The sequence below is a fragment of the Carcharhinus amblyrhynchos genome, chromosome 4 (genome assembly GCF_965287045.1).
Source record: "Carcharhinus amblyrhynchos chromosome 4, sCarAmb.v2.hapA, whole genome shotgun sequence".
In the NCBI taxonomy this organism is placed as follows: domain Eukaryota; kingdom Metazoa; phylum Chordata; class Chondrichthyes; order Carcharhiniformes; family Carcharhinidae; genus Carcharhinus; species Carcharhinus amblyrhynchos.
Window position 1 is genome coordinate 22,306,162 of NC_137327.1, and position 54,406 is coordinate 22,360,567.

At 40.7% G+C, this 54,406-nt stretch overlaps 1 protein-coding gene across 1 annotated transcript; it reads left to right on the top strand.

Moving 5' to 3' along the window:
* Positions 1 to 3,155: 3,155 nt before the first annotated feature.
* Positions 3,156 to 33,374, top strand: cyb5b (cytochrome b5 type B). Its single transcript, XM_080186800.1, has 5 exons — positions 3,156 to 3,370; positions 16,681 to 16,809; positions 19,678 to 19,704; positions 23,427 to 23,461; positions 29,564 to 33,374. Exons 1-5 carry the CDS (start codon positions 3,227 to 3,229, stop codon positions 29,655 to 29,657), a joined length of 429 nt encoding a protein of 142 aa, XP_080042926.1. The 5' UTR covers positions 3,156 to 3,226; the 3' UTR covers positions 29,658 to 33,374.
* Positions 33,375 to 54,406: the final 21,032 nt, after the last annotated feature.

Consider the following 54,406-nt stretch of genomic DNA (forward strand, 5'->3'; position numbering starts at 1 on the left):
GTCATCATGCAAGACTGGACAGAATCTTCTGGGGAGCTTCCTCACGATCTCTCTGTGTCCTTTGCTTTTAGGGAGCAACGAACCACTGTTCAGTGATTTGTCATTCAGCAGTTCTCCACCCAAAAAGTCCATCAGGGACATACTGGTTTAAATATAACTAAGGCCAAGGCTAATGAGTCACTCTATTGGCCTGCTATGCAAGCTGACATTGAGAGATCTTCAGTTGTTTCTCCACAATGTAACAAAAGAACCCTTAGACTAACATGAAATCCCAGATTGACTATGGGCACCCACAGCAGCAGACATTTTTGAAGCAACACTTGGTATGGCAGACTTATACTTTAGATGGCTCAAACTTGACTATTTGTCAGGTACAATCAGCAGTTCAGTAATTGTGAAACTCAGGAGACACTTTGACATGCATGGCATACCGCAAAAGCTCATGACCGACAATGCCCTTCACTTTGTCTCTGTCACATTCCATACCTTTACTTCCATTTGGGATTTTGATCATGTAACAAGCAGCCCTATATGCCCTCAGTTCAATGGGCTTGCTGTGTGCTCTGCCAAACATCTTCTGGAAAAGTGTGCTTGGGAAAACACTGATTTGTATACTGCAGCTCTAAGCCGACGTAATTTTTCCAAACAGGTCCTCATTAGTTCAACTGCTCTTCTTGAGGCACACTACGGTCATGATCCCAGTTGGCAGGGCTATGATGTAGCCAGAACTTGTACCCAATGCACATGAAGCACTGCTACAATGCAAATTAAACAATGGAACTATGGAAACATGTGGCCTTTAGCACTGGGTCAAACTGTCTATATGCAAACAACACAAGGCTACAACAAGTAACCAATGGTCAACAACAAGGCCCTGCAGCCCAACAGCAATGTGATGGCCTCTAATCACGGTTACTTGTCAACAATAGTTGAGCCACCACCGGCAGCTGATTCCTCAGATCGACCACTTTTCCTGGAACTCAAGCCCTAGATGCTTCGACACACTATTGGAGTCCTGTGACAAATCCAAATTCCTCACACTGCATGAACAATGTGCCTTGCATGACCTTCACCTGCTGATGTCTATACACATTTTGGACGCTTGAGTAGGCCCAACACTTTGTCATGCCTTAAATTGTCTGGGCTGACTGAAGTCATTTTATCAGTTTTACTTTTTATCATGATAGTTTGACTCTATCATAGAATCCTTATAGGAAAAAAGAATGTCATTCTGCCCATTGAGTCTGCACCAACTCTCTGACAGAGTATCTCACCCAGGTCCTCTCTCCCACCTTCTCCCGATAAACCCATACATTTACTATGGTTAATTATTCTAACCTACATATCTCAGACACTAAGGAGCAATTTACATGGCCAATCCACCAAACCTGCACATCTTTGGACGATGGATGGAAACTGGAGCACCTGGAGGAAACCCATATGGACATTGGGAGAATGTATAAACTCTACACACAGAGACTCCTAAGGCCAGAATTGAACCTAAGACCCTGGCACTGTAAGGCACGAGTGCTAACCACTGTGCCACCATGCCTCCCAAATGATCCTGAAAGAAGGGGAAGGAGTGCACACAATGGACACAGCAACAGGCTTTGCACTAGTTGCAAGAGTCAAGTTGGAGTTCTATTGTTCAAGTGCACACGCACCAACCACAAGAGTCAAATTGTCATTTCATTTTTTGTAGACTGTTTTATGCTTCTGTAAATTTGTTGTTCTGTTAGGACATACGTAATTGTTATATGCATACACTGTTACATACACATCCAGGGGCCCAAACAAAATGGGAGGATGTTGACACGGTCATGTGGAGCATCATGAGAGTGAAGCTTGGCAGAATTACATGGGACCTCACGCAGAGTAGGTGTGTTAATGAGAGTTTGTGTGCTTTGTTCTCATTTGTTTAAAGTCCATTGTGTAATCATTGACTTAATGAACCATGCAGAACTACAAGAAGTCTTGATAAAGGCAAAATGCTGGAATCTGAAACAAAAACAGAAAATGCTAGAGAAACTCAGAAGTCTGACAGCATCTGTGGAGAGAGAATAGAACCAACCCTTCATCAAAGCTGAGAGGCGGGTTGCAAAACGTCTTTTATCAAGTTAATGGGCACTCCAGCAGCAGTTGCCATTTATCTTGATATATGTCCCTAGGAGTAACCCATTGAGTCTTAGATTACAAGTTGCTTGGAATCTTTAAAGTTCATTTATTAATGTCATTAGTAGGCTTATATTAACACTGTAATGAAGTTACTGTGAAAATTCCCTCATCACCATACTCCAGTGCCTGTTCAGGTACACTGAGGGAGAATTTAGCATGGCCAACGCACCGAACCAGCACATCTTTCAGACCGTCTGAGGAAACCAGAGTACCCGGAGGAAACTCATGCAGACACGGGGAAAATGTGCAGACTCTGCACAGGCTGGAATTGAACCCAGGTCTCTAGCGCTGAGGCAACAGTGCTAATCGCTGTGTCACTGTGAATTTGGAGAAAAAAACTGCACCCCCCCACCTGCTGGTAAAGGCACATCTTATAATGAGGTTGTCCACGGTCTCCTGAACCTTCACTGCACTCCCACTAGGACAGTGATGTCCATCTAGACTGTGCACACTGTGCAGGTGTGGTTTGTAGTTATAAATTTTATATTTCCATTTATCACTAAAATATCTAAATGTTACAAAGTGCCCCATTCTCTTCCATACAAGAATATTACCATTAAAAAAAAGCTGTGGTATTAGAATTAAGGCCATATAGAAACATATGGAGTACATGAAGTAAAGGTAGTATCATAAGATCTGTTTGTACTGATGAAATCAATCAATTTTTGCAGTATCAACACTAACAATAGAAGGAAAACATAATCCCCTCTTTTCTGTTAGGTAAGAATAAAATTCATGAAGGATACCCTCGCCACAATCTGGGCCCGCTGAACAACCGACTAAATGGCACCTCGTGATCACGTGACGCGGCGACCGATCGGCTGACGTATTTGAAGGGAGCGTCTCGAGCCTCGGCTGTCGTTAGCGGCTGTTCCGGTACGCGATTGGCTGTTGTCAGTAGCGACCGTGGTGCGAGGGTACGATCACGTGAAAGGGTGACGTTCAGTTGCGGGGGACCGGAACGGGGGCGGGGAGTCGGGTGTTGATCGGCAGTGTAGGGGAGGAAGAGCGAGAGCGTACAATTGTCGCGGTCAGTGGAGGAAAGTGCACAATGGGTGAGCAAAAGAATAAGATCGACTGTGACCCGGTCGTGAATTACATAACGATGGAAGAAGTCAAAGCCCACAACAGCAGCAAGACCACATGGCTGGTGATTCACGACAAAGTGTACGATGTCACTAAATTTCTAGAGGAGGTGAGTCTCACGTTTGTTGTTTATCTTGCGAGGCTAGGCCTGGTGTTCCAATAATGGTTTGCAGGAAAAGCGTGCTTTTTACAAAAAAAACCTGAGGAAGGAAACGCTGTTCTTATCATTCATTCTTGTCAGGTGAATTATAAAAAGTGCAATCTCTCGTGGCGAGATCGGAGGCGTAAACTATTTTAGAAAGAAAAATAGCTTTTTTTAAAAATTTGAAAATTAGTTTTAATATGGTACTGTAAAAATTGATTGACTTCATCAGTACAAAATAGATCTTATGATACTACCTTTTACTTCATGTACTCCGTGTTTCAAGCGAAAGGGGAAGAGCCTTAATTCTAATACCAGTTTTTTTAATGGTAATACTCTTGTATGGAAGAGAATGGGACATTTTGTAACATCGTTTGTTTTAACGATAAATGGAAATATAAAATTTATAATTACAATTTATCATATGTCTCTTAAATGCAGATTTGTATTGTTTGTGATGCTCAATCTGATTATTTTACCAACAATTCACTAACTTTAATTGGATTTTCAGTACTTTAATTCTAACAATACTTCTGAAATTATCAGTTTCCACAGTTGCTTCTTACCTGTATATATTTTTCCAAATTTCTTCACTCATTAGGTCAGACTTCTGTAAATTCATTCTTGGGATATGGGTGTTGCCAGGAAGGCCAACTAATCCATACTTCCCCTTGATAGTCATGAATTGCCTGGAATACTGCAGGTTTGCAAAGTGCTGCTTTTCATTCTGAATAGGACAATACGTAATCACATTGTCTGTGGTGGAGGGAGTGGAAATTTAAGATAGTGGAGGGGTTGTTGATCAACTGGAATGAACATAAGAACATAAGAAATAGGAGCAGGAGTAGGCCATCTAGCCCTTCGAGCCTGCCCTGCCTTTCAATAAGATCATGGCTGATCTGTCGTGGCTCAGTTCCACTTTCCCGCCCTCTCCCCATAACCCTTAATCCCCTCTCTTATCAAAAACCCATCAACCCGCTTCTTAAAAATATTTATCGAGGCAGCCTCCACCACTTCAACGGGCAGAGAATTCCAGAGATTCACCACCCTTTGAGTGAAGAAGTTCCTCCTCAACCCTGTTCTAAACCGCCTCCCCTTTATCTTGAGGCTGTGCCCCCTAGTCCTACTGTCTTTTTTGAGCGGGAAGAGTCTCTCCACCTCTATCCTATCCATCCCATTCATCATCTTATACGTCTCAATGAGATCTCTCCTCATTCTTCTAAACTCTAACGAGTACAAGCCTAGTTTATTCAGCCTCTCCTCATAGCTCAATCCCCTCAACTCCGGTATCAGCCTAGTAAACCTCCTCTGCACTCCCTCCAAGGCCAAAATATCCTTGCGCAGGTGCGGTGCCCAAAACTGCACACAGTACTCCAGCTGCGGCCTCACCAATGCCCTATACAGCTGCAGCAAGACCTCCCTACTTTTATATTCAATCCCCCTCGCTATGAAGGCCAGCATCCCATTCGCCTTCCTGACCACCTGCTGCACCTGCAAGCTGGGTTTTTGCGACTCATGCACAAGGACCCCGAGGTCCCTCTGCACCGTCGCCTGCTGCAGTTTTTCACCACGTAAGTAATAGTCCTTCCTATCATTCTTCCTACCAAAGTGGACCACCTCGCACTTGCCAACATTAAATTCCATTTGCCAGTTCCTGGCCCATTCGCCCAGCCTATCTAGATCCTTCTGCAGACTCTCCACACCCTCCGCACAATTTGCCTTTCCCCCAATCTTGGTGTCATCAGCAAATTTCGACACCTTGCACTCGGTTCCCTCCTCCAGATCATCTATATAAATGGTAAATAGCTGAGACCCCAGCACCGACCCCTGGGGCACCCCACTAGTCACCAACCGCCAATCCGAATAGCACCCATTGACCCCCACTCTCTGCCTCCTATTTGACAACCAATCCTCTATCCACGCTAACACCCTACCCCCAACTCCATGTCCCTCGACCTTCTGCAATAACCTCGTGAGGTACCTTGTCGAACGCCTTCTGAAAATCCAGAAAGACCACATCCACCGGCTTTCCTCTATCCACTGCCCTAGACACATCCGCATAGAACTCCAGTAAATTTGTCAGACACGACTTCCCTTTAATGAAACCGTGTTGCGTCTGCCCTATCAAGCAATTCCCTTCAAGATGCCTCGCAATTTCCTCCTTAATGACGGATTCTAACATTTTACCTACCACAGACGTTAAACTAACCGGCCTATAATTCCCCGCCTTTTGCCTGGCACCCTTCTTAAACAACGGCGTAACATCAGCCGTTTTCCAATCTTCCGGCACTTCCCCGGAATCCAGCGACGTCTGGAAAATAACCACCAAGGCATCCACTATAACCTCTGCCATTTCTTTCAGAACCCTCGGATGCATTCCATCCGGTCCTGGGGACTTGTCCACAATCAGCCCCTCCAGTCTGTCGAGCCTTGCCTCAGCAGGCACATTGACGTATTCCATCACACTCTGACTTATGTCTGAGGATCTTTAAGGTTATTTACCCACAAGTGTGATAAAGTAGGAATGTCATGTCATCTTGCCTGTCATGAAATTATCTATTGGCTTGGCAATTGTTCCTTGAGCTGCTTCAAACATTTTGTCAACACTTTCTTGATTATAAATTAATTCCAAGTGAGATTTGAAGTTCAATTATTCTTCCATAATGCTGCCTTTTTGTGGCTATATTTCTATCCAAGCCCATGTGACATCCAAAATAACAATCAAATTCCCATGGAACTGCTGATTACTTTGCTCTTTGATCTGCACTAGGGTGAATTATGATGCTTGCTTTATTTTGAAATTTGGGATGTTTGTCTTTTAAATTGGAAATATTTTTTATGGTGCATGATGTATTCAAAGATGCACTCAATTCATAATATTATATTCAATGTGATCTATATAATAGTACACTAGTTTGGACATTTTACCCAATTTTATACAATTTACTGTAGTGATTTTTGAGAGAGCTTTTGACATTGATTGCCATGGTAATTCATTTATCCAAATAATTATGTATGTGCACTTCAAGTATTACTAAATAGATGGTAGAATTGCCAGTGAGCTGTGTCTGGTCATACTTTTTTTAGAAAAGGGGCATCAGAGAAATGGATTTAAATATGTGTTTATATAGCATACATCCCACAATGGGAATTAAGATGACAAAATATCTTTGCTCGAGTCACTTCCAAGTTCTCAATTGTCTGCCTGTCTTTTGACCCACAAAATTCACCTGTCAATCCTGACCTACATTGTCTCCTGGTCTCCAATGCCTTAAATTTCAAATTCTGCCCCTCCTGAGTAAATCCCTTCAGGGCCTCATCCGTCCTCCAGCCCATAACTTATGGATAGCCCTGTTTTCTGCATACTTTGGCCCACTCGCTTAACTTCACTACTGGCATCTGCAACTTTAGCTGTCCATACTCTATGGTCTCCAGTTCCCTCCCTGCATCTTGGGTCCCTTCACCTCAGCCCCAAGCAATCACAAGATCTAATCTGAGCAATAATTTTGTGAAGTTGAAAACATAAATCGTCATACAAAACATTTATCAGGCCTGTGACAGAATTGTAAGTTGTCCATTGCAAAACATTCAGTTGATCTACTGTTTGTTCAAAATCATGCCAATGTGTTTTTTATTATTTTGTCCATGTTCTCCTGGGTTTGATTAAATCTCTTACCAGAGTTGACATTGTCAATGTTAAGGAATATTGTTGTTAATTGAATCCAAGCTACATCAAGAAAGACAAAATAAGACACAGATCTCCTTGATAGCAGGTTTATTCACAGGATGCAGTAGTGTCTCTGTCTCCTACTAACCCAGTGTTCCAACTGATACTCTATCTACATACTCTTTGACTAAGCAAAATAAAGTTAATAAATTAACCTTTTTAAAGGGGCACTAACTAAAATGAAACTGCAGGAAAAATTATTAAATTAACAATGTTTCTGGAACTGATGGCTCACTTCAGTCCCAACACTTATTACTTTTGAGTAAAATTTAAAGAAACCAATTAACTGAAAAAAGACTGGAGCCAGGAGATATGAGCTAGACAGAGCGGAACCAGGGAGAATGGATTTCAGTGAGGAACACGAGCAATAGGGATATAAAGTTAGATCGAGGCCGAGTGTAATAAAGTAAGATAAAGTTAACATAGTGCAGTAAAGTTAAATTGCAAGTAACTTGGTTCAGTCATTATAATGACACTAAGTGTAATAATTATTTGGTTACAGAATGGCAGGTCAGCTTGGCCAAATTGTGTCCATCCTGTGATGTGTGAAGTCATAGATGCATCTTCCCAGGCAAACACATCTGTACGAAATGTCACCAGTTGCTCAAACTTAAGCTCTGGGTTTCAGAACTTGAGTGGCAGTTCAAGAGAGGACTATGTACCTGGCATTTTCAAGGAATTGGTCACATTGCAGGTTAGAAATGTACAGCCAGAGAGGCAATGGTTGACTGCTAGATAGTTTAAGACAACCAGGCAGGCAGCACAGAATTGGTTGTCAAATAGGAGGCAGAGAGTGGGGGTTAATGGGTGCTATTCAGATTGGCCGTTGGTGACTAGTGGAGTGCCCCAGGGGTCGGTGCTGGGGCCTCAGCTATTTACCATTTATATAGATGAGCTGGAGGAGGGAACCGAGTGTATGGTGTCGAAATTTGCTGATGACACCAAGATTGGGGGAACGGCAAATTGTGCAGAGGGTGTGGAGAGTCTGCAGAAGGATCTAGATAGGCCTGGACGAATGGGCCAGGAACTGGCAAATGGAATTTAATGTTGGCAAGTGCGAGGTGGTCCACTTTGGTAGGAATGATGGTAGGAAGGACTATTACTTGCGTGGCGAAAAACTGCAGCATGCGATGGTGCAGAGGGACCTCGGGGTCCTTGTGCATGAGTCGCAAAAACCCAGCCTACAGGTGCAGCAGGTGGTCAGGAAGGCGAATGGGATGCTGGCCTTCATGGCGAGGGGGATTGAATATAAAAGTAGGGAGGTCTTGCTGCAGCTGTATAGGGCACTGGTGAGGCCGCAGCTGGAGTACTGTGTGCAGTTTTGGGCGCCGCACCTGCGCAAGGATATTTTGGCCTTGGAGGGAGTGCAGAGGAGGTTTACTAGGCTGATACCGGAGTTGAGGGGGTTGAACTATGAGGAGAGGCTGAATAAACTAGGCTTGTACTCGTTAGAGTTTAGAAGAATGAGGGGAGATCTCGTTGAGACGTATAAGATGATGAATGGGATGGATAGGATAGAGGTGGAGAGACTCTTCCCGCTCAGAAAGGACAGTAGGACTAGGGGGCACAGCCTCAAGATAAAGGGGGGGCGGTTTAGAACAGAGTTGAGGAGGAACTTCTTCACTCAAAGGGTGGTGAATCTCTGGAATTCTCTGCCCGTTGAAGTGGTGGAGGCTGCCTCGCTAAATATTTTTAAGACGCGGGTTGATAGGTTTTTGATAGGCAAGGGGATTAAGGGTTATGGGGAGAGGGCGGGAAAGTGGAACTGAGCCACGACAGATCAGCCATGATCTTATTGAATGGCGGGGCAGGCTCGAGGGGCTAGATGGCCTACTCCTACTCCTGCTCCTATTTCTTATGTTCTTAAAAAAACACAAAGATGGACTGTAAAAACTTACATGCCAAAAAAAACCTTTAATGAAGACAAATGTGAATCCATTACAGGCCTATTCCCAACGCTTTGTTTTAACCATCTTTTGTAAACCACTTGTGACTCTTTTCACACCCAGAAAATCTGTAGCCACTGAAAGAACTATTTCTCCACCAGGCATGCCGTATGTAAAGTAACCAAATGGAAGACCAATTCCTCCATGTTCCAGTTCAAGCAGTATTCCTCTTACAGACTTACACCCTCTTCAAAATCAGTTTGCAAAACCTAGGCTTATTTGCTTGTACTTGGGATGCCAGCCCTGGCGCTCTAAAGACACATTGCTTCTTTCAGAACCATGCAGTATCTGCTTGCTTTAAAAGGAGAGAGAAACTGTTTCCTTGCAAGTTTGGCTCCTCCCATTAAACACATGATTCAGTCCCTGTCAATCAACCTAATCAAAATTCTACTCTGAAACCTCAGGGGGAACTGAAGTAAATGCAAATGCGTTAGCTCAGTTTAAAACAAACACTCCAGTTATTTATCCTGATAGAATCCCTACAGTGCAGAAGGAGGCCATACAGCCTATTGAGCCTGCACTGACAACAGTCCCACTCGGGTGCTATCTCCATAACCTGAAGTATTTACCTACTAATCCCCCGGATACCAAGGAGCAATTTAGCATGGCCAATCAATCTAAGCTGCACATTTTTGGATGCGGGGAGGAAACCATGCAGATGTGGGTACAATGTGCAAACTGCACACAGCAGTCACCCAAGCTGGAAGTCAAACCTGGGTCTCTGACGCTGTGAGGCAATAGTCCGAACCACTGCCATTGGGCTGCCCCAACTCCTGTGCTCTCCCAGCTACGTGCCCGTTGGGCACCACAGGGGCTGAGGTGCCTTATAGACCCCGACAATCACATTTTGATTTGACATGTCTTAAGTTTCCTTTGTACTTTTTGTTTCTGTTCGGGCCACTCCCCCTCCTTTTGGGGAGCCGCCCCCTTTTTCTTTGTCTGAATGTAAGTTAAGTTTATTTACTTGGTTTGACCCGAAAGACACCCAGCTACCAATTTAAAAAAATTCTTAGTCAAATTTGCACCTTGCACAACAGAATTTTATTTTAAACATACCTATTAGTAGAAACATGATATAAATATATTTCTTAAAGGCATAGTATTATCACAGGAGTCAAGAGAATTCATAAAAGGGAATTGAGAAATGACAAACTAAATGATTATTGTGTGTTCCTTACTGAAAATAGACAGTAAATTTCTCCAATTCCAAGGGACCATATAGAATGAGAAGATGAAGGAAATTAGTACAATCGAGAAGGTTGTATTGAGGAAATTAAGACCCCAAGACCTGACATTATGCAACAGAATGTAGGAAGTGGCTGCATTGGTGATCAGCTTCCAAAATCCAATAGATTCTGGAATGGTTCATGAAGATTGGAACATAACGCATGTCACCCCACTATAACAAGAGGGTAAACAGGGAACTATAGGCCTGTTAGCCTTTGATCAGTTATAGGTTCTAATGTTTTCCCTATTGTAAGGGATGTGATAAATGGAGATCTGGATATTCATGATATGAATGGGCACAGTGAGCATGGATTTATGAATGGGAAATCATAAGAACATAAGAAATAGGAGCAGGAGTAGGCCATCTAGCCCTTCGAGCCTGCCCCGCCATTCAATAAGATCATGGCTGATCTGTCGTGGCTCAGTTCCACTTTCCCGCCCTCTCCCCATAACCCTTAATCCCCTCTCTTATCAAGAACCCAAGAACCCGCTTCTTAAAAATATTTAGCGAGGCAGCCTCCACCACTTCAACGGGCAGAGAATTCCAGAGATTCACCACCCTTTGAGTGAAGAAGTTCCTCCTCAACTCCGTTCTAAACCGCCTCCCCTTTATCTTGAGGCTGTGCCCCCTAGTCCTACTGTCTTTTTTGAGCGGGAAGAGTCTCTCCACCTCTATCCTATCCATCCCATTCATCATCTTATACGTCTCAATGAGATCTCCCCTCATTCTTCTAAACTCTAACCAGTACAAGCCTAGTTTATTCAGCCTCTCCTCATAGCTCAACCCCCTCAACTCCGGTATCAGCCTAGTAAACCTCCTCTGCACTCCCTCCAAGGCCAAAATATCCTTGCGCAGGTGCGGCGCCCAAAACTGCACACAGTACTCCAGCTGTGGCCTCACCAATGCCCTATACAGCTGCAGCAAGACCTCCCTACTTTTATATTCAATCCCCCTCGCTATGAAGGCCAGCATCCCATTCGCCTTCCTGACCACCTGCTGCACCTGCAAGCTGGGTTTTTGCGACTCATGCACAAGGACCCCGAGGTCCCTCTGCACCGTCACCTGCTGCAGTTTTTTGCCACGTAAGTAATAGTCCTTCCTACCATTCTTCCTACCAAAGTGGACCACCTCACACTTGCCAACATTAAATTCCATTTGCCATTTCCTGGCCCATTCGCCCAGCCTATCTAGATCCTTCTGCAGACTCTCCACACCCTCCGCACAATTTGCCTTTCCCCCAATCTTGGTGTCATCAGCAAATTTCGACACCCTACACTCGGTTCCCTCCTCCAGATCATCTATATAAATGGTAAATAGCTGAGGCCCCAGCACCGACCCCTGGGGCACCCCACTAGTCACCAACCGCCAATCCGAATAGCACCCATTGACCCCCACTCTCTGTCTCCTATTTGACAACCAATCCTCTATCCACGCTAACACCCTACCCCCAACTCCATGTCCCTCGACCTTCTGCAATAACCTCTTGTGAGGTACCTTGTCAAACGCCTTCTGAAAATCCAGAAAGACCACATCCACCGGCTTTCCTCTATCCACTGCCCTAGACACATCCTCATAGAACTCCAGTAAATTTGTCAGACACGACTTCCCTTTAATGAAACCGTGTTGCGTCTGCCCTATCAAGCAATTCCCTTCAAGATGCCTCGCAATTTCCTCCTTAATGACGGATTCTAACATTTTACCTACCACAGACGTTAAACTAACCGGCCTATAATTCCCCGCCTTTTGCCTGGCACCCTTCTTAAACAACGGCGTAACATCAGCCGTTTTCCAATCTTCCGGCACCTCCCCGGAATCCAGCGACGTCTGGAAAATAACCACCAAGGCATCCACTATCACCTCCGCCATTTCTTTCAGAGCCCTCGGATGCATTCCATCCGGTCCTGGGGACTTGTCCACAATCAGCCCCTCCAGTCTGTCGAGCACCACCTCTCTAGTAACAGTAATGTCATTAAGACCCTCCAGTCCTACCACCTTTCCATCGCTAACACCCGGCAAATTATTCACGTCCTCCTCCGTGAAGACAGAAACAAAAAAGTCATTCAAGACCTTAGCCATTTCCCCATCCCCTACCACTAGGTCCCCTTTCTCATCCTCTAAAGGACCAACGTTCACCCTAGCCAGCCTCTTCCTTTTTATATATTTATAAAAACTCTTGCTATCCTTTTTTATATTAAGTGCTAGCCCAGCTTCATAGCTTCTCCTACCCTCCTTTATCAACTTCTTTGTCAATCTTTGTTGACATTTAAACCTTTCCCAATCCTCTTCTCGCCCACTGCTCTTAGCTACTCTAAATTCCTCCGCTTTTAATTTAACACTTTCCTTCACCTCCTTCGTTATCCACGGCTTATTACCTCTCCTCCTACGGTCCTTTTTGACCATCGGAATAAATTTCTGCTGAGCACCAAGAAAGATCTCCTTAAAGATCCTCCACTGCTCCTCAGCAGACCTTCCAACGCGCTCCCCCAGTCCACATTCGCCAATTCTTCTCTCATCCTACCATACTCCCCTCTATTCAAACAAAGGACGCGTGTCCGGGAACCCACTTTCTCCTCCTCCATCTGCAACAGAAACTCCACCATACAATGATCACTCTCTCCAAGAGGATCCTTCACCGCAAGGTCCCTAATTCTACCCGCCTCATTACATAGCACCAGATCCAAGATAGCTCGCTCCCTCGTCGGCTCCAACATAGTGTTCAAGGAAATTATCCCGGCAGCATTCCAAGAACTCCTCCTCGAGCCCACCTCGTCCAACATGGGTCGACCAATCAATATGCAGATTGAAATCCCCCATAACTACTGCCGTCCCATTCCTGCACGCCGCACTTATTTGCGCGTTAACAGCCCGCCCCACCTCCAGATCATTATTCGGGGGCCTATAGACGACACCCACCAGCGTCTTCCTCCCTTTGCTGTTCCTAATCTCCACCCACAACGATTCCACTTTCTGCTCTTTGGCTCCGATATCATCCCTTGCTACCACCTTGATACTATCCTTAATCAGCAGAGCTACGCCACCCCCTCTTTCCTCCTGCCTAAATCATGTTTGATGAACTTGTTTGACTTTTTTTGGGATGTTAATAACAAAATTGATGAACATAGTATATTTGGATTTTCAGAAGGCATTTGATGAAGTCAGGAGTTTGAGCCAAATAAAATCATGTAGGATCGGAAGCAATAGACTGGTGTTAATTAAGGATTGACCAACAGGCAAAAAACGAAGTAGGAAGAAATGGATCATTCTTGTGTTTGTAGGCTGTGGCTAGTGGGATATCACAAGAACAGTACTTGTATTCCAGGTGTTCATGATATCCATCAATGATTTGCATGTGGAGACCAAATGTAATATTTCCAAGTCTGTAGATGACAAGCTAGGCGGGAGTGTACGTTGCGAAGATGATGTAATGCAGATTTGGATAGGTTTTAGTGAGTGGGCAAGAACATGGTCCCTTGGAATTGGAGCAATTTCTTCTATGTTCCTGATGAAAATAGACAGTAATAATTTTAGCTTGTTTGTCATTTTTCTTTTCCCCTTTATGAATTCTCTTGACGGTATTGATAATACTATGCCTTTAAAAAATAAATGTATAATGTGGGAAATGTGAGGTAATCCACTTTGGTAGAAGAAACAAATGTGCAGAATATTTCCTTAATGGTAAGAAGTTGGAAATTGTAAATGTGCAGAGGGAACAAGGTATCCTTGTCCATATGCTACTGAAGACTACAGGTGCAGCAAATTATTTGGAAGGCTAATGGAATATTACTGTTAATCTGAAGAGGATTTGAGTACGGGAGTAGTGAAGTTTTGCTTGTCAAGGTGAGGGTTGGAATTAGTCATGAGGGAATGGCATTTGGAGTGAAGAAACTCTCAAATGCTAACTTGAGCTGACTCCCTGAATAATTCTAGGAAACCTAATGTCAGGAATAGAATGCATAGGTGATATTCTTGCATTCTGCAAATTGCACAGAATTAGTTGGCAATTTCCTTCAACTTTTAGGGCAACATTTCATTCATTTGTGGCATGGGGGTGCCATTGGCTAGGCCAGCATTTATTGTCCATCCCTAGTTCACTTCCAAAGGTGATGATGAATTGCTGCTTTGAACTGCTGCAGTCCCTGAGGTGTAGCTACACCCACAGTGCTGTTTGAAAGGGAATTCCAGGAATTTGACCCGGTGAAATTGAAGGAGCAGTAATATATTTCCAAATCAGGATCATGAGTGACTTGGAAGCAAACTTCGAGGTAGTGGTTCGGGTCCGCTTTATGTAAACTAGTTGAGACGTTGTCTAATTGTGAGGAGCACCCATTTGCTGAAGTAAAACAGAATTAGTTTCTCGACTGAATGGATAATTGCTTTATAATTTTTAATTCATTCACCTAACGTGAGTATCACTGGCTAGACCAGCATTTGTTCCCCTTTAGAAGGTAATGGTGAGTTGCCTTCTTGAACTGCTGCAGTCCCTGGGGTGTAGGTACATTCACAGTGCTGTTAGGGAGGGACTTCCAGGATTGTGACTCAGCAGCAGTGGAAGAATGGCAATATGTTCACAAATCAGGATGGTGAATGACTTGGAGGGGAACTTCCAGGTGATTGTGTTCCTAGGTATCTGCAGCCCATTTCACTCTAGCTGGTAGTAGGTGTGGGTTTGTAAGGTGCTGTCTAAAGAACATTGGTGAGTTCCTGCTATGATCTTATAGTGCCCACAGCTGCCACTGTTCATGGGTAGTGGAGAGATTGGATGTTTGTGGAAGGGATAACAAATCAAGCAGGCTGCTTTTTCCGAGATAGTGTCAAGCTTCTTTTGTTGTTGGAGCTACATGCATTGAGGCAAGTAGAGAGATTCCATCATGGTGGACAGGCTTTGAGAAGTCAGAGATAAGTTAGTTGCCATAGGATTCTGAGCCTTCAACCTGTTCTTGTAGCTTCAGTATTTGTGTGGGGCAGGTCTATTTCAATTTCTGGTCAATGGTAACCTCCAGGATGTTGATAATGGGGGATTCAGCAATGGTACGTTCATTGAATATTAAGGAGTGAAGATTGGATCCTCTGTTGTTGGAGAGGGTCATGTCCTGGCACTTGTGTGGTGTGAATGTTACAGCCCAAGCCTGTTTTGCTGCATTTGGACTGCTTCAGTATCTGGGGAGTCACGAATGACATTGAATATTGTGCAGTCATCAATAAGTATCCACACTTGTGACCTTTATGATGGAAGCAAGGTCATTGATGAAGTAAGCTAAAATGTTTGGGCCCATGTCCTAGAGCTGAGATGATTGACCTCCATTCACAACAACCATTTTTCTTTATGCCAGTGATGACTCCAACAAATGTAGCGCCCTCCTCCTTCCTCCCCCCCCACCCCCCAGCCCTCCTTCCTCCTCCTCCTCCTCCCTCTTTCCCCCCCCCCCCCCCCCCCCCCCCCAATCAAGTTTTTGGGCATCTGACCTAATATGTCATCATGACTTGATGCCTTTTTTTGTTTTATAATGTTACAGTGAGGGCTTTTATAATATTTCATTCTATTGTTTGTTTGGGGGGAGGGTGTAATTTGAGGTGGTGTTGTTGCCTCAGTCTTGCTGCTTGTATCCTACTGTGTCCAAGTTGCATGGAAGGCAGGTGCTGTCAAAATAATCTGAGTTGTTGCAGCTCACCCTGCAGGTTATACATGCTGCAGTCCTGGGCACAAGTGGTGATTATTGAATCTTTAACATTGGTCAATGAATGAATATTTGGTGTACTTTTATACCAGCATCCAGCTAAAGAAGTGATTATTCAAGCACATTCCTGATTTTTCACATTATAGAGAATGAGTGATTAGAACTAGAACCACATTTATCACAAAATACTCCCAATTTCTTTGCTTGATTTGTAGTCACTAAATGTGGGAAAACTGGGAGGGCACAATGGCTAGATTGGACTGGTTGGGCCGAAGGGCCTGTTTCCATGCTGTATTGTTCCATTACTCTACCAGTCATTATCCTGCACTCTCAACATTTGAGCTGCCTGTTGCCCAGATAAATTAGCACTGTGTAAAACAGCTGAATTTTAAACATACCCCTTTCAAGAAACATGATAAAAATACGTTTCTTAAATGCACAGTATCATCGTCGTCAATTTGACCTCCTCTTCAATGCAACAGCCATACAACTTTGGTCAGAAAGATAGCAGCACAATGTTTCATCTCCACAGTGGGAAGACTGTCTATTGTGCTGCACTGTACTGTGAAAAATATTGAACCCTGATAGTTGCAAACATAAATATTGTGTATTACACTTCCTCTGAGAAGTTCTGGTGTGGATATTTTTCAATTGTTATCACTTCTACATTGCATATTTTAATTATCTTTTTTCTATTGCAGCATCCTGGTGGAGAAGAGGTGCTATTTGAACAAGCTGGGGGTGATGCCACAGAAAGCTTTGAAGATGTGGGCCATTCATCTGATGCCAGAGAAATGCTGAAGCAGTATTTCATTGGAGAACTCGACTTGGTACAAAATATCATTTTTCTGAGACTCCTGATTTTATTGAATTATTTTTGTAGATTTGTTTAGCTACACTTGAGTTGTAATAAATACTTCTGTAGCATTATGAATAGGATGGGAATAGAGGGATATGGTCCCTGTTAAGGGGGTTTTAGCTGAGTCAGGCAGCATGGTCGGTGCAGGCTTGGAGGGCTGAAGGGCCTGTTCCTGTGCTGCAATTTTCTTCTTTGTTCATTACAAAAATCGTTTTTGACAGTCATCCCCATTAGTACTTTGGGATGTACAGTAACATTGGAAGAAGATACACTTGTATTGTTTTCCTGTCCGTGTATCACAGCATGCTTAGGTTATTTGCATCCTAGCTTATGTTATGGACCAGGTTGTTCTATAAAATGATCTCTAGAAAGATCCAGTATAGAATGATTGTTTATTAGCCACTGTGTTGGCAGAGCCAACCTCGAAGTCTCTGAAATTGATTCTACCCTAGCTGAAGAATCATGCAATATATTGGGTATTGTGCAATGAGAAAGGATTAGTTGGAAATCTAGTTGAGAAAACCCTTGGGGATGAGTGACCATAATATGGTAGAATTCTTTCTCAAGGTGGATAGTGATGTAATTGATTCTGAGACCAGGATCTTGAATCTCAGTAAAGATAATTATGATGGTAATTAGTCTTCCTCTTACCCTTATAATCTTTGGTAATCTGAACACCACGTCAAAAACCTGGCATTCCCAACCTTGCAGCATGTGCACTGCTGCAGTTCAAGAAGGTGGCTATAACCCCACCTTCTCAAGTGTTTTGATTTTGGACCAGACCCCCAGGTTTTGGTACAATCCAGTTTGAGTCCTCTAACTTTTTGTTTAAAATAGTCAAAATTTGAGATCCAAGAAACTCTAAGAGAATAAAGTCACAAGATTCTACAGTTACAGGATACAACATCTCTTGCGTACTCCAGTGTTCAGGATTAACATGAGTTTTGTCCTTTGATAGACTGCATGTCGCTGGCAAGACCAGCATTTATTGTCCATCCCTAATTGCCTATGAATGAGTGACTTGCTAGGCCATTGCAGAGAACAGTTAAGAGTCAACTATATTGCTGTGGTTCTGGAATCTCACAGATCAGACCAAACCAGCTAAGGATGGAAGATTTCCTTCCCTGAAGGAAATTAGCAAACCACGTGAGTTTGAACAGCAATTGATAGTTTCATGGCCATAGCCATTATTGAGACGAGGTTTATGTTCTAAATTTATTAGCAGAATTCATATTTCTCGTGCTGCCATGGTAAGATTTGAACTCGTGTCCCCAGACCATTTGCCTGGCTCTCTGGATTACTACTGCAGTGGCATTACCACTCTGCCATCATCTCCCCATGAGAGACATGTGAATTAGTGCCAAACTGTGTTGTAATACGCACACTGCATGATTAATGGCAGATGCAACCAAGTTGCATTCCTCTTCTTTTTCAACAACCCATCCAGGCATTGTAAACACTGAGTTGTCCAATCTTGTTGATATTCTGTCGTTCACATGAGGGAATCCAGTCTTCCCTTGCAAAGTTCCAGCCATGGAATTTTCTCCCAAAGTCACTCCAACTTGCACTGCCTTAACGATGGCACATCTCACAGGGTTTCAATCTTCTCTTTCAAGACTCCATTTCCAAGATTAGATTCTTAAGTCTGTGCTCCAGCACCAACTCATAAACATGACTCTAGATCTTTGGCTGCACTGAGCAGAACATTACTCAGAGTTACCTTTGCCAAAATGCCTGAAGCACAGAACCATCAAATTTCTGCCTCCTCTAATCTCCAGGGCTTCTCCCTAGGCCTCATTGATTAAAAGTCAATTGGCTTATAAGCTAACCGCAGTTCATTCTTCTGTTTGGAGCCTCTTTCTCTGCTCAGTGTAGCTTCCTTTTTAAGTGGCACCTCCCTGTTGTGATACTTCAATAATGGCACTCTGCTGTTGGGCCACATGATCCAGTTTTCATGCCACTTCTTTTCACTGGGCCTACCTTTAGCCTGAAGAACTGCAAAGTGCCAAATTTTGCATGCTCTGCCTACTCCTGATGTGCACACGCACGGAGGTCTGTTGGGAGCAACTCCTTGAGATTCCTGCACAAGGACGTGCAGGTCCCTCTGCACAGCAGCATGCTGCAATTTTTTTACCATTTAAATAATAGTCCCTTTTGTTGTTATTTCCTGCCAAAAGGGATGACCTCACATTTACCAACATTGTACTCAATCTGTCAGACCCTTGCCCACTCATTTAGACTATCTATATGCCTTTGCAGACTTTGTGTCCTCGGCATACTTTGCTGTGCCACTCAGTGTCATCTGCAACTTTTGACACACTGCACTTAGTCCCCAACTCCTAATCATCCTATGTAAATCGTAAACAGCTGTGATCCCAACACTGATCCTTGAGTCATTGATTCACCAACCAGAAAAACACCCATTTATCCCCACTCTGCTTTCTGTTAGTGAACCAATCCTCTATCCATGCTAATACATTACCTATAACTTCATGCACCTTTATCTTATGTAGCAGTCTTTGGTGTGGCACCTTGTTGATTGCCTTCTGAAAATCACCACATATGAAGGTGTGGTTAAAAATCTGAATTTCTTAATGTGACAGACATGTCATTCTCCCTTTTTCCATTCAAACAGGAGAAGGGAAAGTTGCAATAAGCTTGATGCTCAGTGGGGTAAATTGAGCTGCTTAAGGGTGCAAGCGGTTTGTATTTAAAAGAAGATAAACTTTTGATTGGTCTTGTATAAAGCAGTAAGCTAAATTTTGATTTTTTTTTCAATTATTCTCTATTGCACTCATCTGTGTTGTCTAACGATTGATTTCTCTTTATATACGAGTAGGCTGATCGAAGAAAGGAAAATCCTAAGGTAAGGATTTTTTTGTTCATCAAAACTGAATAAATATCTTATGAGAACAACTATTTGATCTCTAATTGAGAAATCTGGTGAAAATGGAAAATGTTGTTAATCTGATGAAGAAATTTCATTATTGTTTTCCAATTTACCAATGAAAAGAAAATCAGTGACTATAACAGATCTTCAAAGATGCCAATTTATACTCAGATATTTCAATATTATTAAGCATTGTTCACTTCATGTGTTCTGTCATTGGTAAAGTTCAAAACACTGATTGCATTCCTGTTTAAAACGAGCGTTGTGTGGATACAAAACCTATCTTCAGTCGTAGCGTGAACAGCACACAAAACATTTGTCTTATTTTTAGAAATTCCTTTTTGCATATCACTGGGGCCTTTCCATTATCATACTCTATTCCTTCATCTGTTTCCTGGATTAAGTTTGGTTATTGTCCTTCCAATGACATCCGGTAGACGGGCGCCGCAACAGCTCGGTGACTAGCACTGCTAGCTGTGCAGATACATGGATTTGGGCCTGTGTCTGTGGGAGTTTGCGCATTCTCCCTGTGGTTGCTTGGGTTTCCTCTGGGTGCTCCGGTTTCCTCCCACACCCCAAAGATGTGCTCTTAGGCTGATTGGTTTTACCAAATTGACACTCTTCTCCCCTGAATCTGGCTAAGTTAGGGGTTCCATTCGTAGACATGCAAGGTAGAATAGGTGTAGGGTGATGCGGCGGCATGGGCTCGTTGGGCCGAAGGGCCTGTTTCCCGTGCTGGGTTGTTCTTTGTATCCTTTACAAATCCATGTTTCGTACAATAAACTATTTTTTTCAATTTTGAAATCCTTTCCACCGCAGCAAAAATACAGATACAAAATCTGCTTCAGTCTTTTTGGGCTGAGTTTATTGAACCCTTCTTGTTCATTCTTTTTAAGCTATGGCAGCTCTATCTTTTTAGTTATGTTTTGTCACACTAACATTTAAATGCAATTTGTACATGTTTAAGATATAGGAACAGGAGTAATCCATTCAGCCCCTTGAGCCTGTTCTGCCATTTAATGCAATCATAACTGATCTGTAGCCTAACCTGTGTTACTGTCCTTTTACTGTGGCTTTTGTTTGTTGTGTTCAGTAATTTTAGGTATAGCTAATACCATCAGCTAACATAATGTGTTGTACTGAATGTTGAATCAACATCAAGGTACAATCATATGAAGAAAACATTTTCCATGTCAACTTACCAGAGAACTGCTCCTATTGTTTTCCCATCATCATGTCTAACTTTCTTAAATGATTGCAGTTGCCTGGTTGCAATCCCAGCCATTGGGAATGCACCTATGATAAAACACTATGCACCTCTCCATGACCCTGCACGACTTGAACCTACAATTAAAATTCTATCAAGTAGAAAAATTTAAATGATCACATTCCTCGCACATTACAGTCCTTGTTTTTTTGCTTAGCTTTGCATCTGTGTGAGTCAATCAATTTATGGCAATCTATGCATTGTTGAGTCAGTTTGTTTGCTCAAGTTCCACTTGAGGGACCTTTAGCACAAAATCCAAGCTGATAAACCGGTGCACTACTGAGTGAGTGCTGCACTAGTGGATTTGCTTTTTCAGATAAGAAGTTTAACTGCGGCTCAGTCTGTCCATTCAAGTGGATATTAAAGATCTTGAGGCTCAATTTTGAAGAAGAGCAAGGAGTTCTAGCAATGTCCTATCATTCAACAGATTATTTAGTCATTAGGGTCATAGAGGTTTACAGCATGGAAACAGGCCCTTATGCCCAACTTGCCCATGCTGCCCTTTTTTAAAATAATTGCCCACATTTGGCCCATATCCCTCTATACTCATCATGCCCATGTAACTATCTAAATGATTTTTAAAAGACAAAATTGTACCTGCCTCTACTACTACCTCTGGCAGCTTGTTCCAGGCACTCACCACCCTCTGTGGGGGAAAAAAAAATTGCCCCACTGGACACTCTTATATCTCTCACCTTAAATCTATGCCCTTTAATTTTAGATTGCCCTACCTTTGGGGAAAATATATTGACTATCTAGCTGATCTGAGCTAGATCAGCTAGATTGTTATTTTATAGACCTCTATAAGATCACCCCTCAGCCTCCTTTGCTCCAGAGGAAAAATGTCCCAGTCTATCCAGCTTCTCCTTATAACCCAATCCATCACGTCCCGATAGCATTCTAGTAAATGTCTTCTGCAGTCTTTCTAATTTAATAATATCCTTTCTATAACAGGGTGACCAGATTGTACACAGTATTCCAAGTGTGGCCTTACCAATGTCTTCACAATTTCAATAAGACGTCCCAACCCCTGAATTCAGTGTTCTGACCGATGAAACCAAGCATGCCAAAATGCCTTTTTCACCACTCTGTCTGCCCGTGACTCCACATTGAAGGAGCTATGAACCTGTACCCCTAGGTCTCTTTGTTTTGTAACTCTCCCCAGTCATGATGTGGATATGCCGGTGTTGGACTGGGGTAAACACAGTAAAAAGTCTGACAACCTGGTGTTGTCAGACTTTTTACTCTCCCCAGTGCCCTACCATTAACTGAGTAAGTCCTGCCCTGATTCGATCTACCAAAATGCATCATCTCCCATTTACCTAAATTAAACTCCATCTGCCATTTCAGTCCAATGGCCCAATTGATCAAGATACAGTTGCAATTGGAGATAATTTTCTTCACTGCCCACTATGCTACCAATCTTTGTGTCATCTGCAAACTTACTAACCACACCTCCTATATTCTCATCCAAATCATTAATATAAATGACAAATAAAAGTGGACCCAGCACTGATTCCTGAGGCACACTGGTCACAGGCCTCCAGCAAACTCTCTACAACCACTCTGCCCTCTTCTGTTAAGAAGCCAATTTTGTATTTAGATACCTCACCCTGGATCCCATGAGATTAACCTTATGCAACAACCTACCACCTTGTCAAAGGCCTTGCTAAAGTCTATGTAGACAACATCAACTGTACTGACCTCATATATCTTGATTAGCCCTTCAAAAAACTCAAATTTGAGACATAATTTTCCACTCTCAAAGCCATGCTGACTGTCCCTAATCAGTCCTTGCATCTCTAAATGCCTGTGATTCCTGTCTCTCAAAATACCTTCCAACAATTTACCCACCACAGATGTGAGGCTCAGTGACCTGTAGTTCCCAGGCTTTTCCCTGCAGCCCTTTTTTTTAAACCAAGGCACAACATTTGTCACTCCAGTCTTCAGGCACCTCACCCATGACTATTGATGATTTAAGTAAATATCTCATAGGGGACCTGCAATTTTCTCCCTAGCCTCCCACAATGTCCTGGAATACACTTCTTCAGGTCCCAGGGATTTATCTTGCATTGTTTCTTCTGACCATACAATACACATTATACAGTAGCAAACAGATGAGGCAATAACTATGCTTTAAAATTAATTTGTTGTAAAGGAGTTTGGGGTATCCTGAAGTGAAAAGTGCTATATAAATGCAAGACTGTATATAATTATGATGTCAGTCACAGACTTGTATGAATGTTTTATGAACTTTTTCCATATTGTTTTTGTAAATTGTTTGATTTTTGTTTTGGATTTTTACTAAGCCACAAAAGATTGGATTGTCTTTTGGCTCCATGTGTGATGTCTTGTCTTTTTTAATAACTTGCAGTTTTTTTAAAGAACTTTAAATGAACTTCCTAAGTTTTTTTTTTCTTTTTCTACACAGGATGTTTTAATTACAACATCATCAAGCTATTCCAGGTATAGTAGATTTAAATAGCATCGCTTGCCTTGTAATTAGAAACATAGTCTTTTGGGAGTGAGATGAGATGATAGTTTCCCAAATGAACTGAATATCCAGCAGGTTGCAGTGCCATCTCACTGTAAGGCACAAGCTTGAAACAGTTTGCCTAGAGCTAAAAAGCAGTCAGTTAGATTAGCAATAGGGTTCTGTTCCAGATCCACAAGCCAGATAAAAGATGACTACATCCTACATGATGGGATCAGGACAGGTACCAGTAATATGATGGCCGTTGTCACCTAATTAACTACAAGCTGGGGATGCTGTAATGTATTATAGAATCCCCACAGCACAAAAGAATCCATTTGGCTTATCAAGCCTGCACCAACAATAATCCCAACCTGGTCCTATCCCTGTAACCCCACATATTTACTCTGCTAATGCTTCTGACACTAGGGGACAACTTAGTGTGGCCAATCACCCTAACCTGCACATCTTTGAACTGTGGGAGGAAATCGGAGCACCCAGAGGAAACCCACGCAGACACTGGGAGAATGTGAAAACTACACGGACAGTGACCCGAGGCCGTAATTGAACCTGATGCTGTGAGGCAACAGTGCTAACTATCATGTACATATGGTGAGAGAGTTTGAAGTTGGCCCAGAATTTGTGATTGTAATGGCAGCAAGACCTCAGTGCTCACTGTCATTCCTATGTACAATTGGCAACAAGCTCTAGCTTCTTGTACAGTTAACCTTTGCTGCCAGTGACCCTCTGATTCACAGTGTGTGCAGTGCAGCCTTAGCAAATACAATAAACTCAATTACTGATCTTATTTTGACTTTGATATTTTTCACACTATTCTTGTCATAAAGCCATTGGAAATATTAAGCCGTGTTGAATGAGGTGTGCCTGCAGTTGAAGCATACAAAGTCATAGTTGCTGAAAAACCTCAGTTTTACACTGTGGAGTGTCATTCTCTTAACATTTTAAAAACTGCATGTTTTTTATTTTGAAGTTTTTTTTTCCCTAAATCCAAACGTATTCCCCAATCTTTATTTTGACTTTTGTAAAATGATTTTAAATTTGTGCTTTTTTAACTTTCTGCTTTGCCGTCTATTGGCTGACAAGTATGCTTAATGACTTCACTGTTGCTGAATGATACAATCCCCTTTTAGATGGCACCAAATTTAATCATCTTGGAATCGGGGAAATTACGCTCGTGGTCCCAATAAATTTTCATGAGCAACCTCAGACCCAATATGTCATGAAATCCACTGCGATGAACTTGCATTTAACTTTGTAAATGTGCACCATGCAGAAATTATGGAATCTCTGGTCAACTGACTACTTAATAATCAAACAAGTCTGGTAGTTGTAATGAGCACCAGTAATACAAAATTTCAAACAACCTTTAACAAAATTAAAGAGCAAAATAGAAAGGACCTATCACTGCAGGAGTAGCTGTGTGGAGGAAAATGGAAAACTTTAAATGACTATCAAAATATGCAACTGAGAATAAATCAAATGAGAGGATTAAGAAAGCTATTCCCAGGCTGGAAGAAGAGTGAAACTAAAATAAAAACCAGGAAGAAGAACTATCTACATGAAGCCAAAAGGGAGAGGAGAAACCTTTGGGAGAATGGAAAAATTTCACAAGGAATGCTGAGCATTAACTACAGCCATAACTTGGCAAATTTGTTACCATTCTTGCCTGAGATAAGACTGCTGCAAATATAAGCCTCAACAGATGAATATACAAATGAGGAGCACAAACTGGCCATTCAGCCCCTCAAGCCTTCTCTGCTATTAAGATCATGGTTGATCTGATAGTAACATCAAATCTGCATCCTGCCCACCTGAGAACTTATCACCCCCTTGCTTACCAAGAATCTATCACCTCTGCTCTTAAAATATTCAAAGATACAGTTCCCACCAGCTTTTTGGGAAGAGTGTTCCAAAGATTCATGACCCTCTGAGTGAGAGAGTTTTCCCTCATCTCCATTTTAAATGGGTGACTTCCCACCATGTCAAAATCACTCGACTTGCATGTTTCAGTAAAGTTGCCTCTTAGTCTTCTAAACTCTAATGGAAATAAGTCACACCTGTCCATCCAACTCACCCATTCCAGCTATTAATCTAGTCTAGCTTCCAATGCATTTACATTCTTAAATAAGGAAACTAATACTGTACATGGTGCTCCAAATGTGGTCTCACAATGCCCTCACAATAAATGATAACATTCTAGTATCTTTCCTAATTACTTACTGTACCATACCAGTTCATAACTTACGAAGGAGCACGATTTTTGTAGTATAGTGACTGTTGCCATGATTCTCTGATTGCTCTGGGGCGTTTTTCTCGATGGCGATGGGATCTTCTGGTCCCACTGCTATCAGTGGGATTTCCCATTGATTCCATCTCACGTTGCCAGGAGAGAGACAGTGGGGTTATCCATGGGACCAGAAGATCCTCCAGCTTGAAGAGCCAGATGATCATGCCCTATCTTAGAGGATTTTGGAAACTACATAGAAGAGGAACTTGAGTTAAATGAACTGAAGACAAACAACTCCCAAGTCAGATTTCTTTGGAAGTTCATTTGAAGCAGTTATTATAGGAGTGGAAGATTTTTTAGGTACTGGAGAAATTTTTTAGTATTGAAACCAAGTATGGTCCCCATTATTTAAACAGTGTACGTTGAGAAAATGATTTGTTAGCATGCTGTCAATTTCACTTAACTAATTGTGAGCTGGCTATCCCATACTGTACTGAGCAACATGAGTTCTGCTGATTTTGGACCAAATCAAACCTTCAGGTAGCTCTAGCCAGCTACTTTTGCAATTATGGGAAGCAGTTGAATTGTAGAGACTTCAAGCAGATTTATGCAAATAGTTTTACCGTTTCAGTTGCTTTAGCATGAGTGTACCCATGAAATACAATAGTATTGTACCTTTCATTTTTCTCTTCCGCTACTTCCAGTTTCATAAACAGTCTAAACCATAGCTTGATTAAAAGTTTAAATAATTGACATTCAGGGCACTGCAAAGGCTGAGTTCTAGTACTAAAAAGACAAAGTTCAGAACGCTAAAAAGACCTTCGTCTTGTCCTTTCATTTTCCATATTATTTTGAAATGTAGTTCTGTCTTTCGCTCCCCTTCCTAAAGGAGATATTTGACTATTATGAGTACATCATTGTATATCTTGATTTCATGTGCATCAAACATTGGAAAGGTACCACAGAGGTTGAAAAATTCAATTCCTATTAAATTGTCTCCAGATCATTAGTGGTCAACTTTGGGACTCTTGTTTCACATTAATTTTATTGTGTTTCTCCACCACAACTGTTACAATCCCTGGCATTTGGTTTGCATTGAGTGGCCGTTCAGAGTGCCACTGGATTGTGTTTTTGTAATTATTATTCCTGTTCAAGTCCTTGTGTCTAGAATTTGTATGTAAAATTAAATATTTTGCCCTTCCAAACAAAATCAAAATCTGCTAAAATTCATAGAACATAGAACATTACAGCGCAGAACAGGCCCTTCGGCCCACGATGTTGCGCCGACCAATTAAGAAAAAAGCAATGACCCTCTAACCTTAACCTTAACCTAAACCTAAACCAGGGACCCAGGTTCAATTCTTGCCTTGGGTCACTGTCCATGTGGGGTTTGCAAGTTCTCCCCATGTCTGCGTGAGTTTCCTCTGGATGCTCCATTTTCTCCCACAGGCCACAGGTGAGCAGGTTAGGTTGACTGGCCGTGTTAAATTGACCATTAGTGTCGGGGGAGTAGCAGAGTACATACGTGGGGTTACAGAGATGGGGACTAGATGGGATTGTTAAGACTAATAAGGCACATCATTAAAAAAAACTTGTTTCAGTAAAGAAAGTATATTTAGATAGTGCTTTTTCTCTCTCTGGATGTTCCAAAGCAAACTCCTGAAGTATTGGAAGACGATGATAAAAAGGTATGGCAGGAGTTGCAGCAACCAATTCCAGCTGAAGGGTTGCTTCAGCATAGGCAAAATGCAATGTCACTCAGGTTTGACCTGTAGCCATAGCACTGAATCTTAAATGTTGTACAAATCAAAAATCTGCTTTCCAGAAACTATCCATACTTAAACAGACATGTTCTTCTTGGTCGTATTCATAGTTTACACTCAACATCTGAACATTGTATTCACACATCACGACAGTTCACTGGATGTGTGTTCCACCACAATGTGCCTCCCACCTGACTGTGCAGTCTTGCTAGCAAGTAGCTTCGCGTTTTGAAGCCAGGATTCTCAAACATGCAGAGACCTATTAGATTACTCTTCCATTACAGGGCAAGACAACATAGATTCAGGATCTACAGAGGAGGAAGCAGAAAATGTTTTTATTTAACTCATGTTTAAACTGAAAGATGACAGGAAAATTTTGTATATTTTGAAAGCCAAACTGATTAAATTTATGATAAAGCAAATGATTAAAATAAAGAAGTTTGAAATAATTGAATTGGAGCATTTAATGGTAATTGTTGACTATACTCTAAAGATTGTATTAAGGGTTGGATTAAAATAAATTCAAAAACTTACCAGGCTGAGATGGGTCAACTCCATGCCTGGAGAGGACAGGTCAGGCTTGCTAGATTTAGGTTGCTCCCTTTTCTTCCCATTTCACCTTTGGATATTCCACAAATTAAGATTCAATTCATCCTCCTATTTGACGCAGATCACTGTTCTTCATGTAGTCTTCAGGTGCTCTTGCAGCATTGGAAACTGGGAATATCTGAGTGTATTTGATGCTACTCGTTGTAAGTGTATGAACATATGCTTTAAATTTTGTTACTTGTACAAGTGTGCATAAGATGCAAGGATGAAGGATGAGACAGGTAGGAAATGTGGGCCATGCTGATAGGCAAACCTCTTGTGTCATCAAATCTCAGGCCATTACACCAGATCTCAAAGAACACTACATCACCCAAAGTACAGTACATCAGCTTGGCTAACACTTCCTGCCAGGAGTGTTGCAATGTCATCCTCTATGGTGTGCTGAACAGAGTAAACTTCTGTCTCAAATTCATCAGCCACTGAAGCAAAGGATCGGGGCCATTCGCAGGAGTTTCCAGTGACATTGGATCATCCATCATTTCAACTTCACTTTCCTAGGGTTGCACATTTGAAAAGTATGAGTACCTCCGATTCAGTCATCAGACTCATGCTGCACAGGGAGCATATTCAAATGGTTGCAGCTTCTGCCAAGGTCAGCTCCCTTTGCTGCTGCAATGCCCACCCAGAACAGTCTTAATGGGTATTCGTGTCAATTTGCAGAGGACACAACAGATGTGAAAATACAACATCTGAAGTCTTCATGGGTGTTTTCTATTCAAATTATTCTTATGTCTTTTTCTAATCTACATGCATGATTTGTATCCTTCTCAAATTATGGAACACTTCAAATCATTTCATGGAATCTCCATCCAGGTAACTGTGCTTCTTTTTGTTACTCTCAACCAGTACTACATGATTTTCCCAGCATTTTCTCAATTGAGAGCATATTCAAATTGTTTCAGTATCAGTGATGTTTATAACCAGCCTTATGCTGAGAGTGGAAACATAACTAGAGTGTCAACACTGAAACCTGATCACAGTGACCAAAATCACAAGATTTGTGCACCAGCATATTTCACTACCCACAAATAACCAGAACATACCCACATTCTGCAACTGCAACAAGGTTATACAATTAAACCATTTTCAATATAGATCACTTGTATTTTTCAAGGGCCTATGATTTGGAATAAAACCATGTAGACAATCAGAACAAATTATAGAATTGAAAATTGAATAACTAGAATGACATAAAACGGATTATCATATTTACCTTCTTCTGGAGATGTAGAGATAGGAACCGCTGTTAGATCATTAGTGACATAATCAAACAGCCTTCCTTCTGCAGCATATGTCTTCAATACAGGAACACAATCTTCAACCAAGACCTGATAGCAATATATTTCAGATATTTTCTTTACATGCCTGCACTAGTTCAATTCACATCAACAAAAATAAAGCTCTGATTTCTGTTTTCAACGTGTGTGAATATTTTACATCTATCACTTTTTTTAAAAATGTGTTTTGTTTTCTAGTTGGTGGACAAACTGGTTGATTCCTGCATTTGCAGCTGGGGTTGTTGGCCTGATGTATCGCTTCTACCTAGCAGAGACCAAAACTTCATCCTGAGGAGTTTTATTTGATTTCTTTGGTTGGGGTGGACAAGGTGTCCACTGAATGGTGCCAGTGACGCCCACGTCTTCAAAGTTTTATTGATGATAATTGGATATTATGTATTTAGCTTTTGACAGATCTAGCATTGAAATTAATGTTTTTCTATTCTATGCATTAATTAGTATATGCCAGGGATTTAAGACGTATACAACCTATTCAACAATGAAAATTCCTTTTAAGAATCCTATTTTCCTAAATCTGATTCATTGCAAGATGAAATATTTAAGATCACTTTTAAATGAAGAGCACACTTGTTATTCAAGAATTTATTTATCCTGTGTTGCACACGCTCATCCATGTTGAGCCTTTGACAAACATGAGCATTGTGTGGACAGTTAGTGTTTCAATATTGCACCCTTAATATAATTCAATTTATTTTCTCTCCCGTCTTTGTCTTTCTAAAATATGTTTGTGAACTTCCCAAGCAGCTGATTACTACTCTATGTATGTGTCCAGTGTAAAAGAACAGCAATGACTTGTAACACTTGTAGATATTAATGCAGACTTTTAGAAGTTTAACAATGATTCCATGAAATGCTTGCCTATTAAGTTTCTCAACCACATACCATAAAACCAAGTATACAGCCAAAAATAAGTTAAAGCTGTTATTTGTTCTATATCCCTTCACCTTTGAAAGTAACCACTCACGGTGAACATGGATGGTGGCAGCCCACTGGTACCTCAACCATTTTTGTTTATCTGGACATGTTCTTTTGATCTTTGGGACAGTCACACCTGACTTTAATCTTAATCAACTACATGGTCTGAACTCGCCTTCCAATATGAGTTGCTAATTAGTGATGAGGGTGAAGTGTTGACTGAGGTGGGGTTCTGTCCATGTTTTTTTGGTTTCTCTCCTTTGCTTAATAATACAGGTAATTGAAGTCTCTGCCACTGTTGCTAGTTGTAGATTGGGCAATTTTGAATTGACGAAAAATGCCCATAAGGATAATGTAATTATTATAATTGTCTTCATGTGGTTTAGTGCACTTTTCCACAAGTGGAAGGCCACCCCCATCCCTTACACAAATTTAGTCTTAAGGAGAAAGTTGAAGAGTGAGGTCCAAGTGTAGAGGAGTCCAAAATTGCATCATGTAAATATTGAGGATTGGTCTTCTCTTTCCCTCACATTTGAACCAAATGATAGCCTGATGACACAGCACTGATCAATCTTGTACATGAGTTCTGCTCAAGCTATTTAATGCAGATTGTTCTTGCATGCATTGTTTCAGATTATTACTCCTTAATGTTTTTAATTAATTTGTTTCCATTTATTGTAATGTGTACATTTTGTATCCATCTGCTGAGTGTAAGAGTCTGAATTATATTTACCAGTAAGATCTATCTATAACTGGATATTTTGCATCTGTAAGTTTTCATTGGAATCCCAAGATTGACTTCTCTCACATATGTTGGACATTTCTTGCATTACCAGCTCAGTACTTTGTGTGCTTTCTCCATGTGGGGTTTACTTGACTTCCAAGTTTCACTGAAATTCTTCCTGGTGGTCTCTCTAGTGAACTAAAAACTGAAGTACTTTTCTAAGTTGCCCTAGAAAAGTAATGCACAATTTAAAAAAAAATTGAAAATGCTGAAAAATTTCAGCTGGTCTGGCAGTATTTGTGGAGAAGGTAAATGTTTCAAGTCCAATATGGCTCTTGAAAATTTGGTAATTCACCTGCTTGTCTACGCAATTAATGTACTTTAATTTATTACAATAGCTGGTGTCTGGATGCAAACTTGATTGTATTTAATGCAAAAATATCCAGCTGTAAATATTTTCAGGAAGGACTATATGCAATTACATTGCATCATAATCTATGTCATATGTAGTACTTTTTGGGTTCACTGCCTAACATAATTGTTAACTTGACTACAATCTTTATTACCATAATTTTATCATTGCACTGATTTTTATTTCAACATTGACTTGCATGCTCATATGTCTTGTGTAATTCCTGTACTAATGAGCGACTGTTCAAAGTCTGGAGTTTTTTTCTAAACAGTTATAAAAATGATCCAGTCAATAATATGACTTGACTTTAGATTTGTTTATGCATTTTTGTCTGGTTTCCTGAAGAAATAATTACTAAAATTGTGGTTGGTATTTTGATTTTTGTTTCACTTGTTAAGGTCTATGCTGGGCTTTATAACTTTCACCTGAGTTGATTTTAATTTACATTTTTAACTTCTTGATGTTCCAGTCAAAGTACACAGGTCTGAATTTTTTTTGATTTATAATACAAATTTAGAGGAGCACTGCCATTTGCTTTTAAACTCAACAGAAAGCTAATGTTAAGAACTGGCTGGAGGCAAGGACAGTTAAGAGTTTGGGCATCAAATAACTCTTGCCTGAAATATTTGGAGATCTTTTATTCTTGAGCTTTAAGAGATCATTGTTTAGTTGGTCGATTTTCACAAAGCTGGAAAATTCATTTCCTGCTTTGACCATGGTTCATGTTGTCCAATGGCATATGGCGATTTAGGATAAATGAACATAGAAAATTACAGCTCAACATCTAAACATTTCTATTATCTGGTCGAGCAATAGCTGAGAAAGCAAATAAATATACACATTTTTCTTCTTTTCAAAAAGTATCTCCAGTACTTGCCTGAATGATTACTATTCATTTTTAGCTTGATAAGTTGGTAGATTTATTTAATTCCTGAGCCAATTGAGCAATTACTGCCAACCCCAATCCTGTTTTCGCGCATCTGTACATGTATGTAAGCTTTCAGCAAGCATCATTGTATGGTATTCATAAGTGAAAACTGAGCCAGTTTTCTGTGTGTCTTTTTGAGGTCAGTTACATCTTTTCAAATGTACTACCGTTTGAGATCAGTTAACTTATCAGTCTGGAAATTAAACTGGGAAGAGTATTTGATCTGCTGAGTTCAAATACTTATCCCTTTAAAGGAGTCAGTTTAATTTTAATTGTTAGAACAAAGGTCCACTAGGTGACATTTTTATTGCTTGCTATTGAATCATGTCCAATGTTAATCCACATGTAAAATTTATTATTAATTCTGATTATTCAGATCTCAGAAATGCTGCTAGATCAGATTTTGTGGTCTGGCACATAACTTGCCACAGAATTTGAGACACATTTGGTTTATAAGTGATCTGTGTGCCTGTCAACTTCAGAGTTTTTTCATTGTTTTCCTATTCCTTGAAACTGTGGAGTTTACTATGACAGATGCCTAATGATTCTGAATTGTTACTGTACATTTCATGAACTATCTGTGATGAAGCTAAATTTGTCTGTTTGGAAAAAAATAAGCACCTTGGCAGTTCAATATCACAATAATTGCAAACTGTTCCACAGACAGTTACTTTCTCTCGTCAAATTTCGTAATGGGTTACCAACATTAAAAAAAACTAAGTACAAGAGTTGATGTTGTTAAGTGCTTGTAATATTATAAATAAAATGATTTTTTTTCCCTGCTGCACCTGTTAAATTGGAGAAAAATCATGAGTGCTAATTCTCAGTAACTGTCACATGGCTGTAATGTATATTTATCCTTTACTTTCAAATTTCATTATCGCATTTTTAAAAAGTCTATTTGATCTCAGTTGAAATGTATGTGGTATATACTTATTCTTTGCTTTTGGTTGCTTATCTACTTATACTGCCTTTCTTTAACTTTATAATAAATGGGGAAAAAACTGTTTATTCTTCTCTTCCAATCATATTCTGTCACTGCTACTTCCAAGACAGTTTTGAGGAAATTATTTTGAGCAAGAAAAATCAAATGCTATAATTTAATTGTCATGTTTATTCCTTGTTGCATTGACCCCCTATAACAAAGGGTCTAATGAATAGTAGTTTGCCATGTGATGAATAACTGGAGGCCACACATCCAGCTCACAGTCTGTCACACCTCACTTATCATTACTGGTGTTGCTCTGGAATTTTCACAATGAAATATGAGAAAAATGATATGAATAGATGCATTCAGAATCATGACTGGTTTTGATTCAGGTAAAGAGGAACTTTGTTTCTGACCTTCCTGCCATTGGAAATAGGACATCAAAATTATGGTCATGGGCAAAAGAACGAGAGGTAATATCAAAAAAAGACGCATTTTGAAAGGAATTGGTTAAACGCTTGAAGTGGGATGATTTGCAGAGTTATGTGGAAAGAGCAGGGTATAATCCTAAGTGGGATAGCTCAATTAAAGAACCTGTACAGACAAAATGGGCCAAATAGATGCCTCGTCTGTTAGTGCTTTTATAAAAAGACATTCCAGCAATCCTTAGAAACTGTACTATTGCCCTTGTCAAAACATGCAGCGTTCTTAGCTTTTGTAATATGCAAAATAATAGATCTGGAAAGCCACAAGTTAAGTCATATATTACAGCATCTCTTGATTGACAAGGCATCACCCTTGTCAGTTGCTCAATTCCATTTCTGTACTTATATGACCATGTCTCTTTTCCCCTGTACATTCTCTAGTTAATTTTGGGGGACTCTTTGAAACTTTCTTGCAGCCCCTAGGGCAAGAATTCCTGGAATAGAGACATTAAATACTCTGGAGCCCAATAAGTCTTTGTGGGCAGCATTCTTTTAAGGCCAGCAAGAGAAGTATCATTCACTGCTGACTAAAATCTAGGCTGCTGGCCTTCCAAAAATGAATACTGAAAATACATGTCACTGCCTAGGATATGTTCAAGTATCTCTAACCAGGCAATTTCTGCAGATGACAGGGATATTCCACTATCTGAACTTGAACACAACCCCCTTTTTAGAACTACAACTTCAAGTGTCCAGATCAATTTTCGGAGGATGAGGCATAAGAGGAAGGTACGATTGATTGTGTACTTCAGCAAACTCAAGGTACTGGTTGGTGCTCAACTTTAAGGCCAAGGGATGAGGTACATAAAAGGTAGTGGCTTTTAGTTATAATTGAGGGTTAAATACTGGCCAGAGGTCCAGGGACAATGCTATTTCTTCAAATCATATCATAGGATCTAGTGTTAATTTTTTTTGGCTGATTTTAAAGCCTGTGCTGAAAGTCAGCATTTCTGACAATGCAGTAGTCCTTCAGTCCCACACTAAAGTTCCAGCCAAGATCTTGAACTCAAAGTGGCGAGTTTGAATAGAGTCAGGTGTGTGTGTGTGTGTGAGACCAATACACCGGTTAACATCAGTTAACACTGATGAATTGATAAACACCTCTTAATTAGCTGTCAATGGACAACATTCCACTTGCAGAAAAAATGTAATTATTGATTATATTTTGATTTAAACATGGATATTGTACATTTACAATTCTCATTAGACATGACAAGCTGTCATTTCAGACACTTAGCCAATTTCACTTATACATGCAGTGATTGTATTGGGATTATCTCTTGGCTAATTGTCCAGTGGTGAGGTGGTACACTCTCTTGGCTGGCAGTGGGCTCCTCAGGTTCTGCCATATTCACACCATTGGACCTGAAGATCCTCCTGGTGTGACCAGTGCTATGAGATGTTTGTGGAATCCCTATTATCTAGAATCATTAGTCACCCAGGAAACCAATAGAATAGAGCAATTTTGTGCTTGGGCAATGGTTAACAAAATGAGAGGCTGCATGTGGCCCTCAAGCCATGTGTTGCCCACCAGTGGTCTACTGTGTGGTGAAGAGTTATATCTTTCCACTTTTGGATGCAAATTTGCTTTTAATTTTCAGCCAAGATCATTGACCAGCAGCAATGTGAAATAGAGAATGGAGTCACTCCCTACACGACACAACCTCTCCGCTGTGCTGCCTTGTGGCTGCAGATGGGAACTGGGTCCCTCGCTACTTCAAGCTAAAGCTTCTGAGGATCTATTGAAGTGATCTGGTCCTGTGTGGATACATCTCGGGGGTAAAGGCTAAAGATGTAATTTAGAGTGGATTCTAGAGTCTCCAGGCTTTTTTCCCCTGGACAGCATACTCCAATTATACTGCAGAGCATTAATTCAACATAGGAGTTAAGAATGATGAGTCTAACTCAACTGATGTGGAGAACAGGGACTAAGTTCTTTCTCCATTGTAAGAGATCTTTGTGTCCCATTAGTTACCACTTAATAAAGTTGGGCAGCCATGACGAGTAAGGTACTAACCCACTAAAGTCCCAATGGTTCCATGGGTAGGTGAAGCTTGAGTCTTTGCTGAACAAGTGCATGAATCCATTGCACCAGCCAAACAAAGTGGCAACTCTTTCGGCAAATTGAAAAGTCAGAACCAGATTGGTGTGCAAGACAGCTGTGATCAATATGGAACTTCATGGGCTGAACATTTACATGAGTTCTTCATGAGTAATTTGCTGCCAAGCACATTGATCTGGTAGGGGAAGAGTTGAGCAGAAACAAGTGAGCAAGGTATAGGCTTTGCTGTAAGGAACCTCCTTATTTGAGAATCTTCCACAAATGGCTCAGAACGTGTTATTTCCACTCCCATCACCTCCCAATTCAAACAGGGCCAGTTAACCTCATAAGGATACTCAATACTGTGCCTCACTGTCAAGGCAAAAGAACAATTCAGTGAGGAGCTTGAGACTTATCAGCAGACTTCTTAAATCAGAACATATTTATCAACTGTAGGATTTCAACACGAGCATGTGGAGATCACGAAGCATATAACCCCTTTGCCTTGTCTTAGCCTGAGAAAGTTAGTGAGAATGGATAGAGACTGAGTGTTGCTGCAATCACAAACTTTGTGTAGCTAACACCTTTAAGAACAAATTATACCACAAGTTGTCCTGGAGAATACCTATGTAAGGGCACTAGTATCAGCTGGATCTGATCATCAGACATAAATCTCCCAACATCTGCAGCTACCACAACCTTACTGCTTGAAGTAAAATCTAACACTTTGATGATGCACTAATGACCACTGCTTACAATTTTATCAGAATATCTAAATGTCCTTCTGCAATAAAGAGATGGGTGAAGCATTACCTTATACTAGGAAAAACAGTCACCAAGGGAAGTCCAGATGACATAGCTTGTTTGTCATGGCAGAGCTGAGTATCAAACTCACAGTGGAGGAGCTTTACATTGACTTCCTTGCCATGGCTAAAGTTCCAGGTGCTGATGCTACAGTGCTTGAACTCAAGCACAGGAAAATTGCATTCTGCAGTATTTACAAACACTTTGGCTCCAGAGGGAGAAGGCAGTGCCTCAAGATGTGAGATGCAAAGATTGTAATCCTTTACAAGAGAAAAGGTGACAAGCGATTGTACCAACTACAAACATGCATCCTTGCTAAACATGGGAAGAGTATTTGCCTTTGTTTTTGAATATCGGATTGAAAATCTTGGCTGAACATCTCTTCCCTAAGTACCAGTATGGTTTCAGAAACTATGATGTTCTCAGTCTAGCAGTTGCATGAGGCATGCTGTGAACAAGGAGACCACTAAATATTGCTTTCAATTACCTCACCAAGGCATTTTACCATGTGAGCAAAGGCAGTCTATTTCTACTGCTAGAGAAAATTGTTTGCCCACTGAAGCAGGTTGTGATCTCTGAGCTGACTTTATTCATAATTTCTCATGAGTGGTTAACATCAGAACTCTCTTCAGATCTGCAGTGAAGTCAAATAGGATTGTGTTCTGTCACCAATGCTCTTTTGCATAGTCTCTTGTTGCTGTCATGTCCTTAATGTCATCAGAGAATGTCTACTTGTGAGAAGTGAGTCAGCTGTTCAACCTAGCTCACTTGAGATCCAAGACAAAGATATGGCAAGTCCTGATCAGAGTTGCTGAAAGCTGATGTTAGTGCACAAGCATCTTGTTCCAAGGAACATATTCAGTCAGTGGCAAAAAGACAGACTCAGGTCTGTAGAATTTGTTTTGACTGTCAATATTAGGAAGACAAGTCTTATGGTCCAGGATTTCCTCATGTGACAAACTATCAGAAATGACAATGTGACATTGGATGTTGTTAGCTTCACACATCTCAGGTCCACTATCAACAGTAAACTGTCACTTGATGTCAAAATCAACACATAACAAAAGTTGCTTTGCTTTTCTACCCAACCTGAGGGAGAGTGTGGAACAACAGCAGCATGACTCAGAACATTAAACTGCAAATCTACCAAGTTTGTGTTCAGTACAATCCTCTACAATCATTAAACCAGGACAACGTATGTGAGGCAGGACAATGCAACCTTTGCTATCTCAGATGTCTCCTTCCAAAAGATACCAAGGATAAGGTCACCATGAGATGCTGGAAGAAGCTAATTCCATCAGTGTACACTGATTTCTAAGTCAACAACCTCAGCACTGGCTCAGCCACATTCATTAGATGGATGACAGCCATACACCTAAAGACCATCTTTACAGTGAACTGACTGCTGGGTCACAGTTCCCTCTATAGCTCTATCATAAAGACACCAATGAGCATAAAAATGAAGATGGCAGCTGATATTGACACTGACATCTAGGAGACAGTGGCTGATGGTCAGCTTCTGGAAGGGCATTGGAAGACAATTAAGTTTATGAATTACTTAACACAGTTCATAATCCCAGTTGATACTACTGGAAAGGAAGGTCCCAGGATGGAACCATAGTTCAAAAGATGACAATTTTTATTTTTAAGATGACATAAATGAACAGTCACAGGCCTGCCAATTAACATAACAGCTGAAAAATCAGTCAAAGTGAAAAGTTTGACTATAATGGTCCTTCTACTTTACAGATGTATCTAGATGTTAAAGATAACAGGTTACAAATATATATTATTTATAATGTTTTCAATAAATGCACAGTCCTTGTAAACCAACAGACTAATGTGGTCAGACACACCCCACTCTGAAACCACATGACATGCCATTCAATTGAACTTCTGCAGATTTCTTCACAAATCCACCAAATGATTACTACATGGTGAACTCATTGGACTCCACTCTAAAAGGCACAGCTTAGAATCATCTTCCAAACAATGCTTTCCTCAGCTGTTTTCAGCACATATCCAATTCCAGGATTTTGAACTCTCCATGTCCCTCTACATAATGCCATATGCATTAACGCTTGCATATAATCCTCCAAGGTACTCAGCTATGCTGGTAAACACAACTGTTTTACCTAACTTTTGATTTACTTCCTGATGTCTAAGTCCTCACTTTAATATGGTTCTTACAGCTGTCCCTTTAACTTGAGAACATTTTCTCTGCCTTTTACTTGAATTTCAATGAACAGTACCTTGTTCAAATTTCAGTTATTTTTGTTCCTTTGACTTCCATTTTCCTGAAACATCTCTTTTTCATTCACTGGCTTCTAGAACAAGCTTTTCTTTAGATTCTGGGACTTGCTTTCTTTCCATTTCTTCTTTGCATGGCTTCTCTGTTTCTACCTCCTGGTGGAGCTGTGAGAGCTGCCTTCTTGCTCTACCTAGCTCCTGTTGCATTAGTTTTAACTCGACCTAATCTTGAAAGGCCTTTCTAACTTAAAGGTGGCCCCTGGTTGCTTAGCAATAACTCAGCCCTCCTTTTAAGCTCTGTTTGTTTTACATATCATAAACTCTAAGTGCAATGCAGGCACAGCTTGAAATTAAACCAATTCCCTCACCCACCCATACATGCAAAAACGTTGTTTAGCATGAATCTTACTAATGTTTTAACCCTTTCTTTGACACAAGTGCTAAATCAAACTCATCTATATCTTATTTCTAAAACACAGATTACTTAGAATTTACCCATTTCCTGATAACACTGTAGCCAATTATAGAGGGACTTGATGTTCAAGGTGGTGGATGGGGTGGAGATCAAGTGGGCTGCTTTATCCTGGGCGATATCAAACATTGAGTGTTGCTGAAGCTTGGCTTATCTAAGCAAGTGGAGAGTATTCCATTACACTCTTGACTTGTGTCCTTGTAGATAGATGGTGGGCAGGCTTTGGGAGTCAGATTAGTTGCTGACTTTCACTCTGTCCCTGTCCCTGTTGACAATAGGAGGTTTAGCAGTGACAGTGCTATTGAATCACTGGGGAAAATGGTTCTTGTTTGAAGCTGGTTATTGCCTCGCACTTGTGTGGCACTTCGTCCAAGCCTCAATGAAGCATGGACTGATTCAGTATCAGAGAAGCCCTAAATCATTCTGAACATAATGTAATCAGCAAATATTGCCACATCTGACCTTATCATGGAGGGAAGGTCATGATGAAACAGCTGAAGATAGTTGGACCTGGGACATTACCCCAAGGTCTCCTGGGACTAAGCAGATTGGCTTCAGCAATCACCAACTATATCTGTGCTAGGTATTACTCCATCCAATGGAGAGGTTTCCTCTGTTTCCCACTGGCTTCAATTTTACCATAGTTCTTTGCCACACTTGGGTCAAATGCTGCTTTGAAGTTGAGGACAGTTACTCTCACACCTCTGAAATTCAGCTTTTTTGACAATGTTTGAATCGAAGCATTAATGAGCTCTGACTTGAGTAACCCCGGTGACTATGCATCAGTGAACTAATTACTGCCGAGTAAGTGCTGCTTGAATTCACTGCCAACAACACCGTCCATCACTTTGCCTATGATTGTCTGTAGACTGATGCAGCGATAATTGGTTGAACTGGATTTAGCCTGCTTTTGTGGACAGAGTATTTGTGCATTTTCCATATTTGTCAGGTAGATAGAAATGTTTGAGCTCTATTAGAATGGTTTGGCTAGAGGTGTAGCTAGTTCTGGAAAACATATTCAGTCCGACAGCGAAATCCCGCCCACTATCTGGGTGAAATGCATACTTTGCACTCTCGATAGACCAAACAAAGCTTTCGGAGTCTTAAATTGGCCTTTTATTCACCGTATAGCGAGGAAGTCTGCCCTCCACCAGGTGGCGTACAGACTTCCTGAATGATACATGGCATAGACATTTTTTTGCTAATCTTACAAGTAATTTGTATATACCAATCAGAAATGTACATTTAAGTAATTGATATACAATTAGAACTAATAGTTCTGATTACTTCATGACTATAATTAACCAGTTGCAGCCCCTATAGGATTGTCTAATTAAAATGAAACACGCTACATGGCTACACCATGCAAATATGACATCTGATGTGGCTATTAACACTGTGACTCTCCAAGTTCTCATTCCACCGCCCGCCCGCCCTTCTTTGGTCAGCTTGTTCATGCACTTATCTTGTAAAGACCATGAATTGGATTCAATTGGAATTTCAATTTGGTTTTGGGGAAAAGCAAGGAATGGATTTGCCCGATCTATTCTGAGCATTGGCTTTGTTATTTTAAGGATGGAGAACATATTCCGAGTAGTTTTCCAGGGAACTCTGCTGTATTCATTTCACAGGGGACATCTTTTGTATTCAATGATTTGAGTGTTTCTAACGCTTTCAGGGGCCATAGCCTTTGCTATATTCAATACCTTCAGCTGTTTCTTGATATCATGTGGAATGAATCAATTTGAAGACTGGCATCTGTAGTGTAGATAACTGTAGTGTAATCTGTAGTGTAACCATAGAGACAGCTGAGGGAGCTCTAATTCAATATGTAAGGCTAAAATATTTTTAAGATTATAAATTCTAATTCCAATTGTGCTAATTTGGTTCTAATTTTTTTTGTAGTTTGTCACAGTATATAGTGCCAAATCAGAATTTGTTTCTAACTGCTCGACAAAAACATTGCGTGAATGCTGTAATTTATATTTAATCAGTGCAGAACTGTATTTTGGTTCCAAACAGCTCCATTAATTAACCTTTATCGAGTGGACCAGAAGATTTTTGCCTCTCTTGTAGGCAATCCAGACCTGCCACAATTAAATAATGAAACAATATTCCCCTTTCCTCTTCTGGAGACATCAACATCTTGCCGGGATCCAATTCCCTGAATGTTAGACATCTTCTAGTCCCTCAACCAAGATTTGTAATGAATGCGGCAACTATCTACCAGGATACTATTATGGTTTTGCTTAATTCTGTCCTCGACCAATAACAACATGTATGCACTTTGAATAGAAACAATAGTTGGAGTGGCACTGTGAGTAATAACACCCCCTCCCTTCCTCTGTGGCCAATTGTACTGCCCCCATATTGTCCCAGCTGAATCATCCATTCAGTTTGAATTGTAACGGCTCCTTCCAAAGTAAGCAGTAATTGCTATATAGGACGAACTATACAAGGAAAAAATATTGGGGGCTTGTGAAAAAGCAATGGCAATTATCATGAGTGATTTTAATCTACAGAAAAATCAGATTGGTAGTTGTAGCCTTGATGAGAAGTTCACTAGAACTTTTCTGAGAGAATTTCCTTGAGTAGCACACACTGGAACCAACCAGGGAACAGATTTATATTAGACGTAATACTGTGTAATGTGACAGAATTAATTCATGATCTCAAAGTAAAGGCATTTCTTGGCAGCAGTGACCACAATATGATTTATTGTACATCTAGTTTGAAAGGGAGATCAGCGGGTCGAACATGAGTATTTTAAACTTAAATAAGGATAACTATGTGGGCGTGAAAGCTGAGCTAGCAGAAATTTACTGGAATATGAGACCAGAGAATAGATCATTCGAGGGGCAGCAACAGACTTTTAAGCGGATGTTTCAGAATACATACATTCCTTCTAGGAAGAAAAATTGTAAGAGGAGGCTCATTAAACCCCCATTAACTAAAGAAATTCAGGAAATTATCAAACTTATGGAAAAAAAAACATACACTTGTGTAAATGTTTGGTCAGAATATAAAGAATGGCAGTGAATTATTAAATGGTTAGAACAAAAGATATGAGAGGAAGCTTGTGAAGTTTTTACAGGTATCTGAAAAGGAAAAGAGTTAGAAAAGTTTGTGTTGATTCTCTAGAATGTGACAATGGGGCGGTAGTGGTGGATAAGGAAATGGCAGATGAAATGAACAAATATTTGTTTCTTGTCTTCACTGTAGAAGATGTTATTTTAAAAAAAAAATTGCATTAATAGCTAAGTCAGGAGGTGGAACAGAGAGGAACTTGGTACATAAAAATCACTAGGGAACTGGTACTGAACAACCTGATGGAGCTGTGGGCTGACAAGTCTTGGGGCTTGATGGACTTCGAGATAAGAGGTGGCTAATGAGGTAGTAGATGTGTTGGTCTTTCCAAAATTCACTCAATTCTGGAAGGGTTTCATCAGACTGGAAAGTAGCAAATGTGAACACTGTTGAAGAAGGTAGCTAAGCAAAAAACAGCAAAATATAGTTAGCTTGTTGCCTGTCATGGAAGTATTGGAATTGATCATTAACTAGATTCGAGCTGGGCATTTAGAAAAACTCAAGAGTGCTTTCATGAAATCACATTTAACCAATTTATTGGAGCTCTGCGGATAAAGATGGGCATGTAGATATACTGTATTTGGATTTCCAGAAAGCATTTGATAAGGTGCCACACCAAAGGTTGTAGCACTCTAGAAGCTGGCATATTAGCATGGCTGGGAGATTGGCTGTCTGGCAAAAAAGAGTATGCATAAATGGATCTTCTCATCAGCAGGGTAAATGGAGTGATAAGTGGAGTTCTGCTCCTCAGGTTCTGCGCTGACACCTCAATTTTTTTACAATTTATAACAATGCTTTGATGAGGGGACTGAAGGCATGGTAGTTAAATTTGCAGATGACAATGATAGGTAAGAAAGTATGTTTTGAAGAGGATATAGGAGGTTGCAGATGGAATTGGATGCATTAAGTGTGTGGGCACAACTCTGACAAATGGAGTATAATGTGGGAAAATATTGCTCACTTTGTTAGGAAGACCAAATAGCAGTCTTATCATTAATAGCAAAGGATTTTGTTTTAAACTGGCTTGTAAAATTGCATCCTTTGCTATCAATTAATGTGCTAAACCACGGCAATGATTTTCTGTGTGACCTACAAATTTCCAAATATTCGTTAGCAGCATCAGAGAAATCAGTCATTTGCAAATATTTAATATTTAATAATATCAGGAGGATTAACAGTGAATGGTTGGTAACTGCCCATTAACAGCCATGAATAGTGTGAAAAACTTGAATCATAAATGACTTTTGGCATTTAAGTTTAAAAAAAACTTTGGTCTAAATGCACTTACTTTACAGAGGAGAGGAAGTTAACATTCCACAACATCTCACTGATAGAATTTCATATAGTTCATGCCCCCAAATTGTCCTTTTTCAGAACATGGCTAAATTCTCTACTTATCCCACTCAGGACAGGATTTAGTTAGAGATAAGGAATGAATTACAGCAAAGCAGCAGGTAATGCATCATATATGACAAAATATATCAGCAGAACGTGGTTTGCTAGTATATCAAAATATTTATTTTATTACCATACTGCATTACAAGTAAACACATCATAAATTCTATACTAAGTAGCAAAGATGATGAGAGAAAAAAAACAGCTTGACAGAGAGGTACATTTGTTCTGGACTCGCCCACAACTGGAAACAACTTCTCCAGACCCACCCTTTCAAATGCTAATTTTAGAGGTGCCTCAAGTTTCCTTGTATTCTCTTTTTCAAAGAAAAGTACTATCGTCTGCACCAACTTTTTTAATAGTTGCATTGGAAATAGATGTTTCAATATAATTTTTGAATTATAGACCTCTGATTTGTCCATATTTGAAGTATTATGTGCACCGGGCGGGGGAATCTTATCAGCGGTGGTGCAAGCAAAGCCGGTAAGACCATGCAAGAGCCAGGAAATCAGGTTTGCACCTGATTTCTCGCCTCTCGGGATCTCACTGCCATCAGCTATCTGACAATGTCAGTCTCATGTCCATTTCTAACGTGAGTAAGGCTGAATAAATTATTTAAATTTAATGTATATATCGCTAATGTGATTAGTGAGCCCAGTATGCTAATGTCCGGGCTAACTTGTCCCTGTAGCCTCACCGGAAGAGGTTCCCTCTGGCGAGAATCACAGCTGGGGAGGAGGGGGCCAATGTCACCTTACAGGCGATCGGTTGGGGGAGGGGGGAGCAGGGGTGATATTTCTGGGCAGGTTGGTGTTCCCAATTATCCAAGCCTGGCTGCAGCAGCAGACCTGTAAGGTCTGAACATGTGCAATGGCGCTCGCTGCTGCTACAGCAGGCTTGCTGCCAATTCAAGCCCCACCTCCTTCCCCTGCAGGGTAAGGAATGGTTTTGCACATCCTTTCCTGCACTGTGGATAAAATACTGGATTTGAACTCGCCCAGAAACGTGTCAGAAACTCCCATTTTCACGCCCATCCTGGGCTTAGAATTTTTTTAGTAAAATCATCCCCCGCGCCCCCAGAAGAGCACATAATACTTCAAACATGATCAAATCAGAATTCCGTGTAAATGTAATGGTGCTTCCCTGTTTTGCATTCTATTTCTCTAAAAAAGACTCTAGGACATTGTTTGCACTGTCTATGACTTACATTACATAGCAGTTCAATTTTGACATTACACAAAGGCAATACTGTTCTTCATAATATGTTGCTCTCTGAGGTGCTTCACTGTCCTTACAATTATAGATTATATTTGTAATACACATTACTCATCAAACATTCTCTGGTGCATACAACCTGAGGAATTTTCTATGGATTTTAGCCCTGTCCACAATGATAGGCCTTTTTCCAAAGCACCTTTAAAGTAACTGCCCAAGCCTTAGATTTTTCTTTTTCAAAAAAAATTATTCATAAAGTTTGTAAAGGTACGTAGCAGTTCAAAATTAATATTACATAAAGCGCAAACCAAATAAATGTCTTTCCCTAGACAATGTGACATTCTTGAGGTGTATCAGTACACTGGCTATAAGTTATATTTACAGTGCTCATTTCAAACATGCCTGTGGATTTTAAACAGTTTTTTGTTACTTTTGTACAATGGCAAAAGGCAGGAGATCGGTGGACTGTAGCCTTTCCCCACAACTTTTGTGGTGGCCGCCCTAAGTTTTACAGCATTCCCTAGCATTAGTCCTGAAATTTAGAATGTTTCAGTTTGCACACCTCGGCTGCTGGGAGCTCTTTGCAGTTGAAAACCAGTAAGTTTGAGGCAGTATCTTTAGCTAAGTTAATGGTCCTCCAAAAGGATTTTTATCTTGGTCTGCATCCCTGGGAATAGCCAGTAGAACACAGAGACCTCCATTCTGGAGCTGCTCGAACGAATCTTGATAGAAACCACTGCATCTCTTTCCAGGTCTTCTTTGCAAAGATACGTTCCCAAAAGGAGATGGACAAAGGTCCACTGCAATCACCATAAGGAGGGCCCTCCTTGCTAGCAGTCAAACTGCATCTTGGTACTTATTTGAAAATTCTGGTGCTGCAAACATTCTGCCAAATGACTTTGACGGTCTGCTCAAGGATCCATCCAGCAGCATCCATTATCTACTTTTCCCACAGGGCCAAGGATGATGTATAAAAACCACTGCCTGAAGTGTGGTCAAAAGCATTTTTCTGCACAAATTTTTCCCTGAGACACAGATTGTATGGCACTGTTGAACTGACTAGAGCCTACTGCCGTGACATGGCAGGATGTATCCTTCACAACACCAGAGGCAGAGAAGCTAAGCATGTACTGACACTTGGTGTTTGCATACTAAGTGTCTACACACAGCTTGATATATCTGCACATGAAGGTGGCTATCAAAATAATGGCAACTTTGGCCATGTATTCCCCCTCCCCTTATGGTTGTGATTTACTTTGGCTCCTGAGGCCAGTTCAAACTGGTTGCAGTCAACAAACAAACAGCGAATCCAAGCAAGAGACAATGTCATTCATGTACAGGGAGGTTTAGCTATGTGTGCCTCTGCTGCTTGGGGTTATCACTTGTCTTATGCCTGGATCCTTTCTGATGAGCTTGGTAACAGGGGGCCCAGGCTGGCACTGCCAAAGTGCCAATGTCTAGGGGGCACACCACCCACACTGCCAATCCTCTGGGGATACCCTATTTGCCCTCCCTTGATTCCAGTGGGGTCAGACTGCTAGCTCCCTGACAGTGTGGAGCTACTGTCAACCCCACTGAAGTGAAATGCTCCTAGTCAGGTGGAAGAGGTTAGCGGGCCTGGAGAGTTAAGTCTGTGGCTTGCTAATAATATTTAAGTTATATTTCATTGTCCTGTTCAATACGTAACACAGTTCTGCGCCTATATCTGGTGCCGAAATTCCAGCGTTGGGAGACGTGCTTGGGGCCAGATACCCAGTGCGCATCATGCTAATCTGGCTCCAGTGAAATCTCCTGACCCGCTGTGCTAGAAAATTAGTACAGCATGAAGGGAGAATCGCCCCCCCCCCCACATTTTCTTCTTTTTCATCCGTTTATCTGTCAATTCTGTAGACCTACTTATGTCTTCCTGTACCTTACTGTTGTCCTCCACCTTATTAGCTAAATCCCCATATTTGCTATCATACGCAAATTTTAGTGGCTTAAAACCACACCATATAGTTGACAGCTGCATATTATTTTAGTCCATTTCAATATTACAGGTGTCATTTGGCTGGGATCTGTGCAAAGAAGAACTTATTTTAAAACATAGGAAGATTACAGAGTAATTTCATGGTCAAACCTCTTTATGCACAAGTCTGTTATTACAAGGAAACTTGTTTAAAAAGACATGGAATTGCAACGCTGTGCTCCCACTGTGGAAGGACTTGTGGACCCAGAATCAGACTCCTCAAGTCATCTGAGGAGTCAGAATCAGACTCAACAGGCCTGATGGGATGTCATTATCATTTTTAAGAGACTGCCCATGACAAGTAACTTGAAATGTGACCAAAAATACAATTAATACAAGTTTAGCATAAGTTCTGTATTTGTCCATCATGTCCCACTGGTAATAAACCCTTATGCTTTGTTTGCTTTTTAAATAAAACCTTATTTATCTTTATTGCTATTTTCAACAATTTCTGTAATTGTATCCCGAGATCCATTTTGCTCCACTAATTCATTTGGATTCTAATTAGCCAAGTAATATGAGATCTGTTCATTTTTCTTATGTTAGGAAATATGGCTGGTTGTAACAATTTGTATTTCAGTTTAAGTTGAAGCTTAGTTTGTGTTTCTGTACTTGTGTGCTAAGAAAGGGTTAAAACTTCAGTTTAGCTTCATGTAAAACAAAGGTACCTGTATATCTATAGTTTAATTTCACTTTAAATTTTGCCTGCATTGTAATTTAGGGTTTATGACATAAAAACAATTATAGACCTTAAAAATGAAGCTGTTGCTTAGCAACCAGAAACTCACCCCAGGATAGCAAGAATTTTTGACTTGTAAGCTAGAGCCAAGAAAAACATGATCCCAAGGAAGCCAACTGCAGGAAGCCCATTTCCCAAAAGAGAAGCTGCCAATACAGGCAGGATAATAAAGGAAAGGGCAGAAAGCAAGTCCCAGAAGTTCAAGACAAACCAGAAACCAGGGAATGAAAAGAGGAATCCCAGGAAGACTAAAGTCAAAGGGACAAAAAAAGAGAATCTGAACTAGGTACAGTTCACTGAAGTTAAAGAGAGGGGCAGAGACAGGGTCCCAGTTGGATACAAGGCTGTAAGATACTGACCTGGAAATGCTGACTGGCAAGAAGCCAGACTTCCAAAATACTTATAAGCTTGGTGACATCTTAATACAACATGTGACAGACTATTCCTCCCAAATTGGTATCCTTTGTGTCGTTCAAAATTGTGTTTTTGATCATTGTTAAAATAAATTGTGAATAACGACAATCCCAGTTTCTACAGTTTGCCACTCAAAACCCTTTGCCCATATTCTCTGCTTTCGTTCTTGCAACCAGTTAGCTATCCAACTGTTTTATAATTGCCAATAAGTATTGCAAAATTGTGATTCCAATAAAAGAAACAAGAAAGCAATAAGCATGACCTATGACGTTGTATCAACTGATTTATAAAACAAGACCGTAATGGACATAGTAAATATAATGTCTACGAATGAAGGATATTGAAATGCCTAGGAAATAATTGCCCATAAAGTTAATAACGTTTTTGTCGTCAGAAGGGATGGCTCAATACGTGTTCTTAGTCTGTGTGCAGTAATCCATAACCAATATGTTAAATCCTAGTTACTAATGTACCTGGCAGTAATAGCACAAAAACCACTTTCACAGCTAAAATGATCATTTTCCATTTGCTGTTAAGTGGGCAATAACATTATTAAGCACATAAAAATTCCCTCTGGGGCAACATTACATTAAATTTTAAACTGATATGAATATGTTTATCTTTCTTTAAGGAAATTGCATTTTCTTATGGACTGCTCTTGTCTTGCCAGCCAAGGCACAATTGCTTCATTGAATGGCAATGAAATTTTCCTTCATACAGGTTCACTTGAGTAAAGTGATGAAGGTTGTTTAAAATATTTTCATATCCATTGAGACAAAAAAAGTGCGGTTCAACATACATTTACTTCTGCATCATAATTCAGCGTATGGTTGGTTTGAATGTAGGTGTAGTTGATGCAGATTACTTTATCAAGTGCCAAGTTAAACAACAACTTGTACGTAATGTAGAAAAATGCCACAAGGTTTTTGACAGAGATGGAATTTTTAAAAATCCTTGCCAACTAAGGGTAATTTAGGAGAGGTGACTAAAGTATAATCAAAAAGATGATGAACAACAGAGCAATCCAGCAATTTGTGCTTCAATAGATTACGAGGATTGCTGCTCTTGGGAGTTGCAGTGGCATTATGGAGCACACTTTTTAAATTATTTCACGATACATGGGTAGTGTTTGCAAGGCCATAATTTGTTGCCCATCCCAACAGCCCTTCAACTGCATTGCTTGCCAGGACATTGAACAGGAAACTTAAGAGTCGATCTCATTGCTGTGGGTCTGGAGTCACAAGTGGTAATAGAGAAACACACAAGATAGGAGCAGGAAGAGGCCATTTGGTCCTTCAAGCCTGGTCCGCTGTTCATTACAATCATGGCTGATCATCCAACTCAAGAGCTTAACTCTGCTTTTTCCCCATAACCTTTGATCCCATTTATCCCAAGTGCTATATCGAGACACCTCCTGAATACATTCAATGTTATGGCATCAACTACTTCCTGTGGTAATGAATTCCATAGGCTCACCACTATTTGGGCGAAAAAATGTCTCCTCACCTCTTTTCTAAATGGTCTACCCTGAATCCTCAGACTGTGACTCCTGGTTCTGGACTCCCCCACCATGGAGAATATCTTCCCTGCATCTACTCTGTCTGTCTGGTCCTGTTAGAATTTTACAAGTCTCTATGAGCTCCCCCCTCATTCTTCTGAATTCCAGTGAAAACAATCCTAACCTAGTCAATCTTTCTTCATACATCAGTCCCACCATCCCCAGAATCAGCCTGGTAAACCTTTGCTGCACTCCCTCAACAGCAAGAACTCTCCCTCAGAAAAGGAGACCAAAACTGCACACAGTGCTCTAGGTGTGGCCTCACTATAATTGAAACAAGACATCCCTGCTCCTATATTCAACCTCTTGCAATGAAGGCCAATATTCCATTTGCCTTCTTTATCACCTGCTGCACCTGCATGCTTACCTTCAGTGACTGGTGCACAAGGACATCCAGGTCCTGCTGCACACTCCCCTCTCCCAATTTACAGCCACTCAGATAGGAATCTATCTTCTGGTTTTTGCTTCCAAAGTGAATAACCTCATGTTTATCCACATTATACTGCATCTGCCATTGATTCACCCACTCACTCAACCTGTCCAGATCGTTCTGAAGGATCTCTGCATCCTCGTTGGGTCGATCCTTTGTGGGTAGGACCACCTTCTTCTCCTCCTTGCAATCATTTCTGCATTGTCTCTCCCTCTCTACATTCTGGACATTTTGCAGACAAAGTAGAACTGCAACAACTGTTTATATATGTTTGTAAGTCACTGGTCCTTACTGTTGAACACAAAATATCTTCAAATGGCCCTAGCAACTTAAAGCAGCGCTTCGTCAATTGTTGCCTTAGCAAACGTAAGTCAGTAGTATTTACTTGTTGATCAGCACTTCAAATAGCCCCTGAAGTAGGCCCATCTTCAGAACATTTGTTGTCCAATGGTGATTAACAAAGATGCTGCCTACATGTCCATTTACCATATCTGGGATCTTGGGGTTTCATCAGTTGAAGAAGTGGCAGTAACAGCACTAAACAGAACAGAACAGACCAGGCCCTTGGATGCACACAGTGCAGACTTGGATGGTGGCAGAAGGAGGAGCAGCAATGGCATATGTGCAGTAAAATAAATCAAGGTGCAATGTCAATGGGCAACAGAAGGTGATTGACGAGTACGACAGTTATCTTTGTTTCTCAAAGGGAAGTGGGTTAAACTAAGAAATTTAGTCAATTATTTAAAAAGTTTTTAAGTTCGGTAAATTTAAAATTTGCTATGTTTAATTAAGCTTAAGACTAAGTAAGTCATATATTCTATTTAAATTACTAAAATAGGAACTATTTAAATAAAGTGCTGTTAGCACAGGGAAAGCAACTGTTCGGTGAGTAGTTTATTTATTTATGTCTTAAATTCAGATGCACATAGGAGATATATACCTGCGTGTGCCTCTCTGGGCAATACTATGCAGATGACAGCCAGTGATGCATTGCACGCACAGTAAGCTGTCGGCCCCTGTCACGCCATTAACACAACTCATTTTTCAATCTGGAGAGCTTTAGGATGGTGTTTACAGTCAGAGAAAGTTATGATGATGGGGTGGCCTAAAATCATTTAGTACTAGTATGAGGCATTGGAGATGGTTGTCAATGTGGAGAAGCCAGGACAGGAGTGGGTGAGTATGAGATTGCAACATAGGAGATGCCACAGAATTTTAATGAACCAGAGAAGGTGGAGGATGGGAGGCTGAGGAGGAAGAAATAAAACAGAATAGTTATATTGGGATATGCAAAAAGTAAGGATTGAGCATTAAATGGGTTGATGTAGGATAAAGGTGGACTGTTATGGGGTGGAAGTGAGACTTCAGGAAATGTAGTGGAGGACATACCCCTGTCTACATCAACAGTAGTAAAGTGGAAATGGCTGAGAGCTCAAAGTTTTGAGGTAATTAGATCACCAACAACTTGTCTTGGTTATTCCACACCAACACTATAGTTAAGAAAGCTCATCAACGTCTCTACTTTCTCAAGAAGCTAAGGAAATTTGATGTAACCACTATGACTCTGACCAGTTTTTATAGATGCACCGAAGAAACCTCTTTGGATGTATCACAGCTTGGTATGTCTCCTGCTCTGACCAAGGCTGCAAGAAACCAGCTTCCCATCCAATGACTCTGTCCACACCTCCTGCTGCCTTGGCAAAGCAGCCAGCATAATCAAGGATCCCACGCACATTCTCCCTTCCACCTTCCATTGGGAAAAAAGTTACAAAAGTCTGAGGTCACGTACCAACCCAACTCAAGAACAGTTTCTTTCCTGCTGTTGTCAGAATTCTGAATGGGCCTACCTTGCATTAAGCTGATCTTTCTCCACACCCTAGCAATGACTGTAACACGATATTCTGAACTCTCTCGTTTCCTTCTCTATGAACAATGTGTTTTCTCTGTATAGTGTACAAGAAACATGTGACCATAGTAAATCAAATTTAAAAAACTACAAAGGGTTGTGAATGTAGCCCAGTCCAACTTGCAAGCCAGCCTCCCATTCATTGACCCCACCTACATTTCCCGCTGCCTTGGAAAAGTAGCCATTATAATTAAGGACCCATGCACCCCAGACATACTGTCTTCCAACTTCTTCCATCAGGAAAGAGATACAAAGGTCTGAGAACGTCTACCAACTGATTTAAGAACCTCTTCTTCCCTGCCATCAGACTTGAATGGACTTGAATAGGCGGCACGGTAGCACAGTGGTTAGCACTGCTGCTTCACAGCTCCAGGGCCCTGGGTTTGATTCTCGGTTCGGGTCACTGTCTGTGTGGAGTTTGCACATTCTCCTCATGTCTGCGTGGGTTTCCTCCGGGTGCTCCGGTTTCCTCTCAGTCCAAAGATGTGCGGGTTAGGTTGATTGGCCATGCTAAAATTGCCCCTTAATGTCCTGGGATGTGTAGGTTAGAGGGATTTGCGGGTAAATGTGTAGGGATATGGGGATAGGGCCTGGGTGGGATTGTGGTCGGTGCAGACTCAATGGGCCGAAGGGCTTGTTTTTGCACTGTAGAGATCTATGTTCTATGTTCTATAACCTACCATATATTAAGCTGATTTTTCTCTGCACTCTATCTGCAGCTGCAACACTATCTTCTGCATCCTTTTCTTCTCCCCTGTGTACTCTAAGGACAGTATGGTTTGTCTGGAGAGCACACAAGAAACAATACTGTATCACAATACTTGGGACAATAAATCAAATCAAAGGAAGTCAGCTGTCTTTGAGATGGAGAGAGTGTAGGTTATTGTTAAGGCATGATTGATGATAAATACTGAGCTGTTCAAATTTCAGAAGGACAACTTGAAACAACTGTCTCACACTTGTTTTCTTTGCAATTTGTACAGACTGAGGAGAGGTTATTAAGTCCAGAAATAATGTCACCAACTACTTGATTTGATTTATTATTGTCACATGTATTGTGATGATTTTATAATAAAGTAAATGTTTATTAATAGGAAGATCATATAAAAATAGAATTATACTTAAACACAAGAATTTCTTTACATACTACCAACATTTACAACAGTTCCAAACAATCTTAATTTAACTCCCTTCATCTTCTTCATCTCTGTTCAGCAACTTTTATAAGTTTGTAAATCTCTAGAAATTCAGTATTTTTTGCCACATTGTGCCTTTAAATTCTCTTGGGGTGTATTATGAGGTTAACCACAAACCACAGCTTTGTTCTGTTAGGAAATTACAGGTAATTTTAAGGGATTTATTTTTTATTGGTAAACATTAGAAATAAGGTAAAGTTTTAAGTGAGTTTAATTTAATGTTTCTGCCTGGTAAAGTAAAACCTAAAGTGAAATTCATGCTGGACAAAGGTGTTTATGTTAATGGGGGTTTGTTTCAATTCGAACTGTCATTTTATTGTGCTGAAAGAGAGCAACAGCATGAAGAGTAAATAAATCATCCGTGGTTGCTTAGTAACTGGGGCCTTGTAAGTTAGAGAAGCTCTCAAGTTTTAGTTTAGCTAATTTATTTGCAGTTGCAGGTAGTAGTGTGAGGGAAGGCAGCTCTCACAGCTCTGCTGAAAGCAGTTGGTTTTAGAAAGCTAAAGAGGGAATATCATTGTCAACCTTGCTAGAAGAAAAGCCACACCATGTAGCAATAGTTAAGAAAACCAATGCGGGAAATCTAAAATCCAACTGCTTAAGGAAATTTGAGAAATTTCCAAGAAGCCTGGAGTTCGCCCAACAAAGGAAACTGGGAACCAAAACAGATTACTGTTCATAAAGTCACAGAGTGGTGAAAAGGCATTGGATTGTGAGAGGCCAGAAGGATATCTGAAGTAGTGCTAAGGTTTGTGAGAAATAGTTTGGGAGACACTATTTGAAGTAATTGTAGAAATTGGTGGTTAAATCTCAGAGTTTGTGTAAAAGCCTTTAAGACAAAGAGTGAGATTCCTTGGCCTACCACTGGTGTTTTTCTCGGTGACAGGAGGCAGAGCGCAATTCACTGGCTGAAGGATCTCTGGTCCCTTGCTGTCAATGGGAATTCACACTGAAGTCACCGGGAAACCCATGGCAGGAGGTGCGCTGCTGGCAGGACCAGAGAATCCCATGAGTGTGAAAAGCCAGAGAATTCCAGCCGAAGGAAACCTCAAAGGAGAGATATAAAATCCAGAAGCAGCTGAGGGAAAACAATTTTAAAATAAGATTTGTAAA

Bases quoted from the DNA above. Each gene is read 5' to 3' on its own strand.
- cyb5b (XM_080186800.1), top strand. From the start codon at position 3,227: ATGGGTGAGCAAAAGAATAAGATCGACTGTGACCCGGTCGTGAATTAC. The intron at 16,810-19,677 runs GTACAAAATATC...ATATACGAGTAG, and splicing joins TCATTGGAGAACTCGACTTG to GCTGATCGAAGAAAGGAAAA. The intron at 23,462-29,563 runs GTATAGTAGATT...TTTGTTTTCTAG, and splicing joins ACATCATCAAGCTATTCCAG to TTGGTGGACAAACTGGTTGA.